Source organism: Strix aluco, chromosome 13 (assembly GCF_031877795.1).
Source record: "Strix aluco isolate bStrAlu1 chromosome 13, bStrAlu1.hap1, whole genome shotgun sequence".
Taxonomy (NCBI): domain Eukaryota; kingdom Metazoa; phylum Chordata; class Aves; order Strigiformes; family Strigidae; genus Strix; species Strix aluco.
Genome location: NC_133943.1, coordinates 3,903,150 through 3,975,238, shown reverse-complemented (window position 1 = coordinate 3,975,238; position 72,089 = coordinate 3,903,150). Strand labels below are relative to the sequence as shown.

Here is a 72,089-nt window from a genome sequence, read left to right as displayed (position 1 = left end):
TCGTCGGATAACCAGAAACACCTGGGTACAAGGAATTTCCTGCTGCAATTCAGTCTTAATTTCCTCAGATAGTAAAAACCTAAGGCTTGCAAAGGTGAAAGAAACCAGCAGTCAATCAAGTAAATCACCACCACCACCACCGCAGCAGTGATAGTACATTCTAAATTAAATTTTAATTCCCACCTGATGGTTCACCGGGAGTTACTTTTATACAAACCATTCATCTGACCCACCTTTGTATTTCAGGCGATTTGTTGGGGTCCCATTAGTTATTAACACCCATCCAAGTTCAGAACGGCTTTTTTCTGTGTTTGTGATCAGAATCAAAATGAGAAGCAAAGGCGGAAAAGTCTGTAGGTATTATCTGGACAGATACATTAAGGCTACCCCAACAATCTTACTGCAACGAACAACAAAATTGACAAGAAATCTCCCAAGTTCAAACACAAAGTATAAACAGGGCAGATTTGGGATCTTTAATTTTTATTTATTTTGGGGTTAGAAAGTGGTTATCATGCTTGCTGGGATCATGCCTAGAGATGAGCTTTGTCAATTCTCCTTGTGGTCAATAGTCTTAGCAGCAAAAATATCTGAGAGCTTGGCACAAACCGTGTGACATTATTCCTCAAAGAAGATAAGACATGAATTAGAAAAGGTGATCAGGGCTGAGGCATATGGGCAGCGCTGTCTGGAGGAAAGCAAGAGGGGGCATTTCAAACCAGCACTTTCAGCCTCTCATCACCTGGATTAATTAATTAAATAAATAAAAGTAAACCAAGTCTTTAAAGCCAGATTTTTAAGAGGGATATTCATGGAGTTTCCATTTTTACATGCTCAACACGGCATCTGCAGTCATTTTTGTTTGCGATTCTGCCAGATCTGTCAAAGTAACACACATAATTAAAGGATGTTTTGGCAAAATTTGCCACAAAAAAGCTGAAGAGGAAAAAAAGAAGTGAATTCAATAGAAGATTCACCCAAAATTGCTGACATTCCTTTTTTCTTCTCAGTAAATCTAAATATGAATATTCACAAATGTCTCTGAAAACTAGATTCTTTATCCTAAGAAGACGCTTTGCTAGGCAGCTTCCTGACACACTTGAAGGCAATTAAGGCCAGGAAGCTGGCTGTCCTCGCTAGGCGGGGGACAATGGCCTTACGGGCTGTGTTAACAGACAGCTGTCAATACCAAAGGAGTGAGACCTCCCCAGCGAGGGTGGTTTTAGGTTTTATTGGCAGGACCCATGAGACAGGCATTTCAAAAACATGTATTGTAGCTCCAGCATCCCAACCACTGAGAAACGTAACTGCACGCTTCTGTGGTGGGAGGCCCTTTGCCTCGTGGGGGAAGAAAGAAATATAGCTTTCTCAATCAGCTTTATAATTATTTTGAGCTGAAAAATGTTGTGGTTATCTATGTGAATGCAGTAGCATCTTTAAGGAAGAAATTTGCTCTGACACATTGCAACATGGGCTTTTTAAAGAAAACACTAATTTAGAACAGTCATATTATTTGTGTTTGAAGAGCAACAGTGTGGCAGCTGGAACATCTATTTTCAGTGGTTCAGTAACAAACTTTATGCACCAGTTGCCTCTCACATCAAGATCAGTGCAAGGCAGTTGAGATCTTTCCAGACCCTGAGCCAAAGCAACAAAGCAGGTGTCAGTGCCTGCAGTGATAGGCAGCATCAAACCAAAAGTAAAAAGTAAAAAGTAAAAAGTAAAATAAAAAAACCTACAACAAAGTCATACAAAATTCTGCCATTGCAAACTAGGAAACAGCATGGGATGTTACAGCAAGAACTGAGTGATGTTCTGCCAGAGTGAAATTTGTGTTGGAAAACTGGAATCCTGCGCTCACAAGGAGAAAACAAAGCAGACATCATGTTCAGGTCTTTATCCTTTCTGATTCCTGTCATGCTACAAAGCTGATCACAGCCAGGAAAGGCTCCCAGAGTCAATGTCACTCTGTAATATCTCATATGTACTGCTGGGACCTTTTGAAAGAGGAGGAAGATCTCAAGCAGATGCCTCTGTAGGGCTCAACTCCTCATGGGTCAGCTAAGTCCTTGAGACTTTGTTCAAGTGAAGCCAAAGGAAGAGCTGTCAAACCCCAAGGGCAGCATTTCAAATCCACTTGGTCCCCAAAACCTGCCAACATGACAGGTCAAGATAAGCCCTGGTCTTGAAAGGGAGAACATCTGCAGTGAAGAACAGTTTCCGCAGACCAATTTCCAGCCTATGACATGCTGATTTCCCAAGCACAGTGTGTTTTCATTACTGCTCTAATGATACACGTATACATGGTTGACTGAACACGGACTGCACCAGGAATAACAAACATAATCATATGAAAATAAGTGCTCTTTCTCAGGGGTGAAGATCTCTTTCCCCTTCTTCAAGCTTTTCTGTATATTCCTCCCTTTCAGTTAGCCTGGGCAATTTTTTAATACATAAACTATATTCTGTAGGTGGGATTTTCCAGCACCTTGTCTGTTTATAGCAATTAGGATTGCCTCTGTAGTGATATCATGTCTATTTAAAAATGTTTATCACTCTCTACTTTAACCAAATTTCAAAGCATATCTGCGTTGCCCAGCAACAGAAAAAAGCTGGCTGCTGTTTCCTGAACAGAAAATTAGAAGTGTAATCACCTAATGTCATCCTGTTCATTGATAATTAAGTAAATTATGTTAAAGGAAATGCCTCATATTAAGGTTACAGCAATGATTTTTCCTTCCACCTGCAGGATCAGATCTTGGCTCCTCCTCTGTGGTTTGCTGAGCAACCTGAAAAACTTAATGTTTGATGAAAGGTGTTACTCCTAAATCCTAGTCACTCAGGACAGGCTCAGAGCTGTAACTCCAACCAGGTCTTGAGACAGAGGGAGGAACCCAGACCTCTTGAAATTCATCCCAATGCTCCAACCACAACATGAGCCTATCAGAACAGTTTACAGCTAGTTTCTCTAGGTCTTCATTGTAGTCTCTGCTCCCCATGGCCAGGAGACCTGCCCAACTCCAAGGTCCTGCATATGCTCACATCTCAATGACACACCAGTAATACTCCTTGAGGTCTGCTCTTCCCAATGGTCCTCTTGGCCTTAATTCAGGTGGATTGGCCCCTGTGTGCCACTGGATGAAGTGTGCTCCAGTAACAGCCTGGTCCCATCGTGCAAAAGATGATGAGAACTGGGTCCTCCAGTGCTCTTCTCAGTGCCCGGGAGAGGAAGCCATGGGCATCCTGAACAGCTTAGAGTCTTCATAAAATGAAAGCAATTAATTTTAATCCCCACTAGATGGTGCAGGAAGTCAATAAATTTCAATCGTCTTCTAACACTGGACTTGTCTTTCAAGCACTTCCATATTCCACTGCAAATACCTCATCAGACGGTTTCTGTCATGAAGCCCTAAGCAAGGCTTGAACTGGAATCTGAACAGTACCTGAACTCCCTGCCATGCACCAGAAAGAGTTTTTAAACATCTTTGGGGCATAGTTCTGTGTGTTTGTACAGCACACTATTATTTTGAGGAATAATAAAAACAATACTAATACCCATACAATACTACTAATACTACCCGCATAGGAATTACTTGTAAGACTTTACAGAAGTCTAGTTCTGCTGACATTCAGAACTTCTCTATGAGATTTAATAGGCAACTGCTTCCTTTTTCTATAATAGGAAGGTTTAATGTATCAAAAGACAAGATCTGTTGTCTTATAATTAGATTGTAAATGATTTGAAAGTACAGACTGTACAGATTCTAGTACAAATGGTCTAATTCATGGTTAAAGATCTCCAAGATGCTGCAATAATATAAAAATATACATAAAGATAATGAAATCCTGATGGGTTTTATAATTATTTCTGTCTTACATGATTATAATAGTTTCATACCCCCGTTTCAGTTTTCTGAATCTCAGGCCATAAACCAGAGGGGTCTTGCAGGGTCAATATGCAAGTTATTTAGAAGAGTGTTTGATGCACATATGACTTTCTGTAACACTGACACATGGCAGCATGTAGATCTAAAACCAACAACAAAACATGCACACGCTTGGGTAAGGATGAAAGAGAATGAGCATGGCAGATGTTAGCTGGATCACATAATGCTTAGCTGGAAGGCGCTCAGATACTCTCTGGTGATGAAGATGGAATAACATCCTGTATAGATGAGAATGCAATTTACCCAAGGAACTTGCAAGCAAATAAAAAAAATACAGTACCATACTCATGAAATGAGCCCTCTCTCTTCAGTCCTAAATTTTGCCATGAGGCAGTGCTCCCAAATATCTAAATCTATAAGGGTCAAATGAGTTTCCAACTCTCTGAACACAAATCAAATTCGAAGAGATAATGAGCCAAACAGAGACATTAATTATTTTTTATGTTGTCATTTATTTTGAGACATTTAATTAATGTCATAAAAATATATAATATACATTTTCAATAAAGAATTCAAAGTACCACAATCAAAGATCACATGACCTTAGTTTCATTATGAAAAGTACCTGGATTCAATAAAAAGAGGACATAGCTTTATCCTAGACATAAATTTGGTTCAGGCAGCAATATTGAGAAAGGTTAAATGGTAAAGAAAACTAATCTCTTAAGGCAATATGAATCATAGGAAAAGAGGTTGTGGTAAAGCGATAATAAAAATCACAGCTGTAATTTTCTTCTCACGGAACCGGTGCCTACTAGCTAACGTACAGCACTGCCAGTGCTCCCATACCACGGCGATGGACTCGTAGATGTGACTGAACCGGGACCGAATCTGCAGCATTTGCAGGTCACTCATGGGAAGTTAAGGTATGAGTAGATGCAATCTGCGCCATATTAAGCATAGCACATCTCCTAACATGGAGGCTTGCAACCTTCAAGGTGTCACCGGGGTAAAATACCATGAGAACGTTGTCTTCTGGTGTCAAAGGGTGCAACAGCATCGTTTTGGTGGAGCTGTGCCAGTTTACTCCAACGGACAGCTCGATGCCATGTATTTCCAATTAGCGTAGTTGCTTGCTTATATTTTTGAAGCCAGTTTAGATTAATCAAAGACAGTTTAAAACTTGCCCTTTACTCTTTGCTGTTTATACTCTTTGCTGTCAGCCTGAAAATGAGATGACACCAAAGTAAGTTGTTTTTACTGCCATTTGTACAACAGCTTTAGACTCTGATGTGTTCAAAATTTAGAGTCAAAGTGCAAAGATCCACCTCTTGGAGAGCACATCTGGCCAGTCATTGGGATTCTGGAGCATTAATTTACAGACATGTAGATGAAACCTTCATGTTGTTCTGCTTTGCTTTTCAGTTGTTTCCATTATTTATTGAAAACCTTGGCATGTTTTGGGTTTAAGTTTATTAATAGTCTCTTTGGGGGGTCAAATATGATCTGAAGAAATATATCATAAACTCTTCTGCTAATGCTCAAATGCCATTCAGAGGCAGCTAACTGCTGTGCATGAATGCTCAGCATGGCGGTACAGGCTTGCCACAAAAAGGCCTTAAATTGTTTGAAGTTGAAGCAATGGTAGCTCTCTGCTACAGCTTGCTATTTCTACAGTACATGATAAATGCCTCTAGGAAGGAATGAGCCAAAAAAAAAAACCAAAAAAACAAAAAAAAGGAAAAACAATGTCCTTGTTCTCCAGATTTATTTTGGTTTACTTTAGTCTTCCTGAGTTCAAATTGGAAAAACACAATAATGTGTGGCAAGGCTGTCAACCCGCAGTGAAAAAAAGGCTGTGTCTTGAAATCATTGCTTCTCAAAGGGAGGAACTGCAACATGTCTTCACAGATTCACAAAGGAGATGACTCTCTCATTAGGAAAATGCAGTTTGCTTTCCCTCTTGGCATCAGAGAACAACTTGCTTTAGACTTTCATTCTGAATGACAGTGCTGCTGAGAGGTTTATGAAGAGAAGACTTGGATTAAATCTGCTTTTTTAACAAATCAGTTTGTTGCTGTAATTTCCTGATACCTATATGAAAATCTTTGCTGCGCGTGCATTATCCTGCTATCAGCTGCCTAAAACCATTGAGTGTCTCTGGGATGCCAAAGGCACTAGCTCCATTTTGTATCTGAACCTCTTTGATGAAAACATTAGATGCACAGGCTGGAATTGAGTTGGCTCATGAGGAAAGACTGATACTTCCCAGAAATAAAAATCCCACCTCTGTTACTCACCAGCTGGATGTGGACAGCATCAGCTCGTATTCCTAATCATTTTCATATATGGGCATCAACCAGACTATGAAGTGGATGAAACTCAGAACCTCCTGCAGTGAGGCCTCTCTGGATTTGGAGCTCATGAAAAAAAAGAAAAGAGCTGAGCAGGACTCGACCCTTTTAAGCTCTTGAGTAAACCAGGGACCTCCTGTCACACTGGCTGTGCATGGGACGTGACCTTCTGTCATGCCACTCTCCCCCTCCCATGCCCTTAAACTTGAGGTAAAATATTGGACTAATTCATAATTTCTCTAACCCTCTTACTATTTATTGCCAGACCCTGCGGAAACCGTTCCAGCATCCCTTCATTCCCATTTCCCTGGCAGCTCTGCAGCTACATTCAGGATTTATTTCTTCTTGAAAGTACAGACTAAGTCCTAGACACAATCACACTACATCACCTCCCCGTCCAGAGGTTGTCTTCACATTCTGCAACATTCCCTGCAAGTTTCTATATTATTTTAACATTGAAGCTTTGTTTAATTACATTAACTCTGCTTTTATAGCTGTTAGCTTGTCTGATAACCAAAATATGGTCATTGGGGTTGTACATTTAAGTGTTTTAATATAGCACCATGTCTCCTGTATGCCTGCTGGAGGAATAGATACAGCCCAGCTAATGCTGTCTGGATAACAGGAGTCCAGGAGCCAGGGAGAATGTGGTACTTGAGCATGTTCTACACAATCTACGGAGCCCTGGCAAATAACAATATAAAGCAAAATAATAAATACTTGATGCAAAACACAGCAAATACTGCCTAATGAGAAAAAATACATCTTCAGGATGTATATCTGACAGAGGTCTTTATTCGATAAAATCAGCAAACTCTCTTCCAATGAATCCTCTTGCAGCCTCGATAGCTTAAACCTGCTCATTCCAACTGCAATATCACATCTGTTTGCTTCTCACGCTATAATCCCCTCTTCTAAACTGTCAGTGGCAATTCTTACATATGGCAAACTGATCACAGCCTCCTCATTTTAATTTTAGTAGTTAACCCAGTCAAATAACAAAACTGGGGGGCTCCCCTTGCCCTTCGAACAACTGCTTTTGGTGGCCGTTGAGCTATTTCCCGGGTTTAAAGAAAGGAGCATCACAAAGCAGAGCTGCATTTGTATCGCAGCAACTACAGCACAGCCATCTGCAAAGGAGCAACACACATGCACGCTGCAGCCACAGTAACAAACACCACTCTTTGCAGCAGGAGGTGAACATTTCACGACCACACGTTAAGGAGAATAACCTAAAAAAAGTGATAGCCCTTGGTGATGAGCTACCGTAGGTCTCCTGCATGCTTAAAGCTACGTGATACAGGAGCAGGAGCTCCTGCACAGAAACAGGGGCCCTTTAACAAAAAACACGAGTTTCCTAGAAACCAAAGGTGATGATCTTCCATAATCCTCTCCCATGGCCAGTTCCCCATCTTACATTCCTCCCTCCTCATTCCCTCTGACTGGTAGAAGTTGGCAAAGACATGATAATAATAAAACACCCACTGTCTTCTTTGTCTTTGGATTGAGGTGATGGCATGGATCTCTGCAGAAAACAAAAACTCACTGCTGATGAAGTAATGTTAAAACCATCTGCTGCAATTTACTGACTAATGAAGTGAAGGCTTCTCTCCCCAGCCTCACTTCAATTCACTATTTTTTCAGAACATATATAAAACGCCACTGGCCTCTTCTAGAAGTCTCTGAGTGCAATGACACACTGACAGGTTGTGGTGTTTCATCCCTATGAGGTGACTGACCAAACACTCCTCACCCCTGGCAAATGTAAAATACACAAACTTAGTTTGACCCTCACTGAAAAACATTACAATAGAGGCAGTTTTGCAATAGTCTAATAGTAAATGCTCTCCCAGGGGCTGGTATGCTGGCAGGAAAGGACAAGATCACACAGAATATACAGCTAACCAGGGTAAAACTGGAGTTCATGGCAGAATTGATTGACGGAGGTTCAGATGCAGCTCAGAAGGTAAAATCATGTGTTACCTCACCATCCCCTCTTTTATCTTATATAGCAAATCACCATCCTTGACTTTGAATTCCTTCCCTCTTCTCTTTTTTTAATGCCTGTTCATTTCTTTTGATGTCTGAAATAAAAATCAGTGTGCTGGAAATACTGCAGTTAATATGTGGGAATCCAAGCATCACATTACTAGTGGGATCCCATCTGATTTCAGGTGCAACCCATTGACCTCATGCCCCATACACTAGCAGCTTGACTTTGTTTAGAAGCTGAAGAAAATAATATGAGAAAAGTTTAATTAAAAGAAAAAAGAAATAGCCTGATCTTGGCAGAACTTCCCACTTACAGTTCTTACAGTTTAGGGAGGTTTATAGCTTGCCAGTAGTTGCAGCCTTCATCTTTTGCACATTTCTCTTCCTTTTTGTCTGCAACTCCTTTACACACTGGCAGATATAATAATGTTGGGACTGTAAGCACCAAAGTACACAAGTATGCTGACATCAGGCATGAAGCATTGCAGCGGGAGACTGGAAAGGCATTTTATAGCCTATCATTTCAAGAGTGGAACGCCATATATTTTCTTTGCTTTTTGTAGTTTTCTTTAAGAAGTTTTCGTGGAGCAAGCTGCTGATTCAGCATTGCTTCCTGGTGAGCTGTGAGAGAGTGATGATGTGAAACTGAAACCCTAGACCCAGGACTGGAACAGATCCTTAGATCAGCAAAGCCAATCTTCTGCTATGGCAGAGAGCACATCGTCCAGGCCTTTAGATTGCTGAGGTTTTCTAAGGTGGCAAGCAAAATACTGTTCATTTTTGCAGCCAGCAAGACGGCAGGAATAAACTGGGGCTCACTGTCTGAGACCACCCAGGCAGGGATGGCCTGCCTCCTGAAATGCTTCCCAGTGTTATTTATGACAGCCTCCGTGGCCACGGCCGCTCTCCTCCTCCAGCATCAGTTGCCAACTTTCCCTTTTTCGGTGCTTAGTATGGAGAAAATTCTCCTTTATGCCAGGTGAAATCACTGAACTGAGGGTATTTGGTAGTAAATTTGGTAGTAAACAAAGCTAGGGCTTTGTTTAATGTTACTTGGGTCTAGAACAGTTTGTCCATCTGCTCCCTAGCTGCTGTGTCCCTTATGGGTGCCGAGATGCTTGTTTTATAGCTCCCATTATTTCCTTCTCTCTTCTAAGGCATTCTGCTGAGCAGGTGCCTGACTGATTTGAGTATACGAGCATGTTTTCAGATGCAAGGACCTGAAAGACATTTCAATTCCTCCAAACGCCTGGGCATTTTCCAGCATTTTTTCTGCAGCCTGTGTCATCTGCTTTGAACGTGATTTTCGTGGTGCTTTGCATCTCTCCCTTGAGTCCTTTGTCACAGGTTTAGTATCACCAGCTCAGGAACAGACCTGGTTTAGACTAAAGCAGTAGTTTTTCTGTAGCCTCTACAGCTGAAATTTCAGCCTCTATATGCTCCCTCAGTGCTCTGTCTGTAATTTGCATTGTCTCTGCAGCAATCAGGTTGTGTCATCATGTGCTTTTAATGGCTGCCAATTCCCTTTCTTCTCCTGCATAGCTCAGAGGAAGTCAGAGTAACCTGGCAGGCCCTGATCTGCCCGTCTGGTTGGCTTTCCCTTTCCTCTTTGCATGCTCCTGCCTGTTTTTATGTCCAGTATGACTTTAGATTTTATAGACTGCATCTCCGTGAGGTTCTGCAAGCCATTCCTGTCAGAAAGCTGCAAAATTCCACCCTTCAAATCACTACAGCATGGTGTAACATTTTCTTTTTCTTTTCCTTGAAAACTGTGACATAAGGATTTCCCTGGATGCCAGTACCACTTACATCTCTATTAGCCAAAGCAAATTCCATCATTGTTTTTCTTTGCAGTCTTACTTCTTACACTGATTTCTGGATAACAGCAGAAACTGCCTCCAGAACAAAATAGCTTATCATAGCAACACTTATAAATCAGGTCTTGTCTTTAACCTTACGCCAGAACTCATAGTCTAAGATAGAGTGGTGCCAGACCACACAGTTCATCTCTAAGATGGAGGTATAAGCCTTGGAGTCTGGCTTCCTTCCCGGGCAGATGCCAGCCATAGCCATATCCTGCTCACAAGGGTCGGCCAGCTCTAGTTTCTCTTGCTTTGGCTGCTGTTCAGCACTAGATTCATAATAAAGCTTAGTGACAGATGCAATAAGCCCTTCTCTCATCTACCTCCCATTGCTACCAATGCAGCATTATGATTTTTGTCAGATATTTCTTGACCCTCTCATCTCTTTCAGTGCTTAATGCAGCTTCTAGTGAAGCACTGCCATCAAATCCTACCCTAATCCTATCCTAATCCTATTTTTTGCCATCAAGGCAGAAAATAAAAAAGCTTAAATTGGGAATTCAGATCATCTGAGTGCTCCTTCTCCCTTCATGTCTGTTCAGGTATATATAAAATTGATGGCTGACTCTTTTTTTAAATTAATTTACACATAGTGACAATTATTTAGCACTCCTTCACATTATTGCAAAGTCAATGCGAGCAAGTTAATAAACTGTACATGCCATCTTTGCACTACTGATGTGGCCTACATATAAATGGTCTGACAGCTATGGAAGCTTTAACGACCAATGCTCTTCCAGAACTGTCAGTAAGAGACATTTCCAGTAGCACAGTTCCAGCTAAGCCTTAATCAGAGTCTAAAGCTCTACTGTTTAAATGCAATTTAAACTCCACCTGCTGGCTGAGCTCCTTAATGGCATCATGTCTTCACGTGCAGATAGTAAAGGTGCTTAAGGATGCTCCCCTTTCAGTGGTAAAGGGCTTAAGAAAGGTCTCATGATACATCCCATTGAGAAAAATACTAGGCAAGTCTTTCTAAAGCGATTAATGATCTCTATAGATCTGTTTAATAGAAACGTGTCTAAAAGATCTGATTTGCAAAATCACTAATCACATTTGAAAATGTTGGCCACAACAGCCCAGAAATATACTGAAATGCAAATGGGTCTAAGGAGAAGCAACAAATGTCCTCTCAGTTAAAAAGAAAAAAAGGAATATATTTCATGAAGAAGGCTTGAGATAGTGGTTTGAGTGAACAGATGTTGCTTTGTTTGCCAAATCCAGCTTCCACAGATATATTTCAAATAACTGTATAACAATGGACTTAACTAATTGTACATACACATGCAGAACACAACCCATATGCACGATAACAGGGGTAATTGGATTGGTGCAGAAAATGGACATTTACTTCTGTTGGGATTCCTGCATACCTATGTTTTTACTAAAGCATATATTGAAAGAAAATTTGGATTTTGCTTTCTCTTCTTTATTTTAGTACCTAAAAAGCAACTTCAGTGGAAAAACAATCTATAGAGCAGTTTAAGAACATGAGGGTGCATTCAGGAGAAATGCTGTGCGCTAGTAAATGCTTCCATGTGTGGTAAGGGTAATTTAGCATAAAACTACACATCACTTATTTTCTCAAAACTGGACAGACCTTAGAAAAATGTTATGATATTAATGAGACAGAAGCCTCTGAGAATTCAGTGCATAGCATATAGGGAAATCAAAAATTAATTTAAGAGGCATATTCCCAAGCTATGGGGGTTATTCACAATAATCAGTACACTCAGGAAGTCACCAAACACTATTTTCTTCTCAAAATAGGACATAGAAAGATTTAGATTTTCATTTTGTTTCCTATTCATATTTCATAGTCATTTATTATCCAATAAACAGTTTATGTGACTGTAGTTCTATTGTATGAAATATTCGGAAAGTATTCACCACAACTATCACCCAGAGGATGCTTTACCTTCCATAGCTCAATTTGTGGGACAGGTCAACTGACACTTGAGACTAACTCTGCTTGCCTGGTTGATCCACAGGCTTCAGAATGACCCTCTAAGCACTTCCAAACAAATATCCTGGCATATTTCTCATTGATACTCACTCCAGTGCTTTCCATAAGCCATTTTTTATGGACAAAAATGTCATCAGGTGAATTAGCAAGAAGCAAGTAGAAGGGAATAACGTATCCCAGAATGAATTGTAGGGCTTTATGTAAACAGAGAAACAAGGAATATTTGTCCACAAAGAAAAAGTATATATGTTAGACACCTGCCTATTCTTATTGTGCCTAGTGACATAATCTGAAGATGACAGAAGAAAGTCTGTCTCACATCTCTAAACTTTTGTTTGGGTTCAGCACAGTGACATCTTCGTCCCTCTGTAATGGGTAAAACAGCGCGGTTCCTTCTTCCAGGAACTATGCAGAAGGGTTGGACTGTCAAAGCACAGGAGGATGGGCCTGTTTGCCTGCTGATATACAGTTAGCTGCGTGCTGGTTACCCCATCAAAAGCAGCACATGTCAGCACAATCATATTGCAAAGCCCATTAGGGGAAAAAAAATAATTTAAAAAAGGCAAAACCCAGCAATAATCATTGAGTTTCTCATTAACACGTGTAAACTCTTTAAAAGCACAAGTTCTGAGTGGTTGTCAAGAAACCAAGGCTTTAGTTAGAAATAATTAGTTATGGTTCATACCCTCAGCATCTGTCTGCTGCCAGCCCGCACAGCCTGTCTGGAATTAGCAGGGGCGGCTGGCGAGGCTTGGCCCAGCGGCCAGGTAGTCACCGCTGCAGGAGACTTCAGCAGCCAAGAGCCTGGGGGTGCAGTACAGGTGACTCCCGTAGAGGGAGACGTTGCTTTGTTTCTTCCTTCTTTTAAAGTTTTTATCTGTCCATGCCATGGGGAAAACTTCATGTGCTCCAGCCATCGCTCAGACACTCCCCAACACGTACGTTTTTAAGATGGGCAAAGCATGCACTAGAACTTGCTGTTCATGTTAATTAATTTTTTTTCCATTATCCTGACTTTTCTTCAGAGTACTACTCCTCAAAGAGCTGATGACAGACTGTTACAGAGTAACAGGAGTGACTTGGCTATTGTTGAGCCAGCATTACTAGATTTACAATTCATGACTGTTTTCCTAACCTATCCTTATAACATTTTCCAAAGAGGGATGGAGATGGAAACTCTTCTTACAAAGCAATTGGGCAGCTACTGCATTCCCAGCACTCCTCGAGCCCCTCAGCAAAGCCCAGGGTGACCATGTCACCTGGCGCTACTTTTGACACAAACATGCAGGCACAATTCATACTTCTGTGTCCATCACAAACAAACCTCCAGCACCATTGCTTCTTCGTTCTGTACCCCTCTCTCCACACAGAGAACATACTTCAAAATAAACAAGAAATAATGGTCTCTCTGATAGGAATGAATTTAAGAAGTTCAGTTTAAACTGAGGACATGGGCCTCTAGGAAACTTTTGTTTGCTATGGCAGTTGGTGACCTTCGTATCTGTAAGAGAAGTTTTGTTTAATTTAAAGAGTAGGGTTTGTCTCATGAGACGGATACAAAAGCCCCTGATTTCATTGCTGCCTCGTATTATGGTGGACTCTAATTCTCTTGACTCCTTCATGAACTATATTCTATATAATGTCTGTTGTCCAGCACAGGACTTTTTTAATTAATATTCCTCAGAGAGGTGATCTGATTTTGCTTTTGCAGGCAAAGAAATGGGTACACTTTAAAAATAACCTCTTATTTGAAATGATGTATCATAGTGCTCTCATGCAGAACAGCAGTTAGTAAAGTATTCCATAGCAACAGCCACATCTTAATAGAAGATCATCTCCTGGACATCTCCCTCTGCATTTCTGCAATTACCAACTATGTCTCCTACCATCTGCAATTATATAAAATCCCTCTGGCAACTATAGCTCTTGCTTACATGGAAAATTAATGTTGGGGAAGCAATGGGATTTAATAAGTAAAAATAAGAAATATGAGTTATTACTACATGACTCTCTGCCAAGCTTTTCACCAGCTACCAGGAACCATTGAGCAGATCATCATGGGATGTAATTTTGAATCCTGACTTAATAATATAAATCATAGCTCTTAGATTTAATACTTTCTTTGCACAATAACACAGAACTTTCCCCAGCCACTTGACATTAAAAATGCAGTCATGCAAGAGGCTGTTCTGAATACCAGAAGAGAATGAACTGCTTTGCTTAATGCACAACCTGGAATCAGGTTATGCTCAGAGCAGAAGGCTGACTACACGAGAGGCAGACAAGGGTGCCTGTTCTCTGGGTGCTCCAGGCTGCTTCAGTCTTATTTTAGAGCATGCTTCTTCCATATTGCTGGGAAACAAGCATTTATGTTTCCTGATGTCACTCTGTCATACTGCTGTTGGGCTACTGATTTTATAACTCAAACCAGCATTTAGCTTTTATTTGGAAGAAGCAGGTTTTGAAATGCATTACAGTGGAGGCTAATATTATCCCTAATCTACAGATTAATTATGATTTTACAGACTTCGGCATTTTTTTGAGTCACAGCATCCATTAGCTGAATGAATGACTTCACAACCTGGGTTAAAAACTGCAATTATCACTGTGGCTCTCATTTTCCAGATTTAAAATGAAAAAAGTTTGCCTGATTTAAAAAAAAAAAAAAAAGTGATATTTTATTTAAAATATTTTCAAAGCAGTTGTGCGTTTTTTTGATAGGGGGCGTAAGCATTGATAAAAATTTCCAGAGTTGATATTTTTCTAGAAGAAAGCAATTACTAAAATGGCATAGATATTTGAAAAAGTTGGTTGGCACAAATTTCATTTTTGGAAAAAGTAAGAGGTAGCCTGCCTACAAAAATGTGGAACAAAAGAAGTAAATTATCTGTACTAACTTATCTCTGTCTACCAGCCTGGGAAATGAATCCCAGACATCCACTTGTTGTGCCCTGGAAGTATTAATCTCAGCGTAACATAGCACCAGTTGGCACTTCTGCTATGGAACAACATGCCTGACAATTAATATAGAGTTGACAGTGCCTTGAGAACATCGAGGCAGGAACAAATAATTGTTTTCCATGTTCAGAAGAGGGGGAATATCCTCACAATTGTCATGATTTGGATGTCAAAGCGAAGAGTGACTATCTGAAAATGGAATTAATTCTGTTCACCTGTGGTAGGTAAAGGCTGAGTGTAAAACAGCAGCTCACTTTGACAAAGTCAGCTGTTGTTTTTTGAAGTGTGCTGGAAACCAAACTGCAGTTCACTGTTTGTCTAGATAATGAAGATAAAAAGGGATTATTAAGATCAATGGTTTCAACGCTGCACAAAACAGGTATCAAAACACACTGTGGTTCCAGCATCAGTTTGTGGCTGACCTCACTTGCAGAAGCTCCTGATCTTGATGGGCTAATTTTGAATAACAGGGAAGCTGCATAACTTTATGGTGGCTGGAAACCAGAGTGAAGTGAAAGAAAAATAAAGACCTGTCCCACACAAGTTCCATTCAAGTACTGTAGCGCGCAATTTCTCAATACAGTAACAACCACGGTGGATTACAGCAATCTGCAGGAAGGACAGTGTCAGCCCTCTGGAAATCACAGTTAATACTCTGCCGGGACAGATACTCAGTCTGTGTGTTGCATTAAGAGTGTGATGAGCGCTGACTAGGTTTGGTACAAGGTCACTGTGCCCATCTGATGGAGAATGCAAGAATATCAATAGCATTACACATGTTCACAGAATCACAGAATCATTCAGGTTGGAAAAGACCCTTGGGATCATCGAGTCCAACCCTCAGCCCGACTCTACAAAGTTCTCCCCTACACCACATCCCCCAACAGCTCATCCAAACGACCCTTAAACACATCCAGGGATGGTGACTCCACCCCCTCCCTGGGCAGCCTATTCCACTCTCTGACCACTCTTTCTGTGAAAATTTTCCCCTAATGTCCAGTCTGAACCTCCCCTGTTGCAGTTTAAAGCCATTCCCTCTTGTTCTGTCACTAATTCCCTGTGAGAAGAGACCAGCACCAACCTCTCTACAATGTCCTTTCAGGTAGTTGTAGAGAGTGATGAGGTCTCCCCTCAGCCTTCTCCTCAAACTAAACAGTCCCATGTTACAGGTACATTTGTAATTGTAACCTGACCATAAGGAGTTAACTGAAGCATGATTAGTCATATAGTCTGCAAAAAGAGAAGAGGCTAAGCAACGGAAGGAGGTTCAAATAGCCCCTTCAGAGAAGCAGGTCATGCCTGAGGAATCTGCACTTTCTTTTGACCACGTGAAGGTGGAAGGAAAAGAGCAGGGATCTGCTGCCTGGGCACACTATGTCCTGAAGAGATACTTCAGCAAACTCAGGGAACCTGGGGCATGCATTCTCAATATCCAATAAACACACAATGACAAATAAACACCAATGACAAATGAGGTGACGCATTCAGAATTAAGATAGCTATCCCAAAGTGAATGCGCTTATCTAAGTTTAAGAGGATTACCATCAACCACAACCCTTCCCACGCTGCTCTGCCCCCTCGCAAGTAATATTTCCTTCTCCGCCACCTATGCTGCACAAACAAGTTACATGTTTATACTCTCAATCACTCAGAACTATCTTCTGCAAATAGTCCCTTGAGGTTGCTAAAATTGATTACACAGTCAGGGTGTCAAAATGAAGTAAGAATACTAGAATGTAAGAATATGAACTGTTTATATTAATCATAAAGATGGCAGAGCTCTGGAAAGGTGCTTTTTATCATTCTGTATATAAATAAATACATCACTAAACTGGCAAAGGGAATAAAATCTAAGCCAAGGTTTGTTTTAGCGAGGTAGTTTATGTAGTGCAGTTTCACAAACTTTTGTAAGCAACGCTCCCTTTTAGACATTCGTGACACACTGCATGCTCTCAGAATGGGTGCTCTTTGCAGACCCAGTAGATGTTCAGTATGATACATCTGTGTTTTGTGGGAGGTGAGCCAGTCAACACTATTAAAATGACCAACAGCAGTCTCCATGCTAGCATCCTATTCCATGGACAAATTGTTCAGGCCTTCTGCAAACTCAGGCAGCTCTCACTCCAGAAATTCTTACCAATTGTTTTTTTGAAGGTTTTCTTCAAAAGCACAAAATCCAGAGACTCCCCTTAAAAAACAGACAAAATGAACAGTGGCAGACGAGCATAGGAAGCAACCTACACTAGTTTCCCGGAGAACTCCTTCTCTCTGCCCTTGTAGGTCAGCTCCCTTCACCTTGTAGCCTTGTATCAACCCCACTAGATGATGTTGTGGGTTCTTTAAATTTCACATGGGCCTTTGCAGCTCATCATGTCAACAGAGATATTTAGGGGTTGTTGTTTGTTGGTTTTTTTTTTTTTGAAAATATAACTTGTGTGGGTGACAGCAAAACGGAGTGGGAAGAGCCAAGCACTGGAGGACCAGTTCTGTTTGGTGCTCTGCACAGCACACGGGAGGGGTTACTGTGTGGGCAGCACTACCCGCGAGGAAAAAGGGAGCGGAGCTCTGCTGTGCTGTGAACGCAGAGGAGGAGGAGGAGGAGGTGGGAGGAAGATGGTGTGTGTGGATGGGAACAGGGGGAATGTAGTGTGTCCTCGGCTGTGTAGGCAGATGGCCTAGTAAGTACTGTATCCATATCCTCGGGTTAAGGGCAATCAGGGACTATAGGGTACTTTACTTAGCGGGGAGTCTTTGTTAGGCAAAACTGCGTGTCTCAATAGCATTCAGGTTACAATTAGCACAGTCAGGCCAAGGCTGCATTTGACCGTGTGCTGCACAGAACCGTAATGAGAGATGTCTTGGGAGATGCAGAGTTTAGCTGCGTTAAAAAACAGACCAAGCCTGGCCATTTATATGGATGAGAACACAATTATAACGCCTGAGCTCCGCTAATGGAATTGTGGACGACATTGCTTTTGCAGGCCACATGCACTGCACACAGCCCTGTGCGTCCTACGTCTTCTCACCCTTTATTTCAAAAACACTTTTTGAAGGGATGTTTCTCAGCCCAGCCACACGTTTTACACAGTCTGTCCCCAGTTCTCTGGTTTTCATTCTTCCTTTAAACCATTTTCTTCCTTTCTGCTTTCGATTTCATATGACAAAGGTACTGTGAATATGTGCTGATACTGAGCAAAATAAGGAGATCTGGAGCTCAGGGTGGTTGATGAGAAGAGCAGGAGAGAGAGAAACTCCTTTTCTCTACTAGCTGTTGGTAGCTGCAATGATATTGTGTCACTCTGCCACTGTCACCTGCGTAGCTCTAGCCATGAAAGAACAGTAAAGAACATTGAGGAAGAGGCTATGGGCTGGTATCCCACTTTGGGCACTGAGGAAAGGGGATGCTCCGTTCAGGTGGGAGCAGCAGAAGGGTCTGGGAGCATTAGCAAGCCCAGGGTCTTCCATCACATTCAAAACTCCAGCTGCCTCTAGCCCCACCATTGTAAACGCAATCTGTTATGGCTTGTCTGTCCTGCAGCCAAGACCCGCTGTGGCAGCTCCCCTCTTCCACTGGCAGCCGGTGGGCAAAGCAACTGGCAGAGGACTGGAGAGGAGAGAGAAGGCGGCGAGGGGGTGCACCCTCCGTTTATCAGCTGGGCGTGCGGGCTGGGGGCCGCAGCAACCCGGCTCTCCCAACCCAGCAAGTTGTGCTCAAGGACATCCACGTCTCCCATGTGGAAACTCCTCCAAAAGCTCCATCTGGGGCCTTTATAAAATGGCAGCAAGCCATTTTTGTACAACGCAAGAGCTGAAAGAGCATATACGCCTTGAACCAGCGGCAACGATGCCGTCGCTCGTTCTCTTCCCTCCCCTAATGAGAAACTTAGTTTCGGGAGGAATGTGGCGTGTTAACCCCCCGCTTTGTCCTCGCCGCTGAAGATTTAGGAGCGAACACGCCTGTAGACAATGGCCTGGCGAGGAGCAGGGAGAGGAGGGCCGGCAGCAGCTGTGGAGGACGCGGTGCCAAGGCCCAGCCCCACGCAGGGACGGGGCTTTTCAATAGCCAGGCCCGGGCGCCCGCATGGCAGCCAGCTGCCGCGGGGGCCGGAGGGCCTCGCCCCCCGGCCTGGGGGGAGCCGAGGGCCCGCCTTGGCGGTCTGGCGAGGCGGGAGGCCAGTGGCCACCGGGGCGCCGATGTGGCGAGGGACACACCAACACCCCCCCGCCATTTCCCGGGGGGAGCGGGCGCTGAGAGAGCGCGAGGCCGCCGCCGCGCCAACGGCCGCCGCGAGGGGCGGGGCCATACGGAGGGGGGCGCGCGCGGGGCGGGGGAGGGATGTGACGCGTCGAGCGCGCGGGGCATTGTGGGAGTTCGCCGCCAGCCCGTCGAGCCGATCCCGTTGGCCCCGCGGGCGGAGCGGAGGCAGCGGCAGCGGGGCCGCCGCCGGCCGAACCACCGGAGACATTTTGCCGCCGTAGGGCCGCGCTGTAAGTCACTGCTGGGGGGCTCGCCCGCGGGCCGGCGGCGAGAAAGGGCCGCCCGCCTTACGCGCGGCCGCCCGTGTGGGGAAAGGGGGGGCGCTGAGGGGCTCTGCCGCGGCGGGGGCGGGGGGGGGAAACACACGACAGCCCGGCCGGGGTGCCAGCGGCCCCGAGCCAAGCGGGGTGGGCTGAGGGGAAGGTGGGGTCCTGGCCGTCTTCCCCGCTTTTCCCTGAGGAAAAGTGGGGGTCCGGGCCGCGCCGGGCGGTCTGTGGGTTCTGTCTCTTCTGGTTGTGCCTGGGGTGAAGGCAGGAGATCCACCCCGCTCCCAGCGAAATGGCAGCGGGGCTTCGTTTCTAGTGAGTCTGCATCTGGGCTGTGGTATGGAGGCTGGAGGGAGTCCAGGGGCCACCTCGCCGACGCTCGCCCGGCACGGTGGTTTCAAGGCACGGCTGGGGGTGTCGAGCCGCCGTTCCTCACGTCTCTCTGCCTTTATACGCCCGCACGGACTCCTTTTTCGTCTTTCCCACCTCGGGTCATCGGGCAAGAGAAGATAATCTAGAGAGACGGCAAAAAGCGCAAGTGATAAGCAGCAGAATGTGTTTTCAGTGTGTTTCACTTTGGGATGAAGAAACGGTTGCATAAAAGTTACCTGCCACATGTGAATGACTTAATTAAAACAAAGCCAAATGACATTTTTAAAACTGTAAGCAAAGGCTTCCAAGAGTGGTAAAAATAAATGTTCGGCTAGAAATGGGGCCCCTTATTCTTTTAGAACTGTCACTTCTTGTATAGCCTGCAATATGTCTGCCTGCAGGATTTGAGCAACCTATACGGACTGTCTCTGGGTGTGGGTGTTTCTCATAGGGGACTGCAAGTACTGCAAGACGCAGGTGAATGCAGGTTCCTCAGACGTGGCAGAAGGTATATCACAGGAGCGCCTGGATTTAGACCGAAGACTGACATGTTTGTGCGTGTAGGAGACAGGGGAACAAACTGTTTTTGTAACTTACATCTTCCTGTAATCCTTTTGTTTCCTCTGTAATCTTTAAAAGTAAGTTGCAGAAGGCCCGTGAATTTGCATCTGAAGCCGGCAGTTGGAACCAGCTCATATGCAAGTAGGGTGGTGTGAAACGGAGGTTGCTTCATTTATGTTGATGGCAGGAGACTGGTTGTTGAAACAGATTTGGATGAGACTTGTTATTTATCTCTTGACCATACAAACGAACGACCATTTTTTCCCCAGGACTGTGTGTGGCTGTCACTTAGCAACAGGTCTGTAAGGGAACTGTGCAGATCCACTGCCTCCCCCATTTCTAAGAGCAGAAGAAATAAATAAGCTAAAGATCAAGTGAGCAATTAATAAAAACAGAACCTGGGTTCCTAGGTACAGACCAGAGTTAAAAGATTTAAGTGAGAACAAGATAATTACAGTTGCTTTGAAAAACATATTTTAAAGCAATTGGGTATGAGAGATTTTGTATCAAGTGGTCCCTCGAAAGCTATCCAATGTGTTCCGTTTTTTGTTTGCTTTTTAAGTGTTCTGGAAGACAGGAATTACATTGTTACTTAGTAATGGTTTCAGGTTATTTGGGTGTGCTGCCTATCATAAGCTTTCACACTGAAATCTTCTAGGCCTTCTGGATTCCTAAATTAACTTTGTTTCATTGTGTGGAAGGCATACCCTTCTGATTGCCAGTAAAGCCAAGTGTTGACAGTGTAGATTAAGCCATAACTGATATAAAAACTATCAGTAAGACTAGAATTTGGCCTAGTGACAGTAATATAGGAAGAGTGCTTAAGCACTGCTTATTTTATAGATCAGCATTAGCAAAAAGAGAAGTCCACCACTGCAAACTTAGTCTTAAAAGAAAACAGCATGTTTAAATTTGTCCTTAGGAGTTGCCTGGTTCTGCAGGTAAAATTCCAATACACAGCAATGAGCTTTGGTGGAAGATATTCTCTTGATAAGATAGGTGATATAATCACACTCTGGAAGAATGGTCAAAATCTTGTGCTCTCAGAGAAATTTTGAAGTATTTTTGTACAATGCTGTCAAACCAGGATCAAGGCCTGTTGTCTGTTCTGCATAAAAGGTAGTCCTGCCCCAGCAAGGTTATAAAGCAGAGGTAAAGGAGCAGGAATCTGGAACAGATGCCACAAGAAGAAAAAAGAGCCTCCACAGAGAGCCTCTCCAAGAGAGGGAATATCGACCCAGTGGGCAGTGCAGTGAGCATTAGGTTTTGTCAGCTTAGTGCTTCCTAGAGATAAAATCAGAAAAGAAAGAAAAGAAACATGCAGTGCTTGTGGAAAGGGTGCAGCGCTTGCTCGCTTGTTGGGAAGGACACTATAAACACATGAAGAAGCTGTAGTTCCTTACCCAGACCCATTCCAAAGGGAGGGTGGGCAGGATTCAGGTCGTGGTCCTTGCTCCAGAAGGAGTGGTGCTAGAATCACACCATTCCTGGCCTCCTCAGCAGGTCGAGTTCTTGCACTCCCTTCCCTCGGCAGTATAGCGTCTATCTTAAATTTCATTCCTCATCTGGATTTTGCCTTGGAAGCATCCACAAGAATTCTTTATTACGTTTTTGCTTTTTTCCAAAAATGTCAAGGAGCAAAGAAGTTTTAAAAATGTTCTCTAAAACAGTTTTTCTGAACATTGAATTCATAAATGGTCCAGTGATTTAAGGTCCTGTATCAAATTTTATGCTTCCTACTTAGTATACAAAAAGCTGTAATGTACGAATGGGCTTGATTTCATGCTAGTACTCCCAGCAGTGGTCAGTGAAGACAATTGTATTTACGTTTTCCTGACTATTGGTGGCAGGATGCCCAGCTAAAACTCTTGTCACACTCCCAGTACTGTTCATACTGGAGGTTTGTGCATTAAGGGGATATTTGTTTTGGGGTTTCAGACCCATTGTGGGAGGGAGAGACTTTTGTCAGTTGAATACGATTGTGCAACAGTATTTTGTTTTGCACACAGATTTTGTGAATATGTTATTCCTCTTTTTCCATCCTTTACGCTATCACTATGGCAATTTTAGTCTTGTTAATCTCCAGCAGAAAGTACACCTATTGGGCATTCCTGGATGAGGTATATTCTTTCAGTTTTCCAAGTGAAAATAGGTGTGTGTATGGTGCTACCTTTTCAGATGAGAGATTAATGTAGTGCTGGAACAGCTGTCTTACAACCAGTTTCATTCCTCTGTCCGTTTCAGACCACAAAGGGTTTCTGCTTTGATAAAGCACTTAAGCTAAAATTTGAAATCCCATCAGATCAAACGATAACTGAGTGATTAGCTCTGCTTTTATTATTGTCGTACCTAGAAACCACAGTCACAGACTGAGACACTGTTGTGCTAGGCAAGCATTATTAGAGACCATTTTATACCGACTCTATAAGCAGTACATTTTATAAATATGCCAGACTAGGTTCTGATTAGCCAAGAACAGAGCAAGTTAGTTGTCAAAGCAAATTCAAATGCACCTTTTCAAAAAGAGTTCAGCGAGCGGCTATTATTATAGTACATAAATAGATTTGAGAGAGAATGGCAGCACTTACGTTGTTAATCTTTTGAAACAATGGAACAAAAATAGCATTGCAGTTAATCTCTTGTGATACAAAAATGAACTTTCCAGCTTAGTCTTTGTACTGGAAAGAAGAGAAAAATAATTACTAAATCTTAGTATTTTTCCTATTGTAGTAGTGGTCTCTGGGATTCCATTACACTTGCTGATGTGATCATGTAGATCTAAATTTAATCATCTGTTTGCTGAGTGCAGTTAATACACCAGTGTAAACCCATGATCACAACAGTCCCTGCCTGACCACAGTAGCATTTGTAGTAATTTAAGTCATTAAGAACCAGTACCTGAAAACTATTAATAGCAGGGGGTGTTTATTACTACTGTTTGATGAACGTGTCAAATTGACGGAGCTAATGAAGTACTGGTATTTGGAAATTAGGAATCGCCTTACCAGGATGTGCAGGCTGTACTTTGAGAATTATGTGATGTTAAACCTTTCAGAAAGAGATGCCTATGCACATTTTAGGAAGATGGTATTTGAAAGTGTGGTTTAGTGGAGTAGCTATCTTTGCATAGACAAATATGGCCAACCAGCGTTCCTACAGCCAATTTCAAACAGAAGAATTTCAATTATGTTGATTTCGTTGCTACACCTTCATATTATTTTGTTTCTTAGAAAATTTATTTCTGGCTTGCAAAGATGTGACAGCAGAGGAGCCTTGTAGCTTGAATCTGTAAGCTAAATTAATATACCATCAAATTCTCATTTGTGTGAATTTTGAGATCTTAGAAAGCAGTATGAATCTTGCTACAGTTTTTCAAAAAGCTATGAATCAGGTGCTAAATTCTGCAACTAGGACAATCTGTGTCCAAGCACAGCAGAGCCACTGAAGAATGTAACATTCAATCTGATTTGAAGTCAAATGTAGATTTAGATAAATTGACTTCTCAGTGATATCGCCTGGTTATCACAGTGATAATTTTGTGAACTGTCACATTGAAATGAAATTACTTTATTGTCAGACCTTTGAAGACACTGTGTATTTGCCAAAGTTGCTCAGTAATTGCATTGCAAAGGCAAGAGAGAGGAAAGAAGGGAAAGGACTGGTCCACTGGCTGTCATTGACTGTGATTTTTCTTTTTTTTTTTTCCTAATTGTAAATGATCCTGCTCAAATCTTGTCTGAACTATGGCACATGTGATAAGGTTCCCTTTGGTTGCCTCCCTCATCTGCTGGCTAGCAGTGACTCAGCAAACCGCTCTGGTTCATTAACATTGGCAGCATTCCAGAGTTTCTGGTGTTACAAAGATAAACCATTTGAGAACATGTAAGGCACAGAGTTTTCTTTGGTTTTTGATCTGTTGCCATGCTCTTTACATTTAACTTCAATAAATTTTTTTGTGTTTGTTCCAAGTGAAATCTCTTCTCTTTTCCCTTTTGCTGTGGCGAACTAGAACTTCTAGAGAAGAGACTTTGAGAGCTCCTTGGGCCATCCCTCAGCTCAAAGGCAGGACAAACAGGTTCTGCAAAGTAATGATCCTGAATCCATAATTATGCCCGGAAACGGTCTTCCATGCCAGGCATTCTCTTTCCCCTTCCAAATTACATGATTGGCAAAATAAAGGGGGAAATTAACTTCCAGACTTTGCAGAAGTGATAAAATAAGCTTATTATGAAAGAAAAAAAAATACACCATTTTATATATGGGTAGGTGTTAGCTGAGATGACGAGAAGCTTGGGGGTATTAAGTAAAAAATAGTATGTTAACGGGAAGAACATCTTCTGAACACCAAATGAAAGAGGTTGGAAACTACCAGCAAAGTGTTTTGCTCAAGGGTGATATAGGGCAGGTTGGTTTAGCGTGAGGGATGACAATTGACAGTATGTAACAAGAAACTTAGCATTGCTTTGGATAGATGATGTGTATCCAGAGACAGGGATAGACAGTACCTATTTGTTTCGACATATGAAGGCACCACTTCCATTCTCTATGGATAGTCATTTTTTTGGAACTGAAAATGAAAAGGGCAGGGCTCTCCCATCTCTTTCTGTTAGCAGCTACAGCATGGCCATCCATGTGTGTCTTCCGTTTGGATTTTTAGATGGGGTGAGCTGTATTTACTCCAGCTCCTTCAAAGCCTCTTTGGCAGTAATTCTGTATCGCTACATACTTTACTCATGCTTTGATCCAAATGCAGCTGATGGCTAGATGACACTCTTCCAAAGAAAAAAAAAAAAAAAACCAGCATCAGGAAGTAAGGATTTCCATATTCTTTTCCAGCTATTCTGTCTAGCTCAAACTCATAAGCCAAATGGTTAATAGAAGTTTACTGCTTAAGGCGTGCAGGTTTTCCCTAGAAAAATTGTGGGTTTCATCATTGACCTATCGGTTACAAACGAAAGGAATTATGGGGGAAGCTAGAAGCACAGCTATTTCTCATGCCTGCTTTCCCTGGTGTTTGATTCAATGAACTTCTTAACGTTTGTGAGATTAAACATCTGTAGTATTGATGAAAATGCATGATGAACTATGAAAATAATTTCTGGCAGAAAGTCCACAGCCAACTCAAAGCCACACCCAGCCTTCTTGCTAACAAAGAGAGCTAACTAGATGAGAAAATGCAATCAAACAGAAGGTTTTTGAAATCAGTTGTGAGCTCTGGTTAGGCAGTTTCTCAAGGCAAGAAAATTGGCTTTTGTCCTCTTCCTCACAGAATAATAGTTGTTACAGAGCTGAGTTCACAGCAGAGGAAAGGAGAAGGAGCCCTTTTGATGGCTTCCCCCTTCCAAAGTTTCCTGTCTGCTTTTTTGCATCAGTTTCCTAAATGTAGTGATGTAGTATAGTATCATCTGAGCTAATAAAATGGGATTATTTCATTTACCTTTAACAGGCAGTAAACTCGTTGCATTTATTTTACTTAATGTGCTGTGTGAATATAGACTCTGATGAATGGAGTGTGGAAGTGGAAAGAAAGAGAAATGTTTGATACTTGTGTTTCTTTAGTTATCCTGAGTGGTCTTCATTTGATAGTTACGTAGTCTGAATCTCAGTGACTCACTGAGATTTAAAAGACTGCAGGACATGTCAGCACAGAACAGAAGTTGCAAAACTTAGAAGTGGGGTTGGTGAACCTGTTTTGCCTAATTCTGAGCTCACTCAATCGTGGATTCCGACAATACGGTTAGGTTCATAAGGACAAGGGCAGAACTCAGAATAAACGAGAGGAAGACAAAAAGACAAGCAGAGAACTGGTGCGATGGGAAAGCAGGCTTAAACGGGTTTTATTGTGGGGTATATAAACACACCAGTGAATTTGCATTTGTATTAGGTAGGATTTGCGCAGCAAGGAGAGAACTGGGATGTACGGAGGTATGGGTATCGCTGATGCATACCGCTGGTTTCCCTAGAGTTCAGACACAGGAGGGAGGGAGGGGGAGGTGGGGACAGCCTCCTTTCCTCTGAGTTAAATTCAAAACCCAGTGCATTGCCTAAACCTTCAAAGATACCCTGAGAGCCTGCAAACCCTTCACCTCTTTGGATTTGTCAGCTTCTATTTACAGCCTGAGCAGAAATCAAAGAGAAAAAAGTATGTTTGACAGCTGTATCAGCAGTAGATTTCTTCACCAACATAAACTCAGATAGAGTTGTCAGATATTTGCTGGGTGTTTAGACCACTGTTAAGTTAAGGAAAGGTGCCAGATTAAAGTTCATCAGATTCCCAGAGGGCACGTTGAAGCACTACAGTCTTCAATGTGGAGATAGCTGGTTTCTGTTAGGTTCAAATCTCAAGGGGTTCATTTCAGATCTTTCTAAAAATAGAACATTTAGCATACAGGAGATGTATTTTGCCATGCATAGGTCTTTGTTCTGTAAATTCACACATGCTTGAAAATCTAGTTCTTTAAGGAAGGTGAATACACTTCATAAAACCTTTAGTGGATGCAGTTTTTCCTCGTTAGCAACAGTTACTCATGAGTGTAACAGTTCTACCACAGTTGTTGAAATACACAATCGAGTTTTTCCCAGAGAGCAGAGGGTTGTGTCAGTCTCCTTGCAGAAACCATCCTCTGCTTTAATGCAGAAGCTCTATTTTACTTTGGGTAGTTACCACACTTTGCTCCAGTAATGGTACCAGGTTTAATCTGTTAGTAATTTCAGAAAAGTAATTCCAAAGCAGATTTAAATGAAATAATTTCTCTGTCTTATATATTTACTGTATAAAATTATGCCAAGATTACAATGGTAAGTAAACATTCTGTGTAAAATTATTTTAGGTTCTTGTTGTATATACTCTAAAAAGGCAACGTGTGTGTTTTAGGCACCCTAATGCACTGTCTACAAGAAAACACTGGTCTATCTTGAAATTCAGTATATGGTATTACAGCATCAGTCCTTATTGATATGATAACATTTTATTTTTATATTTTTTTCTCCTTCCTAATATAGAGAGTACTGTTCCAGACCCAATACAGACAAAATGTCAAGCAGGGGTGGAAAGAAGAAGTCAACCAAGACTTCCCGCTCCGCAAAGGCTGGGGTCATATTCCCTGTTGGAAGAATGCTACGTTACATTAAGAAAGGCCACCCGAAGTACAGAATTGGTGTTGGTGCTCCAGTGTACATGGCTGCTGTACTGGAATATCTGACCGGTAGGTTGGAAACAATGGAAAATAGCAGCAGTGAAAGTAATAATACAGAGTTGCACAGAACAAAATGAAAAAGATCCTCTGATTTATAGATGACTAAAAATGTTATAGCTGAAGTGTGATCAGCACAGTACTTACATCTAAGCCAAAATCAAGGTACCTGCTTCAGAGCTTTGATGGCTTTTGTGCATTCCAGCACTGGATTTGCTTTGACCTGTTGTAAACACTCTTCTTCCACATAGGCAGTCAGAAGGATTCCTGCGAACATCAATGCATATGGACTGGGCCTGCAGTGTTGCAGTCCCTCCTGCTCTGATTTTGTGCCTGATGGCTCTGTTTGGGTTATAATTGTCTGCTAAGCATATATGTTCCTTTTAAACAGAGAGCCTCTCAGTGTTTACACAAGGCCAGGATTGCTTACGGCATTGTTTAAACACTTTTGTTCAATTTACAGATTATTTTTGAGACTACATATGCTGTTTGCAATTTGTTTGGTTGATTCTGTGTATAAATGCAGACTCTGTTCATCTGCCCCGGATCAATGTAGCTTATTTGCTTTTGTTTGTAGTCCTTTCTCTGTTTCTCTCATCACAACAGAATGAGAACACCTTAAATAATTATCTCATCCTTACAGTACCTACTTGGAGGACAAAAGTATTATTTTTCCTCCATTTAGAAAGAAGCTTCAAAGGAAGAAAATGCTTTGCCCAGAGACATACACAACTAGACATGCAAGTAAAGGTCTTTACACTGCAGTTCTCCTCTCAAATGAGACTTAAAACATTGCAGATTTACCCCACAAACAACATTGCAAAAGTTGTCTTCTAACAGAAAATTAACCCCAAATGTAAGACCATCAACATACGGGCTTTTTGCAATATGGGTTTGTTTAAAATAAATTAAATTTTTAAAAATGGATAAGAATAAAACATCAGTTCAGTCACATTCATGTGGCCAGATTGACTTACAAGCCAATACCTGTAGGCTTGGGATCTAGCTAAAAGCACAAGTGCTAGATGGATTAATGTTTGGAGACAGATTCCATTAGCGTGGCTAAGGAAAAGCTTGAATTGGATCTCATCTCTTAGAGTAGTGTTTCTTTTTACAGAGCACCTCCTTATGTCAGTGTTCTGGTTGCAGCAGGTTCAAGCATTTTAAGGGACAGCAGTCTCTAAACTCTAATGGTGTGCTGAGCCTCTGAGGAAGAGATACAGTTCATGGTTTCTTTGACTTAAGCACAAAGTAGCACTTTGCTGGGAGTATTTAAAACTGAAGTGACCTGTCTCTTAAGACAATTTTAGATATGTCTTATAATGGATATTGACACTGAAGAACAGAAATAGGCTGATTCTTTTTCTGTAGAGTTTCTTCTTCCCCTAAAGATGAAGATTGGTAACATTAGAGAATAATTGAGTGCTTGTTTTCTGTAAGGTATTAATATTAAATTATTGAATTTTCTCAGCTGTCAAATATCCTTTTTTTCTCTTCATTTGTTCATGTTCATCATTTTCTTTATTTGGGCCTTTTCTTTAAAAGAATGCTTTTAAACTTCATAGACGGCCTTAAAAAAATAAACATTTCCTTCAGCTAGGTTCCTGCTTACAGCAATAACAACTCAAATAAAATGCTTCTTAGCGTGAAGGGTGCTTTGAATGCTGCCCTGTTAAAGAAACAGAACAATACAGGTGAGCTTAAGGCACTGCTAATGAGCAGCACATGTTATTGGTTAGCTGTTTGATTTAAAGTGTTTACTGAGGCAGTGATGGTTTAGGCAGCTAAGAATAGGCTGGGGAAATAAAGGTGTTTCTTTAAATGCTGTGCATCCTGGGAAACTGTCTGAGGAGATTAACAAAAAAAAAAAAAGCCAAAAAAAGTTGCACACATTGCTTCTTTAGGAAAAAGAAAAAAGGGAGAGGGGATGGAGGTCTAAGGGGAAAAGTACCTTCTTTTTTTCTCCCTTTAAATATTTTTAGGCTGGGTTTTGGGTTTTTTCCTCCTCTGAAGACTAGGTAGATAGTCCTAGTATTCTGTGTCTCAGGATTTTCTTTCATTCTTATACGTAGATGTGGCTCAAAAGCACAGATACTCTTTTCTTTCCTTACTGAGTTAGTAATGGTTTTATGCTTTATGACTGCTTCAGTCTGGTGGGTTTTTTTCCCCCTCCTCTTTCTGTAAGTTTTTCACACTCTGTATAGTGTAATTTTTCTAGCCTTTAATGCTCAGTATGTTTTCTGAACTTCAGGTCCTTCATCTTTTTCAGTATAGTTCAGAAACACTCCCTTGAAATGGGATGCTTGGAGATTTTTGGTTTGTGTTCTTTTTACCTCTTGGCAGTTATTACTTCACAAAACCAGAGAAATCCTGACTTTTCTCCAGGAGAGTTTTTAAAGATGCTCATGTCAGCGTTTCAACCATTTCAAAATAAAAGCAGGAACGTGACATAATAGGAAGGAGACCATGTGAAGTGGCATGCTAATAAATTGGCTTAATCAAAAAAGTAATCCTGTGCATCCAGGAAAGAGAGGAGAAATGTAAAATATCAAAAGCAGTTGTAGGAAGGAACTTCAGAGAAGACTAGGAAGGGAAATGAGAGACGTGACCTAGTAGAAAGGAACCTACTAAGGTTTGAAAACTAGTTCATGTGTGTGCAGAATATGGCACTGACTTTAATCCTTTAGAAGATGAGGTGCTAAATTTTACTGGCCCTTGCTAAAGTTTAACTCTGATGTAAATCTGAAATTAGCCCATAATGTGCTCAGATCTGGGATTTTTGGTTTGGTTCGATTTGAGATTTGAACTTCTGTAATGTTTCCAGCTGTTGAGACTTGGAATTCAGACTCTGGATCCAGCTGTAGTTATGACTTTATCCACTTGGTACTTTGAAGGCAGTTTGCTGTTACTATGTATGCACAGCTACTCATCAGAAAGTTAAAATACACATTCTATAATTTCTTGTTGTGTGTGGGTCCATTTGTAATTTAAGGCCTTCTGCAGTCTGTGCCCAGCGAAGTGCTTTTTCAGACTACATTTATGTTGTTCTTGTACATTTGTATCAGCACGTTTATGCACAGCTCTGCTAGCAGGAACATGCACTGGTTTAGCACATGGGAATTAGGCTGGCTGCTTCAGTTGCTGTGAACTAAACACTCTGCGTCTTTGCGTGCTGCGTTTCAGCCTCTTGACTTCCGACAACTTCTACAGGTGCTGGCTGGAGTACATTGTCCTTGTGTTGTCTGTTGGAGTAACTTTAAAAAATTAGAGGTACAATTTGTCTTCTGGCCTTCAGCTGATAAAGGGTTTTTCCTTACCTTACATTTCAATACACTTGACATATAAATGGGTTGCACAGCGAGTATTCTTCTATTCCTTATTCACTAAAGGTTCTTGTTAGCTACAAAATATTTGAAAATAATTCTCTCTTCAGCACACCCAGTGTATGCGGTTTGGTTTCTTAAGCATACCACGTGTTTATCCTTTCCTGCTTTTCATCTAAGGAAAGAATGTGTAATGTCCACTGTAAATAGGATGCAAGTGTGTGTTCATGGATGAATGTGCAGAAAGTACCTTTGAGTTTTACCGATGCTGAAGCAAGTGGATATACTTCCTTTCTTTACTCTGGAGAAATAGTGTGGATGCTGAAGAATTATAATGCATGGTTCTTATTTCTTTTCCTTCTTTGTAGTAGCAGATCACGCAGTGCTGCCTATCTTGTAGGGAGTAGTCAGAATATTTGATTAATTTCTGCTCATGCTGCAGAACTAATTTTAAGCATTATCAGCCCCTTTAAGCTGGCAAGAAGTTCAGTGTTAGTCATTCCTTTTGTCTTCTTTCCTTATTGTAGCACTTGTTTTACAACTGTTCATAGCCTATTTATCTTCCCTAACGTGTACTTCAGAAAACTGCAATCCACTCCTTATTTTCTTTGCAAAGTAGTGCATCAGTATCAGTTTATGTTAAAAAAAAAAAAAAAAATTACTAGGTCAGTCAAGAGGATGGCCACAGACTTCATTTGGGGCATTGCAGCCACTTGGGTGAAGGTGTATGGTTTGTATTTGTCAGAACTGGTCCACCCATACATGTAATCAGATATGTTCCCTTCAGATGTATAGCTTGCACAAGTTACAATATAGTCCAAACTTCCTTACTAACTGGAAAATATACTACTTTGCCCTTAAAAAATAGAAATCTCTTGAGCATATTTAAAGGCAGCAAGAATCAGGCCTGCAAGTGATTTCTGCTCCCCCTTGCCCCCCCATCGTCTTCTCTACACTGTAAATAATTTTCAATTGCCAAAATGTCATAGCAAATGAGGAGAAGGAGAAGTTTATAAAACAGCAGGAGAACAGGAATACAGAAGAAATGAGACTTTGATTTATATTTGTTCTGTACATACTGAAGTAAGGTAGGAGAAAATGTTAAATGTCTGTTTTCTCCATTAGATTTTTTTCTCAACTGGCTTTTTATTGCCCATTGCATACTGTTGATCATGTATTTTGTTAAAATGTAAAATAAGCACCTTTTGAATCCCACGGTTAAAATTGCATCTGAGGCATTCTGGTGCTTACCTGAGTTTTTGTTTTCAGGCTTTCTGATGTCACCAGAATCCCTTAATGGAGGTTCATGTGCTGGAGCTCAGTTCGTTGCATTTTCATCTTGATTAATTTTCGATGTGGAAAACTTTCTTAAGCCAGCTGCTGATTGGCTGCAAAATGAAAGTCCTTCCTGAATGCAGTAAGTTTAACTGCTCGCTTCAGATGCTCACTTTCCGATGTGCAAGCTGATCAACTTGAACTGCTGTTCACCTCTTGTGTTCTACTTGCTGCTGAAAATTTTTACAGGGTCACAGAGGAATACAATGATTTGCCCTGTTTGTCAAAGCAGATGTACTGCTGAACTTCTGCTTGGAAGCAGAGGGGAGCTCAGAGGTCCACAGTAAAAAAGCATAAGGTTAAAAGCAGATTCAAGTTCCAGGCATTCGGAGACTACCATAAATAATGGTCCTTAGGGAGTAATGAAATTTAAGAAGAGAATTAATTGACAGTATCTTTTTGATACCGTTGAAACATGCATTCACTACCAAGATACATTTCTTCTATTTAAATAGGCAGCTTCAGAAACACTAATCCCTATTACACTGTTGTGCCACAAACCGTGTCCCAAAAGAGGTTTAAAATTAATTAGGGGCTTGTAGGACCTGTGCCTCACTTCAGCAAGCATGAAACTACCTCTTCAGATCCAGTGTGGTTTTAATATGGATTAATACTGGACCTAAAATACAGCAGGGTTGTTTATGGCAATAGCCTCACAAGCAGAGACCTTTTGAAAATATCAGCATAGCAAAGCAGCTTTGTAACATTCCTCTTTTACATAAGGCTTGTGTCATGCTCTTAAGAGAAGTGAGATTGTCACAATTTAAAACTGCTATACTTGTAAGAAGTGCCTCTTTACATCTAAAACTTTGCATTGTTACCAGTTGAATGACCAACTTTCTGAACTTAAAAGTGCATGAATCAGTCTGCTTCAGATGTGTATAGCTGAAGAGTTTTCTTTCACTGATACACCCTTCCTTGGCTCCAACCCTGTAAACACTTACGTATGTGGCTCTCTTATCTTGTAGCCCCATAAACTTCAGTGGATCTCGAGTTACAAAACCTAAGTCAATACAAAATTACTTACCCGATTAGGGTCCTAATGTATTCTCCAAGCTACACAGATCAGTTTTGATGAAAAACAATAACAGTCAAAGCATTTTCTCATAATAAAAGCCTTAACAGTGCATACTGTTAAGCCAATATAGACACTTATTTCAGAGGGGTAAATATGCATCAGAATTTGCATTGTGACCTGTGTCATGTTGCGATAATGTACTAATTGCTGGACTGTTAAAATGTTAAATTTTTTTAATATCCTTAGATCTAGAATTAAATACTTTTTATTCTAGTAACGGTCATTACATCTATTTATTTGACTAAGTTACAACAAAGTAATGGCTTCTACTATAGATTTCTGTTCAATTTAATATTGGTATCACCCTTTGTTTTGAAGTTTAAGTGAAGTGTAAAAAAATATGGCTGATTTTGCTACGTATTTTTTTGCTACCCTTATCTTTGTCTTAATTTATATCTCTTGTTGAGAAGGGCAAAAGAATCTATAAAGCTTAAGTCTTCGCCTTTTATCCTTGGGACTGACACTTGTAGCACAAATAGCTAGAAAGCAGGAAGACATCCTACCTTTCTAGAGTAGCATGCAGTATTTAGCAAGCAGTTTCTTTCCTCAGATTTTCTCAAAATTTAGAAATTCTTACATCAAGTATTGTAAGGATGGGTTTTTTCCCCTTTTCTTTTGACAATAAGGATTATTTAAGAATGCCTGAGTTCAGCTCATGCTATGCGTTTAGGTCTTTAGGTTTTTTTCCACAGTACATTTATCCCTGAATTTCTTTTAGCGATGAAATTCCATGTGGATTCTTAGGTGTAGTCAGATGAAATGCTCCATCCTCAATATAAATTCATTGGGGAAAAATAAATTCAAGGGGTGTACAGTGAAATACAGTATTTTTAAAACAAACAGGAAGTAGTTATCCTCCAGATTGCAAAAATGTTTGTGATGTAGTGAGCCTGGTTATCACAAGATGTTATGGATACCAAAAATGGGTACCAAACCATTCTGAATGGTTTCAGAAATCAATCAGACACACCCACAGAAATAAAAACATTGGTGGACTGAACACAAAGATGGCATTTCAAAGTTGGGAAACCACTCAGCTGCATATGGCTGAAATCAGAGGGAATGTTCTGGAAAAATAGCATTTTTAGTTTGCCTGTTCCTTTAATCCTCCTGAGCATCTGCTCTTGGGCGCTGGCTGGGGACAGGATGTCAGGCTAGATGTTATTTTTTGCTCCGATGAAGTTATAGCTAGTGGATATGTTCGCCTACCACAGAACACCCAAAGTAATAGATTTTTTTTTTTTACATGATTTGTTCTCAAGACATAGATTCTTTTTTTTTTTTTTTTGAAAAAAAGTTTTTGAACATGCTCATATAGTCACTCCTATACTGCATCTGTAAAGTAATGGGGAAAAATATTTGTAAATATTTTTCTAAATATTTACTAAATAATAACTGTTGTATTTGTCTACAGATACTTGTATTTATTATGGCTTCCATTGCTATCTTGATACAAAAAGACTTGATGCGGGGGAAGGACTTTGAGACAACAGCAATTTAATGAGTCATAATATTTTCAGTAATAAACATTGAATCCCACTTCCCTCACTGTCAGAGGCAGTATCTAATAAAGCCATTATCACCATCTGCCAGATCACGTTGAAATGACTACACCACAAAATGAGAGCACAGCATATATGGATTGCATCAGCTTTGGTCATTGTTTAGCAGAGTCTTTGACACTGACTTGTATGTCTTGTTCCTCTTTGTAGGGGCATGGGTATGTGCACCCTTGATACACATAATCCATTTCCTCTTTTGAGCCTCGGGTTTGGAGTCACTTCACTAAAATCCAGAACTACAATGTGAAGTCCTCTCTTTTACTTTTGTTAATAACGTTATTAATGTTCACTGCGTTTCAGTAGATGATTGGCATCTGCCACTTGACTTCTTTAATGTTTGGAAATGCACGTTCCTAACGTGTGCCTGCAAAGGTCAAAGACTAAGCTAGGACCAAGTTTTAAGACTTGAGTAGTCTCCTGTACTCTGTAACAGCCAGACCAAAGCATAGATGCTGCACTTGATCAAGTAATGTCTGGCAGCAGTTATATTAATCATGTTTGAGTGCATTTCTAAAACATATGTAAACTGTTAGGAGTAACAGCAAAGTGTAAACTGCTAGGTAGAGGAAGCTCCAGTGAAAAAGAAAAAAGGTTAATTTGAGTTAGATCAGGATTCTTGAAGTCAGTGGGGAAGAAATAGACTGTCTCTTTAAATTAGTACTCATGGGGTGATATGGTAAATAACATTTGAGATTAAACTCTCTTTCAGGTTTCCCTGAAAAGTGAACTCTCATACCTTTTACAGAGCAATAGTAAACCAAGAAATTAAAAAAATTAGGAAGTTAAATAACATTGGATATCTTACAAAAAATAACGGATGGTATTAAAGTGTAGAAAAGAGCTGAAAAGTGTGAGTCAGATCAGAAGGCTCTAAGTGGAAGTGGCTTTTGTGGCCTGAACTTGAGTTTTATGTAAACAGCAGTCTGTCATCTGCCTCACAAAAATGCAAAACTTACAATAACTTGGCAAAGTTAACAGTTTCTCCTTTAAGGGGCTTAGTTTTGATACAGCTCAGACAGTAAAGACTGAAGGGTTTGGGTTTTTTATCGTGTCCTAAGAGAATGATTGCCCTGTTGAGAGTTGAGGTTTCATCAAGGCTTGTTCAAAGCAGTAAAATTTCTTGAATTGATTTTCACTGCATCAAATTTCCATGACTTTGAACCAAGGCTGAGAACTGTTTTATTGGAATGCATGAGAGGGAAAGTGCTGTGAGAGTGAAGGTAGAATCATTTAAAAACTGCAGATTCCAGGGGGATTGGGTGGAATACACAGAAGAATGCAGGAAACTTTTAACAGTCTTGGTTGATTTGGGTTGATTGGGTTAAAACCTTCCGGAATCATGTAAAATGATTCTGAAGTCAATAAAATGCTGATGGAAGGATGATTAATTTAAACTACAATAAACAGACTCCTTGTCATGTAGTTGGCTTTGTAGCAAATACAATTCCACTGAGAAAATATGTATCAACATTCATTTTTCTTTGATTTCTGGATATTGTTCTCAATTTTCTTTTGAGGAGAGGCTTCAGAATTTTTTAGAACCCCTGACTTGTTCCTGTTGGAACTTGCGTGTTCAGAAACTGGCCTTGCGTCAACACATCACCTGTTAGTTGTTAAGGGTTTAATTTTCAAAGCTATGATTTCATCTCCCTGAAGAGAAGGTGGACAGAGGGATTCAATGCAACAGCAGTGTTTTAGCTTGAGATGTAAACCAAAAAAAAAAAAAGAAAAACATTTTGGGGATGAACTCAGACCAGATTGAATTGAGTATTCGCGTTAAGAAAGTATTATAGCCCGGACTGCATGATAAGCTAGAGGCCTTATCGTTTAGGCTTTAAAGGAGTTTTATTCAGTAATGACCAGGAATATTTTGTTTGAAAATTAGGATAAATTAACTAGAGCATTCTCCAGGAGTGGGAGAAGAATGTATTTGCTTTTGTTTCCATCTAGGTCTGCATTTGCTACTGTGCCTGCTTTGTTTAGGTCTGATAGCAATTTGTTTCATTTTAACTTCATTTAACTTGTGTTGAGGTTTTATTTTAAAAGTTGTGTTGTGAAATACCAAAGCAACAGTATTCAAGATGGAGAGCAGTATCACTGTGAAACAGGGAAATGCAAATAATGAAATTGGGAACTTAGTAGGATGGCCAAGAGATGACCAGAGATCGGTCTCTGCAAGTAAAGGATGAGGAACTCTGAAAAATTCAGGCTGAGGTTTCTGTGGAGACTTCTAAAACTTTTTGGTTGTGTTTGAGTAGGAAATGCCTTGAGAACAGCTTTTCCTGTGGTCTTATCTCAGGCTTAAGTACAAAGATATACAACCTGTTTTCTTTTCTCCTTTAAAAATATTTAACTGAACTTTTAAAAATCTCAGGAGGAAAAGAGTTTTAGTTCAAGTGTTGAGAACAGGCTTAGACCAGTTTTCACTGTCTATCCATCTGCCTAGTTCTAAACATTGCAGAGGATTTTTTTTTTTATTTTATATAAATGAAAACTACATTTAGGCTAATTTTTAAAAGAAAATTTCTGAAGCTTCTCTTCCCACTTTAACCATTTAAAGATGACTGAAAAGAAAAAAAAAATATTGATCACAACTATGTCTTTGAAATCAAACTGATGTGTTCATATTATAGTCAGACTCCTAAGGCATCCATCCCCTTTCTTGCTACATAACAGTTGTCCGTACAGGAATATATCACCTGCTGACGTGGCATTCTTACTTAATTTTTTCTTTCCTAATTATATACTTCTCACAGCTTTTTTCACTGTTTTATATCTGCAGTTAAAGCAATACATGCTGGTTTGCTTTCTTTGTTTGAAATTATTTAAAAGCACAGAAAAAGCCGTTTGTGCAAATACAAAGGATATCTCTTCATATTAACCTCAGATTTCAGTGTGTAGTAATTGAAAGATTATACCTTCAGGAGTTTATGATATTGAATAACTTGTATATTTTCCTCATTTAGGAAAAAAAAAACCCCTAACAGATTATGGCGTTCAGTACTTCTGTAAAGTGTCTCATAGTTGCCTTTTGCCTGAGCGGTGGTGGTGTAATTATTCTCTAGGGGGGAAATGCCTTGAGTAAATATATGAAAGGAATGGAATAGACATTATGCAACTTACATCCTTTCTGTGAGGCCTCATTTTTGTAAAATGTTTCTTGTTTTGGTCTTCTGGCTGGATAAATGCAAGCTGACTGAATCCTGATGTCATGGAAGCTCTTAACACTTTCTTTTGCCTCAACACTTACAACAAAGCCTTCTCTCTTGACCCTGTTTGGTTGCAGGAGTTGATTTTTGAATGTCTATTTTTTCCCCCTGTTGGAAGATTACCTTTAATGAAACAGAACTCTTTAGTGACTCAAATCTTTGAGCCTGATAGAATGGCACTTCTAAAGATGGGTCTGACCTAAGAATTCAGATCCAATCTCAATTTTCAATACCTTTCCCCACCTACTACTCTTTCCAGCTCCACATCTAAATCTAGAGTGATTATTCTGGAAATTTGAGTCAGCTCCCTTACAGAGAGAGCTAGATTTTTCATCTAATTTAAAATTGGTTTAAAATATGGATGAAACACCATTTAAATCTTTAGAATTGATGTAGCATAAAACAGATGTGAAAGTAAAGCAGGCTGCAAGCAAAATCCAGGCAAGTAGTCCAGATCCCATCTGGGTCCAGAAAGTCTTCATTTCTAGCATTTGTAAGTGCTGTGATCTGTTGGGTTTGGATTAGGTTTGTCTCCGTCAGTGCTAAGTCAAAACATCGTTGCCTCTATTGTCTTCAGCTCGAATACCTCCTAATTTTCTGTTTTTAAATAGGGGAGAGTCCCCCTTTGACCGGACTTGTGTGCAGGGCTGTGTTTTGCTGTTCTCTGTGCTGTGGGTCTCTGCTTGCACTTGAGCAACACTTGATTGTTATTGGAGAGCTGAGGAGAAGGCCAGAAGAAAAATTCCACCCTCCATGCCCTCCTCCTCCTCCTCTCTCCCTCTCCCCAAGCTCCTCTTTTGTGGTCCTCAACGCCAGTGCAAGGCGTTCTGTTCCTGAAAAGGAAGTGGGGTACCTCGACTTCCCTGAAGGACCATTAGAAAACTGTAATTTCAAAATGAGTTTCCTGTCCAAGGAAGAGGGCTTAGCACTTACAAGAACAGTTCTCCACTGTACAAGGCAGACATTTCAGTTTTATGAGGAACAAATAAAACATTCCTCTGTGCTTTACAGGCATAACACTTTCTTAGACTCTTTAGTTACAAAATGACCTGTCTGCATAGTTATGCTGATCAGTTGCAGAGAATAACACGGCCCAACTGTTTAGCAGTGCCTGATGCAGTAAAGAAGCGGAGGTGGTGGAAACAGAGGCAAACTAAAAAGTAGTCTGCTGTTTGCGGCAAATCCTTCCCATGCTTTTCAGCTGGTATTTAAAGTCTGAGATACAAACCAAACAACTCCTGATCTAGAGAGGTGGAGATGCTGACGTTATTACAGTGCCACAGAATCTTACCGAGGGCAGTGGCGATGCGCGGGGTGTAACCAAGAGCACAGCTTGTCCTTTGGAAGGTGATACAGGTCTCATGTCACTACAGGCGCTATATGCAGTGCGGAGTGCAAGCTAACCCTCCCCTGTCTGAGCTGCGGCTTTTGAGAAGTATGTGAAAAGGATTATGTCAGCTTAATTGAGTTCTTTGGAGGTGTGGAAAGCATAGTCAGGTTGACCTTACCCTGCTAATCCTTCTTTAAAAATAAATTAAAGCAATTGTCAGCATGAAATGTTGAGTTACTTTTGGGGGCTTAGACTTAATATTTTATCTCACCCTATAATAAAGTTAATTGTGCACTTTGAAGAACACAAAAGCAGTGAAAGCCTACCAAAATCCTCGATGAAGTTTAACTGTAGAACATCCAGAAGCAGCTGGAAGTTTTCCAGTAGGTGTCATAACTAGTTTATTATGGGACTTACGATGAAAAATAATTGGAGAATCATGTTAAATTCAGTCTAATGAAAAGCCGTAGTCTGTGCTATATAGTATTACTTAAGATTTACTGTGTGTTATGGCAAAGGCATGTGGTCATGTGGGCTTTGATTTTAGTCTTTCATTTCCAGATTAATGTCTTAATTCAGTTCTATTTGCCTCTAAAGCAAGCATATGGGAGAGCTGTCATGGTATAGTCAGTTTTAAATGGGAAATCAATCTCATGCCCTATTCTAATGCTAAATTTTAATATATTAGTGTGTGATAGATGTAAAAAAGATGTTTTCATTTTCTTTTTTTTCTCTTTTTCTCCAAATGTTACCAGGTTTGCAAAAGGAAATATACCAAAAGCAACAGTGAAACACAGTCTGTGCAGAGGGAGATGAAAGGTTATGTATAATGGAGACAGCAATAGCACATAATTGCAAAGTCAGATAAACATGTTATGTCATTTTTTTAATTGTTCCCCAGACTTTCTTGTAATAATTGCATTCTTTGACTAAGGCTTGTTGAGTTGAAGACAGATAAGTCAGCAGGTAACGCTCTAGCCTTTCACTTCCTAGATCCTTGCAGGGGAGCAAGTTAATGTTTCCTAATTCCAATACAAGCCATCATATATGCACAGCTGTTAAATGTATTTTGTCAGGACTAGAGATTTCTTCTAAGGAGGTAATTTACTAGGAGCAAACAAAAATGATGCATCAGTTACTTTTTCTGGACAGAAACTTCTTCTCAGATAGAGAAAAAAATTCATTAGCTCAGGGTAGCAGCAGTTTGTATTTTTAGTGTACTAACTTGGATGTGTGCTTACATGCTTCCATAATGTTAAAAATGAGAAACTAGGAATAGCATCTTTTCCAGTAATAAAAAAGTAGAAGCGATGCAAGCCAGAACTCACATTTATGACAGGTTTGAGGAAAAAAACTATAGCATTTACATATCTAGTACTCTGTCACCTGATAGGAACAGGCTCATAGGAGATAAACACACAGTAGCCTAGAGAAGAACACTGAAAAGTCAAGAATCTAGGGGAACTGCTTTAAAAGGACAAAAAAGTAAATATTGTTTAGACCACAGGACTTGAAGTGTACATTTGTCTTTCAGTGATTAGACATATGAAAAGAAAATTATAATTTTAGAGGTAGATGTCTATTGAGGGTACTCTACAGCAGTTAGGAATAACGTGATATAATTCAGGTATCTCTTTGCATGGATGCTAAATAACATTGATTTTTCTTAATGATCACAGTGTAATTAAAAGGGGCTTACTTTTTCCCCAGCGGAAATTCTTGAATTGGCTGGAAATGCAGCAAGGGACAACAAGAAGGGTCGAGTCACTCCTAGACACATCCTGTTGGCTGTAGCAAATGATGAAGAATTAAATCAGGTAAGAAAAAACTCCGCCGTGTGAGGGCCAGGATTTCCTTTAGGGCTTTTTAAATTGTCTTTCCATATAGCTGAATTGTAACTCAAGACCTCTGCTTATTGAGTAGCCCACCAGGAAACAGCTCATTCACTCCCTAGCACGCTGCCTGTGTAACTAACTACAGCACTCAGCTTAGTTATATATTTCAGGACTATTAAAATGTGTAAAAATGCAATGGAGATGTAATATGACATTTGCTCACACTATTACAACCACTTTTGTTAGAGTGGGACGTTGTCATAAACTTCATAGAGACACGGAGAAAATCTTGTAGATGCTTTTTTTGTTTGTTTTTGTTTTCCCTTTACATAGCTTAGGACTCAGTGGGACCTATCCTCTTCCCATTGAAGTCTGTCGTTGTGACCACAGAATTAAGAGCTCTGGAACGCTTGCAACTCTGAGTCCTTTGTGGATTTCAAGATGCCTTTAACATAGCCAAAAAAAAATTGGGCATGATTATTACAGTGTTGTGGTGTCAGCCAGAGGCACTGGCTAGGATTAATGTACATTAGTGTGAGGTGCTGTAAAAACACATCTGAAAAGATACTTTTTCCAAATCTATGTATCATCATGGGGCAGGAAAAAAAAAAAAAAATCCCCAAACCAACCTCCCTCTGGCTTTGTCTGAAATTTGATAATACTTTCCATTCATCATCCCTTTGTGAGCTTGGAGTCTCACTGAGTTGTGATTGGGGAACAGTAAACACGAATCAGAAGGTGGGAGTACTCAAGGGACTTTGTCACTGTTTGTATCCTCCTCAATAGTGAATTAGTCCTAGTTAGATGTATAAAAAATGGGTTAAAGTGGTTTTAAATACAGAACATGATATATTTCACCTCTGCTTTTAAAGGCTTGAATGAACTGCACACTTTTGAATATTGATCTGCTTTTCTTCAACTACATAAAGATTTTTTTGAAGAAAGACTTCCAGGTATAGAGATTTGTATAAACGTTACCCTTCATTTGAAGTTTCTTTTTCTAAGAAAAAAAATGTTTTAAAAAGCACTTTCAAGAAAATTCATCAATTGGGACCTGTATCGGGTTCTCCACAGCATGGTACCCATTGCAGTCTGGTACCATGGACTTTGGGGTCCCATCTTTCTCACACAGGCTGCCCCGCAGAGCCCCTGTGGCTGGGGCTGTCTGGTTTTCTAGTAGCTGGGTAACAGTCTTCATCTCATGGCTTCATAGAAACAGATCTTTGTGTGAGCCCGAGAGATGCTGACAGTAACAAGCATATGTGCAAGAAGAATACATATTCCCTTTATAGTTAAAATCTAGTACGTGATCAGCTTCATTTCATACATTTCACGCTTCTCTTCTTCAAGGATAATGTGTTAAGAAACATCCAAGTACCAATTAAAACTTGAGGCAGTGTACAAAGTTTGCAGTAAATGTCATTTTCTATTTATTGGTGAGTAAAGGCTGGAATTTGTCATCTACAACTTTTTTTATGTTTTTTTTATTAGCTATTGAAAGGAGTCACCATAGCCAGTGGTGGAGTGTTACCCAATATTCACCCAGAGCTGTTGGCAAAGAAGCGGGGATCAAAAGGAAAACTGGAAGCCATCATCACTCCACCTCCAGCAAAGAAGGCAAAGTCTCCATCACAGAAAAAAACTGTATCAAAGAAAACAGGTGGCAAGAAAGGAGCAAGGAAATCCAAGGTAGAGTAATTGTTTATTTTAAACCCAAACAAGCTTGCTTAGTAGTAGCTGTAGGGACTTTCTGTTCCATGTGTTGTTAACAGTAGTGATTTCAGTAGCAGTGTAAACAAATGCTGAAGGAGGAGTGCTGCCCTTCCCCTAGCCTGGCTGGAAGTCTGAAAACCCTCAGAAGTGGCTCAGGTGTGCAGGACAGGCCAGCAAGCTGTAAATACTCTGTTCCATGTGCGAAAAAGTCGTCAAGTAGGCACAGGCTGGAGGCACCAAGAGCCAGAAGAAGAAGATGTATGGGGGCTGTACTAGTCGTGTCTTACTGGTGAGCAAACGAGACCTTACGCAGCAGCTGTAGGGGCAGCTTTGCTGGGACTGAGCAGGTGCCTGCACTGGGCTGGGCAGAGTAAACTTGCTTGGACTTTGTTCAAGTATTTATATGTGTCTGCAAGAAACAGGCAATCTGGGTATTTTTTTCAAAAGTAAAGTCACGCTAAAGCAGCATTTTGCAATTTTAAATATTGAAGAAAAACAACAGCCCGAGTCACTTGCATTGTAATAATGTCCTCAGCCATTAGCATGTCACAGGCCTGTTTTCAAGTGTTCTATTTTTCTGGTGTTTGTTGTTTTTTTTAATGGGTTTTGTTTTGTCCCAGTATAGTATAAGATTCCTCTTAGTTGATTTGATGTAATCCAAGGAGTGTGAAATACTCCTTCTGGAGCAGGATGCAATTCTGCTAGATCAGGTAGCCAAGTCTTTTGAGCATCAGAGAAACTGTATTGTGGCTGCACAGAATTTCTTTGGCTGAGCTGAAGACCCACAAATGTCCTCCTCTGTTATTAGTAGTATGTTATAGATGAGATTCTTCCATGTTTAGACTTGGTTTTTTAAATTTTTAGTACTGAAACTAATTCAAAACAAAGTGTGGAGGTGAGGGGAAGAACATGAGGACCAAAATGTGATTTTTCTTATGCTAGGAAACAAATAAGATCTTTTTTTCAAGCTATGGAGAACATTCCTTTATTCTTTTTTTTTGTTTCAGTTTGTAGGAGTAGGGAATCTTTTTTTTTTTTTTTTTTTTTTTTGGCAAAACATCTACTGCCTATGAAAGTAGGCAGAAAAGTACACAAACTTCACATGAAATGGACAGTGCCTTCCAGGTTGAACAAAGCTTCTGTATTCATCCTGTATGTCTGTTATTGTTTATTTGGTCACTCTTCTGATTGTTTCACCTTTTTGTTTTTCAAACTGTTGAATTTAGTTTTCTCTCTTAGAACACCTAGTAACTGACATTTCAAGTGCAGTGCTTCTAATAACCATGCACTAATAATTTCCCTAAATCTGGAATTTTTTTTCCCCTGCTTGATTACAAAAGCAGGAAGTCTGTTGTGGGGTTCTGTTTTTCTTCTACACAATAAACTGTATTGTCTGCTTACTATATTGGTATTTGGCTAACAGTAAACTCCTGGGGAATTGAAATAGGACTCATGAAAATCTAATTTTCAAAACATTTGTGTAAAATAAAGCATGGTTACAGCTTCTAGAAGCACCAGTATACCCTTGCATCAAAGTCCTTGTGGTTGCTCAGCCACAGATTTAGTTTATATACTTTGGAAAGGGACGATAGAGAACAGTGGCTTGCTTAATATTTCAGGTGTGCTTTTTAGCTACAGCACAGATATTGCTAAGTCACCAAAGGTTTATATGAAATTATAAGTAGTAATTTTACTGAAAATATGAAATTATTTTTTGGCACCAACCAAGTTTATAACCACAGCAGTCAATTCACTATCTTCATGAAACAACCTTTTCAAAATGTTCCTCATTCTCATTTTTATTCAGTAAATCAATTCATTCGTGAAACCTATTATTTTACTTCAGTAATACAGTTGAAAAAAGGAATGGTGGTTGAGGGGAACTCCTTCTCCCCTTACAGTTTTGCTGGAGATAAAGGAAGGTGATGATATTAAACAGGACAGGTAGAAAGTAGATGTATTCTTCTGACACTGGCTCTAAGGATGGCCAGATTTCAAAGCAGTATTTCTAAAAATAAATTTGTGAAATCTGGGAGCACTTCCCTTCACAGAGAGATAAACTTTGAGCTCTGACAAGTCAGTTTTTACCTTAAAATAAACGTCTGCCCGCACATATAAATAGAGACATTATCTTTTTCCACACAAGCCATTAGAAAGCTGTTAAAAGTTTGGGGCTGTTTATATGTTTTCCTACAAAATTTAAGGCAACTGTCATCTGAATTGTGCGCTGTCGTAGGCAAGAAAAGGGTTGTGTAGATATGCAGATATTGAGGTTGTTTCTCCTATTGATTCCTTCAGCTGTAATCAGTCACTTTAGTTAGACTACAGGATAAAATCCAAACGCCACTGTACTAGCATTTTATTGCCTGGTAAGCATTTATGGCTTGTCGTATATCTTAGTGTTATTAAACTGTTTTTCTCTCAGCCTTGAGTTAACTAATTAACTATATTTTCGGAAGAAGAAGCAGGGAGAAGTGAGCAAATCAGCCAGTGCTGACAGTACAACAGAGGGAACTCCTGCAGATGGTTTCACGGTCCTGTCCACCAAAAGTCTGTTTCTTGGCCAGAAGGTATGCTCCTGCATTTTTATAAATGAATACCTATTCTTCAGTGCTGCTTAGGGAATACCCCTTCCCACCACCCCCCTTTCCCCAAAACGTCTAGGTACAATGGACATTTCCCCACTGAGCACTTGAGGAGGTGTATGGTATTAGTTTTTGAACAAAGAAATTCTCTGAAACAACTTTTAGAACATTTTAAAAATACCTAAATGAGTCTTCGTATGGCTACATAATTAAATACGCAAATAGAAGGAAAGCCTGTGTGCTTGTAATCTGTCTCGCCTTATTCATAAACAGCATAATTGTTACAGCTAAGCTTCTGCCAAAGATGAGATTATTCTAAGAATAAAATGTCTTTTTCCAATGGGCAGCCCACTTCATTGCTGATGTAAACGATTTTCAGGTTTTTATCAAAAACCTATTTTAGACATTTGTTCATAATAGTGGTTTTCTGTTTTGTTCTGCTTTGTTATTTACAAAAATTAATGCTGTGTAATAATGAATGATGCTTTTATGAAAAGCTAGAAGTCAACAATCCTTTTTTCCCTGTGAATATGCTTTGGGATGTGGGGTGGTTTAATACAGATACATGTCTGCTTAAAGAGAGGATCCATTTAAAGAGACAATTCATTAAATTAATTTGGTCTTGAAACCTGCCTTTAGTTCGTGATACAAAATTTTGTTAAGTAAAACTGCATCTTTCTTCTATCATTCAGTAATCAGATCATTGTGTTGTAAGTCATAAAAGATGAGCCATTGTCCATTGTGGAATGTATCTCCTCTGACTCATTTTTATTTCATACTGAGGTTGTTCATTTATCCTTCTACAGTTTGTTTGCCAAGTTTAACATGCATGAGAGTAATGTTATTTTTTGCAAGACTTCTGATTTTCCACATTTAATTTTACAGCTAGAGCTAGGTTGCTGCTTTGGTAGGGTTTTTTTGTTATTTGACTACTACTAGGGGGGTGGGTTTGAACACATTTTTAAAAACACTTTGATGACTAAATTAGAACCCAAAATTTATAAACTACACTACTGTTTCAAGAAAGCGAGTAATGTCAGACTTTTGGACCTGATTTTGAACTCCTTTTAGCTACCGTAAGAAACCTGTAACAGGACTTAGTGTTGTGTTCCAGCAAGACTGACCCAGCAAATCAGTGGGGCTTTGCTGTTGGGCTCGGTGGAGGAGAATCAGCAGCTCCAGAACCGCTTTAAGCTGTGGTGAGCAAAGCCAGTGTCTGTTGTAGAGCTCTCCAGTGAGCACCTTGTGCTGGGAAATGGACTTTCTGGCTTTCTCATTCACTTGGAGTGCAGCCCCCTGAAAAAATTACTGGTATGACACGTCCATCCCCGTACTGGTTTGTCATCAGTTAGCTCTATGCATGAGAGGGCCCAGGTGTTAGCCTTTATTTGTAACAGAGTACACTTAGTTAAAATAAAAAATGAAAAGGAAAATGAAAACCCATTTGCCTCCTGTGAGGGAGCACTCCAAATGAAATGGATTATTTTCTGAGGGGTAGAGAATGCATAGGTGCTGCTGAGATGTGTCTAGCACAGGTTATATTTTGCTTTTGATTCCCTGTGAGAAACTATCTTTAGAGGCACTAAATGGTTAGTGAAAAATCTAAGAAGAGTAGGCTATGTCTAACAAATATAAGAATTTTCTGTATCCTATTACGTGTGAGTTAAAAATTAAATTCTTACATTATTTATCAGCTCAAACAAGGTATTAATGTCTTTGTTCTGATTTTACCCCCAAAATAGCACATTTAGACCAACCTAAATTCTTCTATGAAAATGTGGAAAACTTAAAATGTGGAAAACATTTGCACTGTAGTGATCAAAGAGATTTTGTTTAGCATAAAAACAAAAAAAAAATGCTGTCTTACTCCTATAAATATTTTCAGACCATTCCCCAGAAATTATTTTCCAAACATGCATTTTCAAAATTATCAAAATAATTTTGATTTTCTTGTGATAAAAAAGGCAAAGATAAAACTTTCAATCATGAAATAAGTGGAGTTGAATGCATCCACTTTCCTAAACTTGACGTGTGTTTTGCATGGGCCAGGAGGCTCCTGGGTGTGCCAGGATGTCTGCTGCTATGTGCAGGTTTAACAGACTGCAACCTCATTGATGGTGGTGTTGTTAATTATTTAAGTGACACATGGAAGTCTCAAATAATTTCTATTTATTTTGGAAATTTACAAATTAAGTATAACATTTATAAAAACTCTAGTGACTTTGAATCAGGTAAAATGCTTCTGCTTAGCCACTTCTACATGCAATTGCTGTTTAAAAAGATAATATTGATTTTTAAAATATTTGTCTAAGTTTAAGTCTGATGCTTAACAGACAAAAAAATTGGTTTTGTTATACTTGTCTTAAATTAGTGCCACACGGTATTCATAAACATAACCACGGGTTTTCTTCAGTAGCTGTTCTGGACAGTAGCGTTGCAGTTTGATTCCTTAGACTTGTGCATGTTGCTTTTTTTTCAAAGCGCGTGAGGGCAGAAGGTGTTTGCCTTTGTGGAGGAGGCGCTTTCAGCATAGCCTCACTCTCCTTAAACAGCGTTTTAAGGGAAGGAAAAATCTGCTAGTCTCTTGGCTAGGGAGGACAGTGTGCCTAGGTGGTTCAGCTGGAGGCCGGGAAACCAAGAGTCCCGGCTTCTGGTTTTGGCTGATTCAGAGATTCTGTAAATCACCTTTTCTTTCTCTGTTGCCTTCCCCATTAGCGAAATGGAGATACAGTTACACTCTTCACATGGATGGTGGGAAAGCTTAATGTGTTAAAACATTTCGAGCTTTTCCATTTGAAAAGCAAAAATACTCGTATTAATCACAGTTATTTCATTTTTTTAATTTGTACATACAGATTTTCAGTGTACTTTCACATTCTGTGTGTTCTTAATAAACTACAGTGCAAACACAGAAACCTGAAACTGAAAAAAGACAAACAGTCAGTGACTTTCAAACCTCCTGTGACATCCTTGAACACCTTTACAGCCTGTCTCTTTGATCTGCAAAACCACTATCTGCTAGATCAGGAAATAATTTACTAGGTGCAGAGAAGGAAGAAAATAACCCTGTTCTTAGTATCACGTCATTCATAAGTGTTTAATGGGAAAATCTTTTTCTTGGCTGCATGTTTGCAGAAGGGAAAGGGAAGGGGTTTATTTGCAAGAATGGCTGTTCATCCTTCTAATATCTCCAGATTTAATTACTGAAAACACAAATGAGAATGTTACAAACCTGGGTACTGTTCTGTTTTTTAAAAGTACTGTTATTGCTTTAAATCTTTAGGTAACTGCTGACTTTCAGCTAGAAATTCTTAGAGGTCAGGAAATGGCAAAGAACCCTTCAGTTATACCTGTAAAAGTGTATTAGTGCTACACTAATTAAGTATTAAAATCTAGTTAATAGGTAAATGATTGCACATCCTACAAGTGACATCCCAATGGAAACACGGTATTCTGCACATTAACTAGTTTGTTTTTTCTGAGACAATTACGGAGTAGAGGCAGAGTTGTAAGACCTCGAGCCTAAGCGTTAGGGTTTGGACTTTCAGAGAGACCTCAGCTTGTTGTCTGCAACAGGCATCTTCAGTTTTCTCTATGAAAATCATACCAGAAAAAGTTCCAAGACTTTAAAGGTAATTTTGTCTGAAATAAGAAATGCAAAGCTTGGCTCAGAAAGTACTCACGGATGTGCTAAGTGCCATCTGCATTTTATCTAACTAACATTTGATTTAAATGTTACCTAAAGTTATGTCCATTCTTTGTTGCACATGTATATGCAAGTTGTTCCTATTTATTTTTTTTTTTTAAAGTGGCCCTTCATGCTTCACACTATTGGGTAGTAAAATTGAGCAACTACGCATTGGAGGATTTAATTCTACAGGAAAGCATCTGATTTTTTTTAAATTGTTTTTGGCAATTGGATAGCTAACAGCGCCTTGACCAGTAAATGCAAAAATTAGCAAAATAATACTCAGCTGCCAACACGTGCTGTCAATGATGGGCAGCTTTTTAAGCATTTCGTTGTTGCTGTTAAATTGAAACTTTAATTATGAGCTGGTTGCTATGTAAATCCCATATATGAGTAGGCGCAGAGGTAGATTAAAGGTCTGAAACCAAAATGGTCTGCAGCCAATAGATCTGGGGCAAAAGCTTGTAGAACACAGAATTAAGGATCAAAGAGACTCACCTATAAAATGAACAAAATCTGCTTAGGAACATACTAAAATCTCCACAAAACAGTCTTTTGGTGTGTGCATGTGTTTTGTTTTGTTTTGGTTTTTTTTATTTCAAAATTCATAAAGTTTCTTTAACATTTTGGTTTGGTTTGATTTGACTTTTTTTTTTAAACAGCAGTTGCTTGTAGTCAAACTCAAGACTCAAACTCAAGTATGAATAAGTCGCCACATGTGAAGTATTAAAGGACTCTAAGCTATTTGGAAAGCAAGCTTTCTTAGGTTTTATTACAAATTCCTGAACAGACCCGTACTTAAACCAGGGCTGAATTACACTCATTTTTAGCCAAAATCACCCTATTTTGAGGGAACATAGTTTACTCAAGCAACATATGCAAATTACACGAAATTGCAGGCTTTTAAAAAGAGAAAGAAGGTCAATTCATATAATCACATGAATGAAATGGAAATAATTTTTTCATAAAACTTAAATATATGGATGTTGGCCTCCTTAAATGACCCGTTCACTTGTATTAGTTACATGAATTGGCTCATATTCCCTGTGCATAAACTCACATACACACGGAGAAGATTGGAAGAATTAAGTTTACAGAATGTGGATTACAAACCAAGAGACAAAATTCAGTTATTAATGAGATTAATTACCATGCCTGAATGTATATGTTATGCTTCATTGGTTGAACCCAGCGAGCTTTGGATTAGAAGGAAAGCCTGGCTTAACTGCAGCTGGCTTCAGGACTTGCATAAATGAACGAGAACTTTCTGTTTCATAGTTACTTTCCCTATTGCCTAATCAGCTACTGAAACAATCACCTTAATGCATGTTGTAGACAGAAGCATAATTTCTGATGTAGATAATGTATCTCCCTATATGAAAGAGTCTGGAAAATTTTTTGCACTTTAGAGTGCTTTAAGTTTTGACAGCAGTAAACTTGGTGCACGTGAAATCCAACATTGGCTACGAAGCAGTGTCACAAACCCCTGTCACAAAGCTTCCTCACATACCTGTCAGCTACTGCAGTTTTGCCTTTTGCCAAGTTTGGCATCAAATTGCCTCAAATTACGGAGCTGTTTCTGCGGTGTGGGGTCACATACTATGATGAGACCCCTGAACTGTCAGTAGTAAGCAAATTGTGCGCTTACTTTACACCTCTAAGCACTTCCAAAGAAACATCCTCGCTAGTATGGCATGGCAGGATCAGTTTGTTACCATTGCTGGTTTTTTCCTTGACTTCTTATTTTATACACTAGTTTGTAAGTCTTGCTCAAAACGTGTTGCTAGAAGTTGAAATCTGCACTTCCTCCTACTTCATTAATTCTTCTTTTATGAACACAGAGTGCGGCTGTGAGGTCAATCTCTAGATATCTGTGCTAACTTCCTCACCTTACTGTAGGGCCATAAGAAATCCTTCTGATTTTGTAATGATTCAGACAGCAATTGAGAAGCATGCTTTAAATACAGGGAGGGGCATTAATGAGAGGAGTTAATGGCCATTAGTGGCTGGGGTTAAAAAAAATCTCTGTTTTCATCAATGACAAAAGGAAGTAAAGCAAATAAAATAAAAACTAGAAGCAATAAGCACCTAATAGTGCTGCTTACAGTACTTCACCAGCCATTCACAAAGGCAGCAGAACTGTGCAAATGAAAACTGAGGTGCCTGCGGTGCAGAATATGGTGATCACTGATTAGGAAAGAAAAAGAACCGTGTCCCCTTGTTAGAGTGGAGGAATCACTGGAGACCAGTGTGTGCTCTCTCAAAGATACGCTCGTGTTTGCTGGCTTAAAGGAGGAGGAGCAGCACCTTTTATCCAGCGTCAGTGCTGAGTGGTCATGGCACATTCCTGTAATTGATATGTAAGAAAGGATTAGGGTGTCCTTCATCTGTAATTTGAGGAGAAGCAAATACCCTCTGATAATGCCAAAATAAGAATCCCAAATAGTGGCCAGCATAAAGCCAAACCAGAGCTTGTTAGTAGGTACATTCACATCCTCCCAGTGTGAACAGTGTTTGAGTCTTGTGTTTGCATTTTTTTTGGATAATAACCCTCCCTTATGACCTGCCTTTTATTTTGCATATTTGTTTGCAGTGATGCTATCTCCATCTGTGTTGCAAAGCTCACTTTTCTGCAGCTTCTCTGTGATTTCCCAGCTGTCCTGTTATTTCCCACCTCATGCTTTTCTTTTCAGCTGAACCTTATTCACAGTGAAATCAGTAATTTAGCCGGCTTCGAGGTGGAGGCCATTATCAATCCTACCAATGCTGACATTGACCTTAAAGATGACCTAGGTAAATGGGGCATGGGTTGACACAACTAACGGTCACATGGAAATTATGGAACCCAGAATTTACTCTCTAGGGCTTCATACATTTAATAAGAGGAGAAATTTAAATCTTTCAGGTTTCATTTTGTTGAAGAACTATATTCAAAAGACTTTTTCACCAAATCTGAATACTTGCAGCTATTGCTAGTCTTCAAGTTGATTTCAGTTAAAACAAATCACTTAAATTCTTTTCCATAATGATCATATGTGACTGTTAGCTATTTTGGGGGGTTTCTTATTTGGATACTTTGAGGACTAAAATACTTTTTTGTCAGGTTGTTTTCAAAATAAGCAGTTTCTCCATTCTCATGGCAATCTTGGTTTTTTTTCTGATACTCAGTAGGCATACATTTTTTTTAAAGAGGAATGATTAGATAATTACCTGTCCCAAATCTTTCCTACCTTGATTTCATGTTTAATTCAGTCAAATAATTTGTTTCCATTATGCTTCAATTACTCCCTGTCACTTTCACATTCAGCTGAAAACAAATACAGACATTATACCAACACTGAACTTGTAGATACTGTCATAAGTTGGTGCATTGCTTTTAAAGCTTGTCTTGTTCCAGATTGGGGGGGGGGGGGGAAATCCCCCTTCAACAAAAGTCTGTTCTTCAGCAAAAGAAAAATTAACTTTTATGCATTATGTACTGCCTTCCCTTATTTCATTATACCTGCTGCTCTGGTTTTTTTAAACTTCCTTAATGGAATACAACCCATAATTCTTGTAGTACTGCATTTCCTATGGGAATGTACACAAGTAATTTAACAAGAAAAAGACTTAAGAAGGCTAATTTTTAAATCAGCCTTTCTCAGAAATATGTATATTTTTACAAGTGTCTCAGCCATTCCAACACATAATCAGAAAATATGCCTTACCTTTAAAATACAGGATTGATCATTTATATTTTTTAAAGCAAATTCAGTATGACGCTGTCTGCAAATACATGGTTTCCTCCAGATGAAGGAGACTGTCATTTTTAGAAACAAAATGATGAATTGCCGTACATATGAGGATTAGTGCCTGTCAGCTTATTTGTGCTGACAAAATGGAGAAACTAGTTATTTTGTTTGGTTTGATGATCCTGAATTTCTTTTTTTAAACAGATTCCATATTTTAGTGTCATGCTCTGTGGGGAACTGGTTGTTCTAGGTTTCTGCAAAGTGAAATGGGTTATTAGCTGATTTTAAAACTTTGGAAATGGTCTCATGTGATTGCTCTGACTTGTCATTTTAACATTTATTTGATCATGTCATACTCAATATTCCTCCTCCTGTTCCCTACACCCCTTTCTCTACACACACCTGCACACACAACTCAGCATACTCCTTTGGCGCAAGGTTTGGAGATGTAAAGGTAGGAAAATATGGACGTTGGTACATGTGTAAATGTAGAGCCTGTGCTGGGTCTCTGTCCAACGTGGTTGATATACATCTGTTTACCTGTTGTAGTTGCAAGTTGTACAGGCTGACATTGCCACGATCGACAGTGATGCTGTCGTTCACCCGACAAACTCTGACTTCTACACCGGTGGTGAAGTAGGTAATGGAAAGTTCAGTGCTGCGGAGTTTGTATGTGTGTGCATGGTCAATCAGCAGCCACAAGCTTGTTGTAGCTATGCAGATTTGCATTCATTTCTCACTTCCAGCAGTCCTGACTGATAATAAAAAGAAATGAATAATTGCGAACTCAGTAGGCATTTTTGATGTTTATCTCCAAATCAGACTTTCAGAAGTTAGAATAGAACGCACCGCCAAAATTTGAAGTGCAGGAACAGTACGTTCAACGCAGGCATGTGACCAAGGAAAATGAATTACCGCATTGTTTGTTTGACATGTTAATTGCCTGTCTTGAATGTGGTTTGAGGCTTGATCTTTAGATTTCTAACCAGTTCCAGTACACCTTCTCCATGCCAAGCTTCAGATGTTCACATCTGACGTGCTGGATCTAGCCCATCTATATTTTCTGAACTCTTAAGATTGGTTAGGGTTTTTTTGCGTGTTTCACCTTGTGGACCGATTACCTTCCTGGCCCTGCTCAACGGTCCTCACGCCCACAAGCACACGGCTAGTGACGCCACGGACGCTTTTCAGGCGGTCGGTCACGTAAGCTACATTGATGAGAGAAGGCACGATAGAAAACATGACAGACATCTTAATTCAGTATCTTAAGTGTCCCCTGAGTAACTCTTAACTTAGTAATACCCCTCTCTGCGTACAGTATTTTGAAGGATTTGGTGAAAGGGAAGCAGTACTTTAACTGAACTGCCTTGGTAATTTGAGAAGGCAAATCAGAATTTGGGCAGAATACAGAAGTTGCTGGTAAGGGTGATGACCCACCATGCTTAAAAAGAAAGAGTCACCTGCTCCCAGCCTCTGTTCTACGTCTCCTCTTAACCCCATCATCGCTGTGCGGACAGTCTCCCTCCACGCCTGAGGCCCCGTTTCAGTGCTGGCTTGGGGGGACACGCGTCCAGCTGCAGAGCTGGTGTCTCCTACAACACCCACTCGTTCCAAAGGGGCTACTTGCTGAGTAACATGCAGACAAATGTAGCTCTGTAGAGCCTGTGGGGCAGGAACAGCTGTGACTTGGCTGGCTAAACATTATGCAGAGCCGTTAAAATAAATGTGTCATAATACCCTGTATCTGAGGAATAGGCTTCTAAAGTCTGTCAGACCCATTTAGCTAATGTGCTTGTCTCCTACCCTTTGACAAAGAAATGTTTTCCTACCCTACAAAGAAAATTGTGTCTTGAAGCTGTACTGCTCGTTCCTTAGTGTAGGTTCCTGTTGCCTCTGACTGCTGTAAGAAAGAATAGAAGTGCACAAATGCTTAGCTTCCAATGATTAACTTTTACCCATCTAAATTTTTTTTTTAAATTTTTGTTGTTTTTTTCCCTAACAATTTAAATGTACTGGGGGCTTATTCTGAGAATTTTAGAGCCTAAATTTCTGCTAACGCTGTTTTCAACACTGATACCAATGCCTGCTTGGAAAGCATGAGATAATGATCTTATTCTCATGGGAGTGACACATATTTATGCCTGTGAGCAAATAAGCTACTAACCTTGAAGCTGTGAAGCAAGACTTCCATCAAGAAACTTGCTAATGTAGTGGAAAATGGTTAAATACAGTATGTCCTTTCCTAGATGACACTAATTTACAACATAGTTCTGAAATACAATTTCAATATAAACCCTCACTGTTAATCAGAAGAACATAGTTGAGGAGTAAATGCAGAAAACCTTACTGATTCATACCAAATACTACTTTTTCTCTTCTTTGTAGCAGATCTGCAAGGAGAGCTCAGTGAAATAAACTGACAGGGCTGTTCATTGCTTTTAATTATAAATTAATTCCCAGTAGAAGGGAAAAAGCTGATCCTTCTGGATTGAATTAAACCAAACTAGGCTAAATTCCATTAAATGTACAACAGCTTTGCAATGGCAAAGAAATGACCTACTTAATAGATCTTTTCTGTTCCTAGGTTCTGCGCAAGGCTTAATTATGTTTCTCCTTGAAACAAGAGAAATTAAGGATTATGAATGTCATGGGTTTTAGGACTGATCTGAGTTCATGGACTCAAGGGGAATATAACCAGAATATATACAAATATAAATAGGACTGATATGGAAATATGTACAAGGCGACTATAACTAGAATGGAAGACTGTTTCTCTCCCTCCCCATCCCTCCTCTGTCAGAGTGATGGTACAAGACCCTGGTGTCAGCCACGTCTGCTGGACTGGTGCAGCACAGGGCGCTGGGCGTCGTGCCGTCTGGCGCAGCGCTGCCTTTGACGGGCAGCACGTTTCCCAGCACCTCCGTTCTGGGGTGGATCTCCTTTCCTAGCACACTCTCCTAAGACATCTTGCTGCTACAAATAAAGCCATTACTGTCTTTTCCAAGAGATTTGTAAGATGGTGCCCTCCGCTCAATTGCACAGGGATAGGTAACTTTATGAGTTTCTGAAAATTCTTAGTCAGGAGTTTGTCTGAATAAACCTAGACCAGAGTATTTATATAAAAAAGCTTAAATGAGCACAAAGAGTGAATTACGCTCTGACCTACGTGGTCTGACCTTGTAGCCCTGCTTTTGGCAAACGCCCATTGTGAATTGGTTATGAAAAAAAGCAAAAGAAAAGGCATACATTTTTTAATTGTCCTCGGCTTTTGTACCCCAAAAGCAATAAACTGCCAACAGCAAAATAGAGGCAGGGTCACAGAGTCAGTTTTTGAATGAACAAACAAATGCATTGTTTCCAACTTTTAATCTTCATTTTGGAAGAAATTTAGCAATAGTGTCAAAACAAAAGCATCTTGCGGTCCTCTTAGTTCTTAGAGCTATAATCCTATTTAGTAAACTGAATCTTGGAGGAGGGGCTCTGCTTCCTCGAGCATATAGTATGTGCACTTCCATCAGAAAATGCATTTTTTTTCTTTCTTCATCAGTGAAAGTAAGGGGTTTCACCAAATAAATGTCTAGATCTTTAGAGATTGTAGTTCTGAATTTTTGGAAATCAGTTTTCAAAGTAATAAATCAGAGCCTTTATGATATCACTGCTTTTTACTTATTACCTTTATAATTAATATGCACAGTACAAAATTACGTGGGTTGCTTATGTAGTTAGGAAAATGCTTTCTTGGGCTGTTTTTTTATATTAATATTTAAAACTAGAGCTGCAAAATAAGATCTAAACCATTTAGTGATGGACTGCCTTTGTAAACAGCATACCTTTTGGTTGCCCTGAAACACTGCACAGCTCTTCTCCTCCCAGAATGACTTTGTCCAGCTCCTTAGCTGTAGTTAGAGAAGTTCATTGGAGGAATATGTTCCTTAGAGATTCTCCTTATTTCTGAGGCTCTTCCTCTTGGTTAAAGGTGGCTCAACAAGCTGGGCAGTTACCAAGTAAAGCAGCCCGCTGCACTCACGAGACTGTTTCATTCCTGGTGCCACCTGTTGGGGTCAGGGACCAAGATCAGGTGAGTTTCAAATTCTTATTGTGGCAAATGGCTCTTTAAAACAATTTGTAAGAGAGAGGGGAAATGAATCTTAGGGGAAGGAATTATGAACCTTCAACCACTCTTGAGCTAGCACATTCTTCTGGAACATTTCACACTAAGAGATGCTCATGATAAGGAAGGAGGTAGGGATGTCATGTCAGATGTTTTGACATTAAAATCGGAGTCTGAGAATGTTAGCGAGGGATACCGATGTGAGGTTTTTGGGTTGTTAGGGTTGTCTTTTTTGGTTTTTTCTTTCTGTTGTTGTTGTTGTTGTTTTTAATGACTAGCTAATTCTGAAGTCCCAAAAGGTTTAGATCTTACTTTGCAGTCCCCAAAAAACGTTTGGGCAGAAAACTCTAGAGTGATGTAATAAAAAATAATGATGAGTCGCATGTCTGCTGTGGAAACCTGGGATCAGAGGAGTAAAATAACAATTCTCTGTTCAGGGAGCACTTTGGAAAAGAAAGGCGGCAAGGAGTTTGTGGAAGCTGTCATTGAGCTTCGCAAAAAGAACGGGCCGTTGGACATAGCTGGAGGTGAGGTTCTGCGCTTCGGAAACCTGCGAACAAAGCGCGGCGGGCGCTGGCCTCGCGGCAGGCGGCTGCCCTCGGTGCCCTCAGCCAGCCAGGCTCCTTCTAGTGCAACGCGTGGGCTCGTGCTCTCTCCAGACAACTTCTATGGGTTACGTGATATTTGTATTCTCCAGAGTTAAAGTATGCACGTTGCATTTTAAGTAACCTTTACCAAAGCATCTGGGAAATGGTGTAGTGATGTCATGTTACAAGTAAAAGCAGGCTATTCACAGGTACATGCATACACAATGAATGCTGATTATTAAGGGCACAGTTCGGAAAAGCAATTAATGAGATGCTTATTTTTCAGAAGAGTTGAGCCCAACTCTGTTCAACATCTGCTTTGCTGAAATGCCACTGACTTTCACTGAACTTAAGCACGTGCTTGAAGTTAAGCATCTGCTTGGGTACTTTGTTTAATCAGTGCCAAAATCATCACTGTAAAAGCTTACGACTTTTTGATGCCTAGTTATCAAAATTTATGTAATATCTGAGAAAAATCTACTATATGAGTAATAAAGTTTGGTAATGGCGATACATAATTTTACACCATCTGTGAAATTGCTGATACATGTTGTTCATATAGAAGGCTGATTCTGCCATCTGTGTTTATGCTATAAAAATAAATACAGTGTGCGCGGTTTTGTAAACGAATTCTAACTAAAGCTGAAGGGGAGATGTAAGTCTTCAGCTCTGACAGGAAAAATTACAACTGTTTACTTCTGGTGCTTAATACATTGGGGTTTTTTTCCTTGCTTTTTAAAATTTTTAATAAGTTTTTCTTGGAATTCTTGTTCTGCAAAAATATGAAGAATCAATTTTTTTTTTTCTCTTACTCTGTACAGTATTCCTTATCAGCCCAGACCAAACTGCTCACAGATAGTTTGTAAGCTGGAGAGAAAAGAATTTTTTTCTCAGCCATCAGTGCATCCCTCAGATATGAGGGCTGCTTGGCAGTCTTACCCCGTGGGGAGCACTACGCCACACCAGGAGAAACTGGCTGTCAGGGACTTGGTGGAGAGTCTAGAGAAGAATCGATATACATCAGTTCCTCAGTCATACGGATATCCAGTTTTCAGATTTCTCAGTTATATGGGTATCCTTTTAATCTACCAATAACCAGGCTCCTTACCTGGAATATAATTGTAACTAGCATAGAATGTGTCCGTGGTTCTCTTTCTGTTTCTACAACAAAAGCGTAACTTACTTCCCCTTTCAGATCATTTGCATTTGAAGCAAGGGACTGCAAATGGAAGTAAATTCAAATTTGAAGGGCTCTTGGTAATTAACAGTTGTCCTCAACAGAATCCTAATGAGTTAATTAATGATTACCCTAGAAAACACTCCCTGAGAAATATTAAAGTCGATGATGTGTATCAATACAGTATTTTATTCTTTCAGGATGAAGTTATTATCCACATTTCACATCTGACTAGAGATATGTCAGCTACTTTTAATGGATTTTTCTTGGATTTATGATGTATTCTGAATCTGCCAACATTTTAGTTGCACATTATGACAAATTAACGTTGCCTAACACTGATGCTATTCAACACGTTGAGAATCTTCAAACCCATAAGAACATAAATGCTTGTGCTTCCATTGTCCTTCAAAATGTACTATTCTGATTAACCTCCAGTCACAATGCCATATGGCAAAGTCGATTTTCTCTTTCCTGCAGCAGCTACAGGATAGTATCCATATGTGACGATTGTGCTCCAAGAGTTATTTCTTCTATAGTTAAATAACAAAATGCCTCATAAACATTCCAGAATGGAATAGAGGATTTCTGGCCTCTAAGCACCTGATTTTTTTAGAACATTTTTTCAAATTATTGGTATTTTTATTATTGTTTTTCAAGACATAAGCTGCCATTTTATACCTACACTTTTGTGGCCATGTATGATTATATCCCAAAGTGTGTGTGTCAGGGCGCTGACTCTTTATGAAGGTTCAGTGTATGCTCTTGTGAGATTTCAACTAGGTGTTTTTCCTCCCTCAGCTTGTGATTAGGGGTGTTTTTCTTCCTTTTTTTTTTTTTTTGTTAACAAACCGCAGTTACAAGTTTTTAATTGCAACCACAGACCTGTGAGTTCAGAAACGGCAGTGATCCTCTTACCCCATTTTCTGGCAAGCAGAGCAGAGTCTGTTGTTGCTCTGGGATGGGAACTGGTGAACCCAGAATGTGTTCTGCTGGGACAAGGCCTCTTGTCTGGAGAAGCCCTGACTGTCAGTAGTTTGTGGGCAGGTTCTGCTGCATCCTCTTAGTCCCCACATGTCCATGGTAGTGTCGTGGTGATAATATACAATTAGCATGGTAAAAATTCTTCTTCGTTTCTTTGTACATGCAAGGCCTTGCCTGTGATACATAAACAGTGTGAATCAAACATTGTAAATCTATAAATGTATCCTCTCCAACCATCTGTCAAGAACATGATGAAAGAGATAAAGTAAAACCAGCATTGTTTTAAGTGGTCGTGGATGACCCATACACAAAAAAGCTCTAACAAGACCAGGCCCAAACTCGAAATCTCACCAAACGTCTTCTTTACAGTTACTCAGAAACAAAGCTGGAAATTAAGGAAAAATCTAAATTCACCTCTTTTCCAGCCTTCCTGACCAGTTTGCAGAGCACTAGTAGCTCTGAACGGATCCAGTCTGCGCTGCAGTGTGATCAGAAGCCAGCTAAACAAACTGTATTTAGCAGGAGTAGCTGAAGATCACACAGGTTATAACTCTGTGCGACTGTCCAGCATCGTGATATTTACTGTAGCTCTGTAATAAGCTGAACCAAAGCGAGGTCATCCCTTGAAGGGTTTGTGTTCTAACAGAGTACTGCCTTTTTCCTTACACGTTACACAAGTTTGCACAATCCCCAATATAAATGTGTTTCCTTTGATGTCAGCCATGAATTCTTGCTCTCTCTAAAATAAGCTCGATTATAGCTATGATTTATAAATTACCATCGCAAAGTGCAGCTGGAAATGGAAAATACAAAGTCTCTGTAATCATGTTGTTATATTTTCAGGCTCTGTGATTTGTAATCTAAAACATTCCCAGGGGCTAAAGGAATGTCTGTCAATTGTTTGCTATCGTAATCACATATGTACTCTTTTAATCCTAAAGAGAGAAGAACAATTATGTTTCACTTTCGTTTCTTACTAGCTGTTGTCAGTGCTGGCCATGGATTGCCTGCGAAATTTGTGATCCACTGTAACAGCCCAGGTTGGGGCTCAGACAAATGTGAGGAGCTGCTGGAAAAGACGGTGAAGAACTGCTTGGCTCTGGCTGATGAAAAGAAGCTGAAATCAATTGCATTTCCTTCAATTGGCAGCGGCAGGTAAGGCTGTTACACAGACCTGATGCCAAATAGGTCATGTTTTCTAAACGCTGTACTATATGTTCCAGTCCCTTCCCATGTACAGAACCCATTGCTACAGTGCTGACTTTATTCTTGTTCATTTAGATCAGTTCCCTAAATGAAAAGTTTGTTCTAGGTCTGTTCAAGCTGTGCACGGAGCCTGCAGTATTCTGAATACTAGTTCAGCTTTGGCAGGTCTAGCTGTGATCCCTGTAGAGTCTTAAAGCATACAAATAAGTTAAAGAGCATAAAATGAACTTTTAAAGAGGATATTAAAAGAGTTTTTTCAGACTATCAATTTCTTCAGATAAATTGGGGATGTGGAGGTGAACATGAAGAAACGGGGTCTATTTTACCTAGTTTTAGTGCATAATTAAACTTACTGCAATATATGTCTTAGGATGGCCAGAAGTCATAGCTTAAGCAGCATAGTTTAAGCAGCAAACCCAAAGTACCCTGATTCCCAGGATTTGCAGAGTCACTTCAAGCTGAATTCCGTGCAGTTCACATCATGGGCCTCGTTCAGAAGCAAAAGGCCTTAAAAGCCTTTGCCGAGGTCTTTGAAAGCCAAAGTCTAAAGTTAAGGTCCTCTGGCTTCGTACAGGATGCTCAGTGCCTTCGAGGGTTGGATCACGTTCTGAAGAGTCTGAACATGGACTACGCTTTTAATCTGAGGCTCTTGGGTTTGGGGTGGGGAGGGAGGTTTGGAACACTTTGCCCGTAATGATGGCTTGGTATGAAGACCGAGGGCCAAATCTAGGCTGAATTTACAGTTCTGTTTAACCTGAACAACTGCCCCTTTTGAATTTGCCAGACGTTGGCTGATGTACAGCAAGAATATTCTTCCCATTGTGCCGTGTTGCAACACTGGATTAATTCCTGCCTATTCTGTGGGTTAGGGGAGGAAGTGCTGTTTGAAAGACAATAAAGAAATAGAAGTTTCACTAGGATAATAAGCTTAAGCGACTTGCATCAGATGAAGCTCCAAATAAGGGTAATTTGCATGGGTGTCATTTTAAGGAGGTAACACGAGCCTACTTTGTGGAATGGTAAAGAAATATAGTGGAGGGTTCATAGAGAGCTGTTGAATTAGCTGTCAGATTCACGGGCTAGTCCATACGAAGAGCAGCTCTGAACTGCTCTTTGGGAGGAACCAAATTCCTCCACGGACTGTGGAGTGACTGTGGAATTGGTTACGTAGGTGCCTAAAGCAAGACCATGTCAAGGATCTTCCACAGAGCCCTTTCTTTTCTGGATAGCTCCCAGCAAAGAACCATTCCCAACCCTGGCTGCGAAGCAGTTGATTGGTGTTGGAAGATGATGAAACCCTTGAATAATCGTGAGATTCACATCCTGTTATGAAATGTGGTTACTGACAGGCAAGGTCTGTGGCCGAGTTCTCCACTTGGCATATGCACGTCGTTCTCACTCAAGCCAGTTGAAGTGGTGCTTTAAAAAGATGGAGAGAGATCAACAGGCTTTGAGAAATATATGAGGTTGTGTATTTTCCCTTTTTTCTCTTAATCAGAGATATTCAAGCATAAATTAATTTTGGAGAGAAAAGAATACATTCTGACAATACTCTTTACTTGTTTTTATGATGTCAGAAGCGTTAAAAAAAATAAAAGTAAAGCTTTTAAAGACAGCAAATACCAAAGACACCACATGTATGCAGCTGTTCTGGTACAGACATCTGTCAGGCAGACATCACCCAATAAACCCACATAAACAGTTTCATTCTCTTTTATAGTTGAGGAATGGGATTACATGAGGGCAGTTCAAATAAATCACGGAGGGAAATAAAATAGCATACTTGTAGATTCAGTGGGCCAGATGCTCAGCTACAGCCAACTTGTGGAAAGCACAAGTTGGGTGCTGTACAGAGGTAGCCTGGAGTTCAGTCTGGTAGGGCCAGCAGGAGAACAGGGGAAGGAGAGTTGAGGATTGAACGTAAAATCATCCTCAGAGTAGGGATTTCATCCTGACTTTGATCTGAATTGACACTAGCTTGGCTAAAGTCTCCAACTGCCTTTTCACAAGAATTTAACTCAGACCGGTAGATCAACACAAGAGGCTTCTGTTTCTTCTTGCAGCCCACACATGGCCGTTGGGTCAGTGCCTTTCTGCTGATTTTTCTGCTCTGTCTCTTTCCTTTCTTTCGAGACAGTGGTCCTAAACAATTTACTTTAATCAGCTTCCCTGCACACCTGCCTCCCTTTGACCAGGCTGCTCTTCTTCCCTTTGCCCCGTTGCGACCGCCTTGCTGGAACACGACTGAAGTGGAAGTCGTAGGACTTCGGAGTCCCCTGTGAGCAATTCAGAAACGGCCTATACCCTGATTTTGATGCTGGCCTGCGTGACAATTCCTGCTGAGGAGCAAAATTCCTCAAAGATCTGCTCAATGTATGCCAGGATGCAGCATTCCTAAGTAACTAGCAAGTGATCCGATGTGGAGGCATGCTGAGTCTGTGTCTTTTTCTCTATGTAAGCCAACAGTAGGAAGTAACTCATGTCAAAACTATGCTCTCAGTTGATTAACTTGTCACACAGCTAATTCTCCCTGACCAGCTCGGTTGGCTTTGGAAGAGTACAAGGTTTTCTCACAATGCTTTTTCCTTTTTGTCTTCTTAAGTAAAAGAAAAAATTGGGCATTTTCAGAAAAGAAAGAAACAGCATGAGCTATTTCATGTCATCATTTTTGAAATATCACAAGCATTATCTTCAGGCAGCATGTATAATATCACATTACAGGCAGCACTACCACAGAATTGCTCTCGGAGTGTATTTTATGGTAAAGCAATGTGCAGTACGCGGGCCATGACACAGGCAGTTGCCTTTCTCATTTTGTGTCCTGCAGCATGTAACGAGAGGGAGAGTACAACAGCGTTTTATTATCAGAGTCTGGTGCTTCAGTGAGCACGTGCTAAGTGATGCTGCACCTGCTAGTGCCAGAGGTGAATTTAGCCCAGCTTCTTCGAATTGCTGAGGAAACTCCGAGAAGCTCGGCCATCTGTGTAATCTGTAAATTATTAGTAGTGTTAGTAGTACATATCAGAAAGTTTTGACCATCGTACATCTGTAAGTGCGTGTCAAGGAACCAGGTGATGTTCCACGGGCTCTTTCAAATTCTGTTTGGGTCCTACTCATAGCAGCGTGCTCAGGCTTCGGCCGGGGTGAAACCCCAGGCTGGGAGTTTGCCGTGACCTCTAAAACTCACAGTTCAGGTCACGGCTTTGTTCAGATCATTCTGCTTGTGCTTGACCTGTTTTGAGATTAGATGAAACTTTCAGACAAGGGCTGCTAAATAAAAATGTGAAAAAGCTTGTAAGAAGGGTTCCCAGATTAGGCACTGAGCTTTGAAATTCAGTCACGCAGTTTTGTCATTGGAGAAAGCAGCAAGGGTTGTTCTGTTTGGCTGTGGCTTCCCCAGAAGAAGGGGGCAGGAGCCTCTTCTTTAGGCATTGCTAGAGGAGTAGAAAGGCCTCTGGTGTTCCGATCTCTCCAGCTGATACCAAGCAGATGTCTTTCAAGATACTTTTCTCAGGACTGTGCTTACTTTGAGTCAGCCTGTAATTAAAAAGGATGTAAGGAGTGGCGGAAGTGTTGCCGAGGTTGTGATTAGAAAAGCCTTCAAGTCCCTTAAGTGTGTCCTCAGCCCTGACACAGCTACTTTGGCTTCCCAAGCTCAGTAAAGTTAGTCTGAGCCCATCTGGGCAAGGCTCACTGTGCCCCAGGAGAGCAGCCTTGCTCACCATCCTTTTCCCACCACATTTGAAATGGTGAGGGTGTTGCCAGGGGTGTTTCTCACCACCAGACTACTACAGCTCGTTCTCTCTTCAGTCTGCTGCAAGGCTGTACAAGTAATTTCTTTAATTTTGTGCTGTATTATTAACCATTAATAGTGGTAAAACCGTTTTATACTTTGTGTCTATTCATGCTTCATTTTCTACATCAGGTTCTCTGGCCCTTTTTATATTTCTGGAATGGTTGGTTTGCTTTCGGGACGGGTTTGACTCTGCAACTCTTAACATACATGCTGCTTTCCTGAACGCTCCAGGCTGTTGGGTTACTTGTCTGTTAAATAAAAATAATTGACCCATCGGATTTGTAAGGTTCAATCCATTAACGTGTGAGAGCTCTGTATTCATATTTTGGAAGTGCTTTTCTTCTGTTTGAACATTTTTAGTCTTGCCTAAACAAACAATTTTGTAGCTTCTAATTCAGACTGTAAACACCAGCTTTGTAGCTTTATTTACTGTGCTGCAATAGAGAAAAGACGGAGCATTCCCTGCGAGGTTACACCATCAAAAGCTTGTTCAGCAAGTCTTTATTTTCTTTCTTTTTTTTTTTTTGTCTCTCCTCCTAGAAACGGCTTCCCAAAGCAAACGGCTGCTCAGCTGATCCTGAAAGCCATCTCCAGCTATTTTGTGTCAACAATGTCCTCTTCAATCAAGACGGTGTACTTTGTGCTCTTCGACAGCGAGAGTATAGGGATATACGTGCAGGAAATGGCCAAACTAGATGCCAACTAAGCCTAGAAAGCAACAGTACCAGCCCCCCCTTCTACCCATCGTCCTCCCCAACTCCTTAACTCATTGTGAAGCAGAGCATCCCTTATTTTAAATTTTGCTCATCTAGGGGAATAAAGGTGGATCTTTTTGTTGATTTTTTTTTTGTTGTTTTGGGGGTTTTTTTTGTTTGTTTTGTTTTTACTTTCTAAAATGTTTTATGTTGGCACTGATAGTTGGCATTACTGCTGTTAATGCACTGTATACCAGGCATCGTCTGAACTTAGTGTAATCTAGGAGATTTTATAGTTTTATTTTAATGAAGTATGGATTGAAGCAGAAAGCTGGTAGGAGTATGTAGTCTTTTACTTGTGAAAGAAACGGGCCGACCCTATTTTGTAACTGTGTTGTGGTGCTTTATCAATACATGGAGTGGCGTTCCTTTCATTTTTTAAAAGAACAGATGCTATAAACCTAATTTGTGTTTGTTTATTGTCTTAATGATAAATCTGGAAGAAAAAATACAGAAACCCTGTTGTCCTTAATTATATTTACAATTTTGAAATTGTGTGAATTGATTTAGTAAAATGTTTGAACTGTTGCTGTTGGTGTACTCGAATTAATTTTTCCCTTAAACCTTCATTTTCTAAATTCTGAAAAGTTAGCGACAAGAGGGATGAGAAAATACAGGATCTGAACCAGGGGGTGGACAGGTGTGTGGGGCTGCTGGGTGTGTGCCCAGCACCACTCGCAGTCAGATCCCTTTCCCAGGAGCTTTCAGACTTTCCAGTTGGTGCTTCAGCTCCTCCCAGTTAGAATCTGGCTTAGCTGGCTCTTCAGTTGGGGAGGTTGAAGCCTTTTAGATCAATAAGGCCTAGGATTTTTTTGAACTAGTTCCAGTATTTAATATTGGCCTGTTTGAAGCCATTTTGTATTTTTTCCAGAAATTTATGAGCCTGGTTTGTATGGGTTGCCATATCATTTGCAGCTGAAATCCATACCAATGTAAGCCTTTATGGGTTTGTACTTTGAGAAAGAAGAGGTTACGTGTTCAAAAGCTGTTGCATACAAATGCTCTCTGAAGAGAAAGCTCTTCCTTTGAAGTCTTTAGCCCACTGTCTAGAGTAGGCACACATTTTCCATCACTGTTGAAAACTTCAGTTTCTGCTAAAACAGGGCTTTACAGCCACTCTGGATTGATCCAGAGCAACAAGAGGACCAAATCTGACTGACTTCTCAGTAATATATATTATAATATACATATAAATATACTCAGTGTATTTATCCTGAATACCAAATATTAAAAATGTGTAGCTTAAGCTCCTGCAAGAGTTTGGGTTTTTGTGTAGAAGTCTAGATAGTTGCAGCTTTCAAGTGGACTGCTGTAGAGGAACAACAGCAGCAACACTAGAAAACAAAATTTAAAATAACTTATTCTAAACATACCCAAACTTAAAAAGAACAAAGAGTAAATTAATTTTGTGCCTGCAATACATAATGTGTTTGACCATAGTACAGGCTCAAATTAAAATTTTTTAAATGACCAAAGTGCATCTGGTGTCATTCTCCAGAGACAGCAGTTCAAGGGGCAATAAATGAAATAAGATGCAGTACTTTAGCATTTAATTGTGAAATGCATGTTCGTAAAGAAAACTGAAGCTGCACTTCCCACAAATTTCACTAGGTGTCACTAAAAGGATTGAAAAATAGAAAAAAGCCCAAGTGAACAAGTACCTGAGGAAACACTCGGTGCAAGAAGGGCCCTAATTTTTTCAGCAGAGAAGGGAATTTTTAACACAGAAGGAACATGCACATCAAACTGAGTGTCCAGATTACAGCTTCTTGGTCTGTTTGCACTGTAGAATGTACTGTAATATATAAAGTCTTGGGGTTTTAATCAAAATTTTAGTGAAAAGAAAAAAAATGTGCTTGTCAACAAGTATTTTCAAAGTAGATAAAAGTACAGCCTGCCATGGCAGTTAATAAATCTTTTACTCTGCTACACCATGCTGGGAGGGTCAACTTTTGTCTTTCAACTCAGAAGATCTCAAAGCAAACTGTACTGTAATTCAAATCACATGACTTGCTGCTTCTGGCCTCCCATCTCCCCCTGCTTGTTTAGCCACCGGCCCTGGAAGAGCTCTGCTGATTTCCTCAGGACTGCTGGTGATGTGCCCTTCTCCTTGCTCCAAGTCAGGTCCTTTGCAAAAAAAATTGAAAAAATAAAAAATAAGGGCCCTGACAGCTCCCACCTGATGGGAGTCTCTCAGCACCATGTCCCAGTGTGACCAAAACCAGTTATCAAGGATTTTTTGCATTGCCTTGGCCAAGGAGAATGCAGAGAGGGCCCAGGAGCGTTCAGACAGTCTCTGCTAATTCTAACTCAGAACTACAGACCATTTGCAGTGTCAAAGCTGGTCTCACGGGGGCATCGCTGTATTTCCTTCTGTTCCCATACCAGCGCGTTCTCTTTTTCCTCAGCGTTCATCCAACAGCCCCTAAACCCTCAGTGTGTTCCCGATTCCGTGACCCAGCAAGTGGCCTCGAACCACAGCGCAGCTCCTAGCGAGGCGGGTCAGCCCGGAGGAGGAGGAGGGAGCCGACCTCCGATGCCTCCCCACCAGCATTCCCCCATGGCTCCACAGCCTGGAGAACGCTGCTCAGGTCCCAAAATCCAGCAGGCTCTGTCAAAAAAAAGCCAGAGATCCCAGAACAACCTTGAACTCGGCCACATGGGGCAGCCCGAGTAGATTATGGCTTATATTCAAGAACCTAAAAAGTAACATATCAAGTTACATGCATAACAAGAAAAACAGAAGAAATTCCTGTTAACATGTGCACTGTGGCCAGGCCAACATTACTTTGGGAATCTCCTTAGCATTTTGGTTGTTATAGCTGAATGTGCAAGCTCCATTTGCAAAAAAAAAAAAAAAAAAAAAAAAAAAAAAAAAAATCACACTTTGGGAAGGCCACATATGGAAAAATCTCAGTGAAAGTGCCTTTACAGCTTGTTCTCTTACTGGCAAGTCCATTATGGATTTTCACTAAAAACAATGGTTAAAATAGACATTATCTCTTTAACTGTTTCAATACTTTCAAAGGTTAAAAGCATTTTGTGGCCAAGAGCATTTTCAATTCACCATTTCAAGTCCTGCTCCCCACTACTTGCTTTTCTACTTCTAGTCGACTGACTTCTTCCACAGTAGAAAATTCATTGTAATACTGTCCTTAGGGTGCACCAAATTGTGTAACTTTAGAAGTTCCCTCTGATTTTACAGCCTATCATCCTCCTGAAGCTTTCCTCATTCTAAGTTGTCAGCCCACATGATTTGTTGAGCTGGTATAATTACCCTGCCCCAATCATGGTCAGGTTGCCAGGCTGGGTTGGAGCTGCAATTAGCTGTTGACAGGTTACTCTGCCCCAGAGAGGAAATAAGCAAAAATGCAAGTTTGGGGTCATTTTTCCCCACCTGAAGAAGAGTTCATAACCACACTCATCTGCCTTTTTGAATCCTTGTGTCCTGAAATCCATTTTTTGAAACCCCAGAAACTGAGAGCAATGGATAACAACGTTTGTGTAACCTTTACTTTTCGAAAACAATTTGGGAGGGACAGATTATTTGCCAACAGTAACATAGATGCGTCTTCTGGATGGTTAATGCACTGATGGACAGGTTAGACTTTCAGTTTCATGTTACATTCCACTGAAACCAGCCCTCCATACTTCACAAATAATTTAAGATTCAGTAATAAATCCTGCTGCGTTTCCTTCAGCTCCTTCCTGGATGTCAACTTTTTGGAAGTTTAGATTTAGCGTTTTGGCAAATTCAGAGGTACACCTGCCTGCAGCAGCGACTGGGGCATCAGTCAGGGTAAGGTGGCCGGGCAAGGACCAACCCTGACAGGAGGATTTGGTGCAGATTTCCCCCTGTTGTGATCCCAGTTCACAGCCTGGGGACCCCACTGCCCCCCGCTTTCAGCCAAGCGGGCAAGCGCTAGCAGGATCATGCTGTGGTCCTTGCTTTAATCATCAGCATTTAAACTTCCAGGATAATTAAGAACAAATAATTGTTCTAATTGTTTAAGACTAATAAATTATGGATTTTAAAATAACACCTGTTTTTTAGATTAATAACTCTTAAACTGTCCAGAAACCGACCACTAATGCAGCTGCCTGCGTACTAAATACTCTCTCCCCTTACGGACAGCTCTGGTTGCCAGTGGGTACCGAGTTCAACCCAGTGCCTCGACCTAAAGAGTCCAAGAGCCTCACTGGCTCTTCCACATCCCTGCCCTGAAGGTGGTTTCCAGCTTTACACCTCAGTTACAACCATGCTCTGAAACTCATCCCCTGGGTGAATCAAGCCCCACTGGCGAGGTCACACTGGGAGAGGTCCCATTTTCTGGCCGTTAGGACATGCCAATATTTTAGAGCACTTCACAAGGAGAGGTCTGACATCTGGTGAGAGTGATGGGTTTCCTCGTAATGCTCCATTTAGCTGGTTATTTCCAGATTATGTTGGATTTCCATTTGCTACACGTACATTTTCAAAGAAATGCCTGCAGCTAGCATCTTTAAGTGCCATTATAACCTCAAACATCAGCTACAAGACACAGGATGTTACTTTCCAAGCCCACATTCAGTTGCTCCTGCACTGTTTTTCCCCAGGTATTGATCATTCTTCCCACAGACCAATTAGCACTCTGATCATCTATTGAATGATCTCTCTCCTCTGCTACAAATCAAGAGGGCCCTGCACAGGCTCCCTCTTAACTGTCACATCACAGAAATACAGCATGTGGTACGGTAATGAATGCACTGATGGGACAGCGTCAGAACATCTGTTCTCCAGAGATTTGTCATGAACAAACGCTCCCATGTACAAGATTTCATCATAATTATAAAATGTCATTCAGGGGCTCATTAGGAGCAGCATCAACATAATCATAAGCATAATACAAAAATATAAAAAGATAAGTATAATAGCTAGATAGGAGAGTTTGTAATCTTTCAGCCTCCAGATGTGCTAAGGAAGAGTCAGTAAAATGGCTGTGGTTTTGTACAGGTGCAAGAAAGACTAGAATCGGACTGACTAGGTGTGAGCAAAGCACTTTTAGAAATGCTTTTTTCAGTAAAAAAGGGAATCGGGAACCTTTCTATTTGTAAAGTCGCCAAAAAACAGAGTACATGCATCCGATAGCTGGAGAGATTAACAATTTGGAGAAAGTACCCCTAAAGGGAAAATAACACACAGACAAAACGCAGGTACCATATGCAGGCTGAAACAGCATTAGCCAAAGAGGCAAAAGTTTGCAAAAAAATAAGGCTCTGATTTTCCAGCATTCATTAACACCAAGTTTTTGTGAGCTCCCTTCCCCTTGATCCTAGCTAAAATTGGGTTTTCTAGCCTGAAAAATAGCACTGACAGGAGCTGCAGGTGCCTGAGTTCTTGAAGATCAGGTCTGTAGCCTGTGGCAACTAGTCACATACTCTGCTCTACGATGGTTTTTCAGAGGACAGTAATACCTAAAGTTGTAACAGCAACTCGGAGGGAGCAGAATAATTGATAGGCCTGAAGAGTGCAGGTAAGTAGAAGGATTGTATTTATATCCCTGGCGTGAAACCCAATGGGAACCAGGCTATTGCACTCTGGCTAAAGTGCTTGAAAATTGCCACCGATTCCTTTTTGTGTCGAGTTCTTCAGAGATTTAGTTCATTCCTCCATAGAATCCTACTTAATGCCTCCACAACTCATGTTTAACCATTATCACTAGCAACCCGCTCGTAAATGCTTCTTCCTTGTCAGATTCCACGAGCAGGAATCAAAGGGAGATGATACTGCTGTTTCCTAATACAAAGGAAGGAGCGACAACGTTTCACAGCATAGCCTATGAAATCCCAACTCTTCCACACTTTTTCACCAGCCTGGTTAACGGAAGAAATTTGATATTTTTGTACCTTGAAATGACTAGCCTTCTTAGGCTTAGGAGAATAAATTAAAGTTGAGCCAAAGTATGCCTCAGCTGCAGCGATGGGCAGATTGATTTGCTTTCCATCTGGGAGATTAAATTCCACTGCCAAAAAAATGGCACCGGCATAATTAGCTGTCAGTCAAGTTGCAAAGAGACAGACTATATGGGATAATTGAAAGCCCTGCAGCTTCTCATTACATACTACAGTAGCCCTATTTGCAAATTTCCACCTTGAGGAGGTTCTCTGAACATGGTCAGGATTGTGCGTATTCCTCCTGGCACATTCTTCTGAAGTGAAGCGGGAGTATTGTGCAGGGATGGATTAATTTTAAGTAAGTTTCGCTTAACCTAAGTTGGTTATAATATATTTGTCAACAGCCCCTGACAGCTCCACTAGGCTTTAATTGCAAGCAAATCCAAACAGCTAGAAGGAAACGGTAGGTCTTCAACTCTGGTTATGCCCAGGGGACACCTTTATAGGCATAAAAATCACCTCCCTCCTTTTTGCTTTCTTT

General features: G+C 40.3%; 1 protein-coding gene across 9 annotated transcripts; it reads left to right on the top strand.

Moving 5' to 3' along the window:
• Nucleotides 1-19,395: 19,395 nt before the first annotated feature.
• Nucleotides 19,396-66,202, top strand: MACROH2A1 (macroH2A.1 histone). Of its 9 annotated transcripts, none has more exons than XM_074838793.1 (9): nucleotides 19,396-19,507; nucleotides 27,479-27,681; nucleotides 41,217-41,323; nucleotides 42,833-43,030; nucleotides 45,517-45,624; nucleotides 53,608-53,698; nucleotides 57,607-57,696; nucleotides 60,898-61,072; nucleotides 65,460-66,202. In XM_074838793.1, the coding sequence occupies exons 2-9, from the start codon at nucleotides 27,510-27,512 to the stop codon at nucleotides 65,623-65,625; spliced, it is 1,107 nt and encodes a 368-aa protein (XP_074694894.1). In that variant the 5' UTR covers nucleotides 19,396-19,507; nucleotides 27,479-27,509; the 3' UTR covers nucleotides 65,626-66,202. The 9 variants fall into 9 exon arrangements, with proteins under 9 accessions (XP_074694894.1, XP_074694892.1, XP_074694893.1 ...); XM_074838791.1 differs by lacking the exon at nucleotides 53,608-53,698 and adding an exon at nucleotides 52,021-52,120; XM_074838792.1 differs by having other exon boundaries at nucleotides 45,514-45,624.
• The last annotated feature ends 5,887 nt before the right edge of the window (nucleotides 66,203-72,089 follow it).

Coding starts and splice junctions, on each gene's coding strand:
- MACROH2A1 (XM_074838789.1), top strand. CDS start 27,510: ATGTCAAGCAGGGGTGGAAAGAAGAAGTCAACCAAGACTTCCCGCTCC. Junction 43,031..45,513: donor AAGGAGCAAGGAAATCCAAG/GTAGAGTAATTG, acceptor TATTTTCGGAAG/AAGAAGCAGGGAGAAGTGAG. Junction 57,697..60,897: donor GCCGTTGGACATAGCTGGAG/GTGAGGTTCTGC, acceptor GTTTCTTACTAG/CTGTTGTCAGTGCTGGCCAT.